Source organism: Crinia signifera, chromosome 2 (assembly GCF_055691185.1).
Source record: "Crinia signifera chromosome 2, ASM5569118v1, whole genome shotgun sequence".
NCBI classification, from domain to species: domain Eukaryota; kingdom Metazoa; phylum Chordata; class Amphibia; order Anura; family Myobatrachidae; genus Crinia; species Crinia signifera.
In genome coordinates, this window is record NC_139218.1 from 184581822 (window position 1) to 184653910 (window position 72089).

The 72089-nt window shown below is 44.9% G+C and overlaps 2 protein-coding genes across 2 annotated transcripts; one reads left to right on the forward strand and one right to left on the reverse strand.

Moving 5' to 3' along the window:
* Positions 1 to 11149: 11149 nt before the first annotated feature.
* Positions 11150 to 24487, reverse strand: GPATCH3 (G-patch domain containing 3). The gene is made up of 6 exons (XM_083173309.1): positions 23651 to 24487; positions 20106 to 20512; positions 19013 to 19187; positions 18703 to 18881; positions 11702 to 11829; positions 11150 to 11607 (listed from the first exon to the last, which is right to left on the reverse strand). Exons 1-6 carry the CDS (start codon positions 23967 to 23969, stop codon positions 11430 to 11432), a joined length of 1386 nt encoding a protein of 461 aa, XP_083029435.1. The 5' UTR covers positions 23970 to 24487; the 3' UTR covers positions 11150 to 11429.
* A 138-nt stretch (positions 24488 to 24625) lies between these two features.
* Positions 24626 to 56643, forward strand: NUDC (nuclear distribution C, dynein complex regulator). Its single transcript, XM_083173310.1, has 9 exons — positions 24626 to 24820; positions 26766 to 26843; positions 31904 to 32098; positions 33509 to 33571; positions 35318 to 35437; positions 46863 to 47057; positions 52990 to 53073; positions 53184 to 53302; positions 56393 to 56643. The coding sequence occupies exons 1-9, from the start codon at positions 24731 to 24733 to the stop codon at positions 56442 to 56444; spliced, it is 996 nt and encodes a 331-aa protein (XP_083029436.1). The 5' UTR covers positions 24626 to 24730; the 3' UTR covers positions 56445 to 56643.
* Positions 56644 to 72089: the final 15446 nt, after the last annotated feature.

Genomic DNA, 72089 nt, shown 5'->3' on the forward strand with positions numbered 1-72089 from the left:
CTTCGTATAAGTTGTCACCTCAATTCTTACCGGAGTAGGCGCCCTCGGGTTTAAATATATATCCTGTGTTATTACGAAGCTGTGTAACTTTATAGAACATCCTGTTTCGGATTTACCTTTCCGATCACCACCACTTTGTATAATGTATAATTGGATGTGCGACTCCGTCTGTTACTCATTTCATTTTATGTATGCTGTATATGTGTGTGTGTGTGTGTGTGTGTGGGGGGGGGGGGTGCTTTGTTATGTAAAAACAATAAAAATTACTGAATTTGAAAAAAAAACAGTAATTAATTTCGATTTCACATTTTTTTCAGTAGCCTCGGCCGTGTTTTAATATGCTCGTATGTATAATTTCACGATCTTCGCTTGTAAACTGTGGATTTGTATTTTTATATATTCGATTCCCCGAATGTGAGACGGAGGAACAGCAGCAGGAATCTGTCTGGGCTATCATAAGGGATTCAACTTTTTTTTCCACTTAATGGGTAAAGTTTAATTAATTTATTTATTTATTAACAGTTTCTTATATAGTGCAGCATATTCCGTTGCGCTTTACAAAAGGAGACAGTGATACAGCAAACAGGGTATTTACAGACAGTCAAAAGGTAGGAGGGCCCTGTTCGCAAGCTTACAATTTAATAGGATAAGAGATTCAGAAAGTGCGAGATTTGGTAAGAAATCTCCAGTTTCTTTTTAAGCAGCAATCATTTACACTTCAAAACTAAACTGGTTTTGCAGTGTAAATGATTGCCACTTTAAAACCTCTGGAGATTTCTTACCAAATCTCTCATCCTATTAAGTTTCACCCAATGGGGGAAATTTACTAAGGTAGGGGTTCTATTTCAAATGGGATGTTGCTATGGGCAACCAATCAGATACTATCTATTATCTTCTAGAAGGTGCTAAATACATAAGTAGATTCTGATTGGATGCCCATAGCAATATCCCATGCAAAATAGAACTCATACCTTAGTAAATTTCCCCCAATATGTGCTTTTTTTGGGGGGGGGGGGGGGGGGGGGGGGCGGGGCAGTGCTTAAAGCGTTGATACTGGTTTAGTGTATAATAACAGTTAAGTCAGTGGTTCTCAAACTGTGAGTCCCAACCTTCTCATCATGGGGCTGCGACGCCATGTTGCTGACCATCAGGCTGATGACATCTATAATCTCAGTCAGTGATTCAAGGAGTCTGAACAATCTGTTGAATTGTCTGTTATTTTAGACTCCTCCAATCATTTTGTGGCTCCACAATGCTGCCATGTATGTGCTGTCTGCTGAATACACATAAATACCGGTACTTGTGTAATATCTGGGCGCCCGATTTTTTCATTGTATTGCATCGCATGCAATATAGTGGCATACAATTCATGCAATGCGATTTTCCATTGTAAAGACCCGATTTTAAATTGTATAGTCACCCATGGGTGATTTCATACCCCCACTATCCAACTACGCATGGAGTTGATTTTATATAGTGTGGCGAGCGCAGCGAGGCACCGAGCCCGAAGCGTGGCGAGCCCCGCAAGGGGACGCAGAATACATGTAAAGTAATCCGCGTGCGCTCGCCACGCTTCGGGTTCGCTGCGCTCGCCACACTATATAAAATCAACTCCACGTGTAGTTGGATAGTGGGGTTATAAAATGACCCATGGGTGACTATACAATTCAAAATCGGGTCTTTACAATGAAAAATCGCATGCCTTAAGTAGTGGCATGCGATGAAAAAAACGGGCGCCCAGATAATACACAAGTACCTGAATACCTTCTGCAGTACCTTGCTGGGGTCCTGTAATTGTTTTTATTGTCTGATGGGGTCCCAGAGCAAAATAGTTTGAGGATCCCTGAGCTAAACAATCAACAACAGTGATATCATAAGTTCTACAACTTTTTCATCAGATCAATTTTATGTCATAGTAGTCACTCTATTTCTTCATATTAATAACAGTCAGAAACAGAAATAGGGGTCTGGAAAACTCTGCTCTAAACTATCCTGCATCAGCAGAATTAGCTCAAAGTCAGACTGAGCCATGAAGAGCCCACAGGGGAATATAGTGGTATGCGACCAAGCTTAAGAACTGTGGCCAGTCATTAAAGAGGACAATAAAAAAATACTTTCTTGTCTGGTACTTTGGCCAGGCATATAGAATACACTGAAAAGCATACACAGGCAAAAGTAGATATGCCAAAAGTAGATATGTGTCCATTTGATACATTTCAGGGTACTGACACTGATCATTATAATTTGTATGAACTGCAACTGTTGCACAATTTCCCATTCTGAACAGAGCACAGAAGCTACACTGTGGGGGTTATTCTAGTTCACTCTTTCTGACAAAATCCTTCTTAGATGGACAAAACCATGTGCACTGCAGGTGGGGCAGATGTTACTTGTGCAGCGACAATTAGATTTGGGTGGGGTTTTACTTCAAAATGAAATCTATATTGCAGTGTAAAAATAAAGCAGCCAGTATTTACCCTGCAAAGAAACAAAATAACTCACCCAAATCTAATTCTCTCTGCACATTTTACATCTGCCCCCCTGCAGTGCACATGGTTTTGTCCATCTAAGAAGGATTTTGTCAGAAAGAGTGAACTAGAATAAGGCCCTGTGTCTTTCAGAACAGCGCAGAGGACTGGCACTGAGGAATGTAACCTTTGCTAATCACTTTTGTTATAAAATATGGCAACTGTTGTACAAATCTTAGATTTAATACTGAAATAACCTAGCCACATTAGAGACCTCAAATTTGTATACTCTGCTATATGTTTGCAACAAAATTTTATCTGATTTATTGATTAATCGACAACAGTGGAAAAACTCGCGTTATCGTGCCAGGGTACTATGGGCCTTATTCTGGTTCACTCCTTCTGGCAAATTCCTTCTTAGCTGGACAAAACCATGTGCACTGCAGGTGGGGCAGATGTAACTTGTGCAGAGAGAATTAGATTTTGGTGGGGTTTTACTTCAAAGTGAGATCTATATTGCAGTGTAAAAATAAATCAGCCATGGGGGGCATGGCTTGACCTGGGATGTGAGCGGACGCTTGTGAGGAGAGCTCCGCTATAAATCCTGCCTGATTATCCTGACCCAGGGTCCACTGGCGGACAACCTTCACCTCTTTGCTCCCCGAGTTCTCTCCTGCACCTCCTGCGACATTCACGGGTCTCCGGGGCGGCCTGTGGGGGATTCGGAGGCGGATTGGGCCTGCTGTGCTCCGTGCTTCGGATGCGGGCGCCATCTTGGACCCGCTCTGCACCTCCAGCCTGCTCCTACCCGTTAGCGTGCTGGTGGAACATACTTCAGGGATACCGCTGACACTCTCCCCTTGCTGCATTCTGCTCCCGACTCTGGTGGTGAGTGTGACTGCCGGGCTGTGAGGTAGCGTGACTGCACCTGCTGGGAGGCCGACATGCCTGCTGCTGTCTCACGTGCAGCCATCTACAACAAGGACTCCGGCAATATCCTGTATAGAAGCAGCAGTTGTTTCTCCTCTGCGCTGCTCTGGTGGCTGTCTCGGATCCTCGTCTTCCCTGCTGACACGTCCTCCTCTAGATAGACCTTCTGCTGACTGGAGGTAGGGGTGCTCACTGCTGATTGTGCCCCTGTTTCCACTATCCTAGCCATCACCACTGTCTATAAGGGCTCCTTTATGGCAGACAGATTGCCATTTTTAAATCTTGGAACCCTGGCTGCACACAATAATCCCATGACTATGGAGACCTCTCTTTAACAGCTACTGCGGGCTATACGTGCTTCCGCCGACAGGCTTATTGCCAAGTTGTCTGGGTTGCAGGGGTGTGCTCTATCAGCCTCCGTTACTCCTGATCAGTATGACCCTGTGGATCTGACTGCACTGCAGGGGGTTGCTTCCCCTACCTTGCCTACATCTGGGGAGTGTGTTACCGGTGACAACAAGATTCTGCATCAGTGCCACACACCTGAGACTCCTGTAGCACCAGTGATTGCTCTCCTGTCGGCTGAGAACTCTTGGAAGGACCTGCCCGTTTCTGGAAATGGTTGTTATCCTGAATCTATACAGCTTGTAGATTATTTGGTTTACTTTGGAAGTCACTCAGTTTTGCTGCCTTCAGCTATACAATTGTGGAGATCATGCTCTATCCTTACTGGTTGTCCTCCAGTACCTGGACTTGCCTTTGTAATTATAATGCAATCTGTTCGTAGTCCTGAACATTGGCCGGACTAGTGTTTGTTACTGCATTGTAGTCTGTGAGGCCCACACAAACTTTCCCCCTTTTATGATGTATCCTACTAATATGCTCCTCTATTTTGTTACATGTATATATGGGTACCTGTTGGGGAGGTGGGAGGGGGGTCTGCTCCTTGTCCAACATGACTAGGGGGTCATTACTTTAAGCCCTGGTTAAATATTTGTTATAATATCCTGTATATGGGAGAGGGGGGGGGGGGTAAAGGGTAGATGTAGGTAATACTTGTCTATATGTTTTCCAATTCTGAAATACCGCATCCAATACTCCTTGTCATCGTATGTCCATTGCCCCAGGGTCACTACTGACTTTTTGTCTTTTCCCTATACTTATGCTGGATGCTGGCCAGATTTGTGTACGAATATATGTATATGGACCTGTTGCTACTGTGACCCTGATCCATCTGATACATCTTTTATGCTCTTGTGTACTTCTTTATTATTCTGCTGGTACATTTGTATTTTATGCTTTTGTATAACAGGGCAATATTTGATTACTCTCCTGTTTGTTCCACGAGGCTTAGGTCTGCCCTACTATAGACGAGTTAGTTGCCTATGGCGACCCATTTTGTTTAAGCTCCAGAATTGAACCTGGATTTGATATGGCCATTAGCTTAGCCCCTGTTAGCTATCCTTTATATATCCTTCCATATTTACAGGATCTGATCCTGTCTTGTGTTGCCCCTGTTAGGCATTCGTTTTGTTATCCTTTATATGGGGCGGGGTGAGGGGGTATTAGATAGGTATTATAGCGTAGAGAATGGGGGGATGTGAGTAAGGGTGTAATTAGGACTTTAGGCTAGCTATTTACAGCTGCAGGCCACTCATTTATCCCTTGTTAGAGTCAGTAGTTTAGTTAGTTGGGGGGGAACCAGGTACGCCTTAGTTGGGGGTAGGTTGTACAGGGTGGGGGGTTATGTGGGAGGGTTGCTTTGGGTTTTGTGGGTGGGTTTTTCTTTGCAAGTGTTAGTGGGTTTAGATATTAGTAGGCTAAATAGCGAACTATTTTATTATCCTCAGTGGCGCTTTCAACCGATGTCTGTTCTCATAATGTAATTTGTGGGTGCTCAATATTGTTTATAGGGCATGCTGGTTATATATATATATATATATATATATATATATATATATATATACACACGCGAAGCCCCGGATGGCGCCTCCGGGTATTTGCATGACTATCTAGCCTATTGAGAGCCAATATGTACCTTGTATATCCTATATTTCCGAGAGATTATGGTATGTCTTGTATGATATGTGCACCTTCTTTGTAATGCCACAGTCTACAATGTAGTGTAATGTTTTGCTTGCTCTTAAATGCAATAAAAATACTCAATTTAAAAAATAAATAAATAAAGCAGCCAGTATTTACCCTGCACAGAAACAAAATAACTCACCCAAATCTAATTCTCTCTGCATATTTTACATCTGCCCCCCTGCAGTGCACATGGTTTTGTCCATCTAAGAAGGAATTTGCCAGAAGGAGTGAACCAGAATAAGACCCTATATGCTTAAAGGATCATAAATGTGATAACCTGGTTACATCAAAGATTTCAACTGTGTAAAACTTTGCCATTTGACTGCAACAAATACTGAGTGATTTATTGGTCAATAACCTCGAGAAAACCTGCTTTGCCGTGTCAAGGCACTTTGGCTACAAGGATCATAAATTTGATATGTACCCTTTTTGTTTGTTTGTATTTAAACACAGACTTGGAGCAGTTACCACACACCAAGCTAAGTAAAAATACAGTATAGCAGTCTCCACACAACAAGGGAATTTAACCCTTTATGACACCACGTCAAATAATTTTTTTTTTCAAAATTTGCCTCTAGCAAGCCCTAGTTAAAATACAGCCTTAGGGCTCACTAGGCACACATCACATCCCAATTGGTTCCACTGTGGAACCAACCCTCCAGCCGCCTAGCTCACTACTCTAAAGCTGTGTACACACGGGGGCGATTTCAGCATATATTGCAGGCAATATGGAACGGAGCGACCATATTGCCTGCGATTGGAGTGCACGTTCCCCTTTTTAGCCCCTTATGATCGCTGGTCTCAGGAGCTTGCTCCTGCGACCAGCTGATTCCTTCTGCAGCTCCTCCGGCAGAGGTTCCCTATCATCAGCGACACTGAGCAATATATTGCTGAGCAATATATCTCCCCTGTGTGTACATAGCTTATGCTCAGCATAAAACTGGTAGTAGATAACTAAAACCCAGCGCATAGCATATTTTTTCAAAAGCTCACTGTGAGACTGGTGTCAGATTTTTGGTTACAGGCCACATCGTCCAATCACTTTTTTTAAAACACTACTAATAAAAGTAAAGTTTTATTTTTTATCATATTCCAAGAGTGCCCCCCCAAAAAAGAGTCCTCTTTTCTCTCCTATTTGTTTATGCTTACGTTCGGACTCAGGGGAGCACCACCAACTGTAAAGTGTCTCCTCCAGCCCGGACTATAGACACATACCTTAGTTCAGTGGTAGCCAACCCTAGCCCTCGAGAGCTACCAACAGTGCACATTTTCCAGACAACCTAGCTGCTGCACAGCTGCAATCATTAATCACTGACACATTTTAAAAGATACACAGATGGAGCTAATTAGCTCACTTGTGATTCTGTGAGGAGACCTGCAAAACATGCACTGTTGGTAGCTCTCGAGGACTAGGGTTGGCTACCCCAGCCTTAGTTGGTATCAGGCCACTCAAGCCGAATCCCACCACGGGTAGCAAAGGTCTCACTTGACCTCCCTCACCCTGAGTGGGCAAAACCCAGTGCGGAATCCCAAAAAACCACATCCCTCTTTCCTGATTATTGCAATAATCTTCTAACTGGTCTTCAAAAGAACAGACTCTCGCCACCGCAATCCATTTTAAATGCTGCTGCTAGGCTGATCTTCCTAGCAAGACGCTTATCTTCTGCTGATCCGCTCTGCCAATCACTTCATTGATTGCCTGTATTTTACCCTATTCAATATAAAACACTTCTACTCGCATATAAAGCTATTAACCACACTGCACCAGCTTATATCTCTTTACTTATCACAAAATATCTCCCATCTCGGCCAATCCGCCCTGTTCAAGATCTGTGTCTCTCTTCTACACGGATCACTAACTCCCATTAACTATTACAGGACTTTCATCAGGCTGCTCCCACCCTATGGAAAGCCCTTCCACGCACAATAAGACTCTCTACTAGCCTCCAAACTTTCAAGCGTTCCCTAAAAACTCACCTCTTCAGGCAAGCCTATCATATCACACATATAACCTTCTGGAGAACTTATGTATTATATACTGGACCTGCACCTTGGTGGAACTGCTATGCTATTACTGGTGCCTGTCCTTGTGTTTCCCTATAGATTGTAAGCTTACAGCAGGGCCCTCCTACCTCCAACTCTGTCTGTTGTTACCCAGTTTGTTTTATCACTGTCTACAATTGTAAAGCGCAAAGGAATCTGCTGCGCTATATAAGAAACTGTAAATAAAATAATGAAGCAAGCACTCAAGCATGCATGATCCTACTACACAAAAACGAAGAAAAGCACAGAGTTGCGCAGCAAAGTAGTTACAATGGATGAATGCACACAGAAAGCGTTTATATCAAAACTTTGCTGTTTTTAATAATGGAGTCAATAAAATTTTACTTTTTATAAATGTATTTATTAAAAATACCCCTTTGTATGGTTTCCTTTATTTCTATATAAACAAAGGGGAATTAATGATTCTAGGTCAAATAAGGGGTTAAAATCACAAATATTTTTTTTTTTAATAGACATAGTGCTCATACAAAGAATGAGAAAAAGTGTAAATAGTAATAAAAAATGTCAGAGCCCGCCTTTTGCTGCACTGTATTTGATTATATTTTTCTAGGGAGATTTGCTGGGTCCGTTTGTATATATTGTTGCCATTAATTGGCTTTCAGTCCAGTCTGGTCTCCTTTGATTTGTTTCGAAGAGATTTACACTGGTTATTCTTTTGTTGCCAGTTTGTTTCTATTCATTGGCACATTGCCCAGTGTATTGTCTCCGAGGAAATGTGTGTGTATAGGCTGATTATTTTTATTATTTTGTCTCGGCCTCTCTTAGAGTTATATAACTTTTTCAGGGGGGAATTAGCATAATTGCGTGATATTGTATACACTTCTATATCATGCTTTTAAGCTATATCTCAATGTTTATTCACATACAACAGGCTGTATATTATGTATTATTTAAGTTGCCCTTCTGCGTGCACTTAATCAGTTTTTTTAAACATATACCAATTCACATACAATAGGCTGCCAATCACGTATTATTTACATTGCCCTCCTGCGTACGAATTGTCAGTTTTTTTAACATGTATTAATACATAGATCCCCTGCCTGGAACGGCAGTTGGAGTTCTGTTATAGTTATTTAATTTGAAGCTTGCAGTGGTGGCTATTTAAGTATATATCTGTATTTTGCAGGCTGCAGCATGTATGATTGTGTATAGTTTAGATTATACTGTATTGCGCTTCTAGGCTTTATCTCAGTGTTTTTTCACATACATCCGTTTCTTTTGTTTAGTTTATTTAGGTTTCCACTCTGTAAACAAATGGTCAGTTATTTATGTATACCAATACAGAGATCCCCTGCCTGGACTGGCAGTCGGAGCTCTGCTATAATCTCTTGGTTAAGACCTCACAGTAGTGGCTATTCCTGTGTTGTGTAGGCTGCAGTATGTGTAACTGGATATTGCTGAATTGGTAAGCTGTAGATAGCTTCCCTCAATTGGGCAGGCGATTATGCTATTCCCCTCCTATACACACATTCATTCTAGATCATATTATATGCATTTTGTTTCATAACAGGCAGTTTGAGGACAGGCTGAGAGCTCCGACACGTGTTTCACCTATTAAAGGCTTTTTCCAGACCAACCGATTGCCCTCCTTACGACTGTATTTATTAATTTAGCTCTCCCAATCACGCCGCGCCTTGGCGGTCATGTGCCTCAGTGTGAGCCAATCTGACGCTTCCTGCGTCTATCTCCGTCTGGCGGGATCATCCGCCCCTTCTGGTCACGTGGGAGGCATCTGACGTCATGCATCCGCCACGTGGACTATGCAGGCCAATCAGTGCTGCGTATTGCCAATCCCGGAAGTCTCTAGCTGTTCAGGCTACCCGGGATTCTGTATTCTGAATAACTATTTTATATTTTCATATTTTTAGTATCAATGCTTTATTCCATATCTTAACCTTTATATTTTTTGAGCTTATTTATCTTTTCTTATGACAGTGGAGTCTTACTTTTGTATTTATCTCTGTATTGTAATCTTGATTATTATATATTCCGGGTAACTTCATGCTCGGAATCCGTATAGAAAAAAATCTTATGATGTTTTCTTTATTATTCCACTGTTTTATATGAGTTTACTATAAATCCATTAAAGGATGTTCGTTCATTATATAATTGGTTGTCGTGATTTTATTTATGAAGGTATCTATCTTATGCTTTATACGGCAAAGTAAAACAACAAAGTTTCTATATTAAATCTTTCTGTGTGCATTCATCCAATGTAACTACTTTGCTGCGCAACTCTTTGTGCTTTTCTTCGTGTTTGTGTATAATCATAGTTGCCTTGAATAGCACCCCCGCAAACATAATAATATAGCGGGTAACAGGTCCAAATCATAAGAGACCACATTCAGAGTGTGCAGACATATCCTCACCGTCCTTTCCCCCCCTAACAATGTTCCTACTACACCAAGTTATTGACTCATAGAAGGAGGGGTTGGGGCCCAGGGATTCCTCCTGTAGACTTGTCCTGCCTTCACCTATTTGCTTTTTCTTGTGCTGTGTTGGATGTCACAGCCTACTCAGACGCCCTGATGTATGCCATTAAGGTCTTGGGTGGCATCCTATGGTATGCAACCTTTTACATTCCCTGCTTAACCTCTCCTGAAGTATAATACTTACCAGTCTCCTGTTGTCAGATCTTTCAGCTGCCAATGGTTTGTAACATTGGCTGTCAGTGTCTGCTTGTGAGCTACATATTTCCAGTTACGAGGATTATTAGATCCTTTGTTTACCTTTCTCCATGCTCCGCAAGTTGTGTCTTCTTAGACCTTTGGCTCTCTGACAAGACTGATTTTACTATTCAGCAACTCTTAAGCACTTCGGTAGTATGCCCGGAAATTTTCCAGGCTGAACCGCTCTGCAGGAGTGGGTTCTCCTGGAAAATTTCCGGGCATACTATTGATATGGTTATTATACAAATTTGCCGCCACCATTCGCAGCAGGAGCTGGTGGCAGACCCCGCTCGGGAGTTTGGCTGCCCGATTACCCCCCCCCCCCCCCCGGTCACTGCTGTGAATGGCGGCGGGAGCAGCGGCAGGAGAACCCCGGAAATCCAGGAGACAGGGGAGGGGCTGCCCCTAAGTTCTGTGGTGGGTGTTTCTGGGGCAGGAAAAACCTACCACTCAAGGGGTTAAGCCCAATACACACTAGTCAAGAATTTAAAAGATATTGCTCAGAAGGGCCGGGACATCACACACCCGCAACACACCTGGGCGTGCCTGCGTTTATTCAGTCACACCTGCAGTTTTCCTGGCACTCCCATTAACCAGTCGGTTACCACCCCCATACATCGGCTTCCGGTCTATCACCTTGCGATCGGCTAGCAAACGAAAAAAAGTAGCAGGACTTAAATCGCTGGAAGGCGTCGCACACCCGCATTGCCACACATACACAGTCTATTGATAACCAGCCACCGTGTGAATTCACGCATCAGCGATCAGCTTTGAATTAGGCCCCATATTGCAATATAAAACCATTAGTAAGACCAGGACAGAGGTAGCTAATATTAATCCTCAGATACTGTGATTGTAGACATTAAAGGAAGAGCTTTCCCAGTCTCACCAAATGCTATTCAGATACAAAAAAGGAGGCAGGCTTTACGATTTGAAGTTAAAATAATAGTGCATTCTTTAATCATATGCTCAAGGGAACACATGAAAGAGCGCAATTCTAATATTTTAGGCAAATAAGAAACAGCGAACATAAAAAACAGTATTTAAAAAACCTGAGAATTAACAGTTTGTGCAAAATCTGTACTGTCTATAGCGGAATCCATGAAACACTTGTGTGCACTTCTCCAATAAAAATTCTGCAGGATGTCAATCTATGTGTGAATATAGAATATAAATAAACGTTTTTCCTCATCAACATCTCTCTCAAAAGTCACTGTTTTGTCTCAGATATTATTTGATTTCTCCGATACTTCATAGAGCTGCTCTTTTGTCGCCGCAATAAAGTGTCCCCCATGTCCTCCTCTCGTGGCTGATCATATACTGTAGAGATTAAATACATAGGTTTCTTCTGACCTAGGCAGAACGTTGACAACTTCTCCCCATGATACCTGTAAAAGGACATAAGCAGCCATTACTAATCCTAACCAATGCAAAAATCCTAATCAATCCAATCTCACTTGACTTTTATGTTTTAAGACTTACCCTAAGCCACGCCTGCATTTTGGGTTTTGGCCTTCATTCTCCAAGGCCTCTGGCATTCCTGCACCACTGGCACCAAGCCCAGTTCCCTCAGTCCAGCCCTGACTCTCCATTACCTTACGTCCAACTCCCTGGCAAGAGAATTATACATTATGGATGCAGTCTGTATTCTCCAATAGGAGGCCACTAACATACACAACACCGCTCACAATCAGTGCATTAAAGCAAGAGCTTTTGTCACCAAAGCCATCTATACATCACTTACTAGCCTTGTTAGGCATTTTCACTCCTCAGACCATTTGATAGTAACATTGTGAAACTCGTACAACAGTTCCCCCATTGTATAACTGATAACAGTTATTAAACTTAAAATAAGTGTTCTATAGAAAAAGGAGAAAAGTAACCAGAAAGGATTCAATTATAGTTACGATAACTCCGTTTCTTCTGAGCTTCTCCATGTAACCCATTACTGTGGGTTATTCCCTCTCTCTCCAGGTTTAGACAGGTAGACTTGTAACTCCTCCCACCTTGGGTATATCTCTGCCTCCTCCCCTTCCTCTCCAGTCTTTTGAGTGTCTCTAATATTAATACCACAGACAGGGAGGGAAACTGTAGGCTGCCATGGAGAAGCTCAGAAGAAACAGCTTTATCGTAAGTATAATTAAATCCTTTCTTCCTCGCTCTCCATGGCAGCCATTACTCTGGGATGTACCAAAGCATGAAAACAGGGAGGGACTTAAATAAAAGATGATGGATGATGCTTGATATATATATTGAATAATCACAAAACAGCATGTTGCAGCACCACCTTCCCTAAGTGGGTAGGAGATACGTTTACATTGTTGTGTTTCGCAAATGTATGAATGGAGTTCCATGTGGCAGCGGCACAGATGTCCTTTGCTGAGAGTCTCGCTCTATTCGCCCATGATGTACATATGGCCCTGGTAGAGTGTGCCCTCAGCTCCTTTGGAATTTCCAAACCTCCTTTATACACGAATGCTATCACTTCCGTAATCCAGCAAGCCATAGTGACCTTGGAGGCTGCTCACCCTTTCTTGCCCCTGAATGTAGCACAAATAATTGTTTGGTCTTACGGATCTCTTCTGACCTTTTCAGGTACAATGAAATCGCCCTTGGCATATCGAGCATAGGCATTCTCTTTTCTTCCTCTGTTTTTTGGGTCCAGAAAAAAGGCTGGGAGAATGATCTCTTGATTTATATTGACATTGGAAACAACCTTAGGGAGGAATTTGGGATTCGTTCTTAATAATACTCTGTCATGAAGAATATTGAGGTAGGGTTGCTCTGCCCAAAGAGCCTGTAATTCACTGACCCTACGGGCAGACGTGACCGCTGTGAGGAAGACCACTTTCCATGTTACTAACTTCATATGCGCCTTTTCCAAAGGTTCAAATGGTGAAGTCATCATGGCATTAAGAATTAGGTTCAGATCCCATGGGGCTATGGGTTCTTTAATTCTAGGACGCTGTCTCTTCAGTGCCTGGCCAAACTTCTTGATAAGAGGATCGTCGGACAATCTCACGTCCAGTAAAACAGATAAGGCTGAGATCTGCGCTCTCAAAGTTGACGCTGCCAGACCCTTAGAGAAGCCTTCATATAGAAACTGTAATACACACGGAACACTGAAACGTATATTTACTGGGTATGATTTAGCCCACTCAATAAATTTGCTCCATGGTCTATAGTAGATTCTCGACGATGCATCTTTCCTTGCCTTCAAAAGGAATTGTGCCACTGTTGTGATAAACCCTTTGTACTAACATCGTCCGTTCAACAACCATGCCGTCAAACTTAGGGTCTTGATGTCTGGGTGTAGCATTGGCCCTTGCTGAAGGAGATTGGGAATGATAGGTAGTCTCCAATGGTGTCCGATTGCCATTCTTAATACTGTTGGAAACCAACTTCATTTTGGCCAGAAAGGGAGGACAACAATCACTGTGGCTCATTCTTCCCTGATCTTCTTCAGTACTCGTGCGATCATTGGGAACGGCGGGAACACATATCCGAGACTGAATCTCCACTTCTGGACAAACACATCCACACCTTCTGTCCCTAATACTTGTCTTCTTGACATGAAGTGATTCACTTTCCTGTTGTGACTCGTCGCCATCAGATCCATCTGTGGATACCCAAACCTTTTCGTGATCTCTAGGAAAACTTCCTGATTCAGTTCCCATTCGCCCGGTACAATTTGTTTTCTGCTTAGAAAATCTGCCAGCTTGTTGTCCTTCCCTGGGACGTGTAATGCTGATATTGAGCTTAGATTTGCTTCTGCCCATGGTATAATACTGGAAATCTCTTCCCACAACCTTACGTTTCTCGTCCCCCCTTGTCGATTGACGTAAGCCACAACCGTCATGTTGTCCGATCTTATTCTCACATGGGTGCCTTTGATGTAATTTTGAAAGTGCTCTAGTGCTCTTGCCACTGCTCTCATTTCCCTCTGATTTGATGACATAACTCGCTCCTGCTGTGACCACAGCCCCTGACAATTTGTGTCCTGTAAATGAGCTCCCCATCCTGACGCGCTTGCATCCATGGTTATTATTTGATACTGACTCTGGCTTAGGGATGTATGCCTTCGCTTTAACTGTGGATCCAACCACCAGTCTAGGGATCTTCTGGACCTTAAGCTTAGTCTTACTTTGTACTCCAGCTCTGTTGATCTTCTTGTGAGGGGCAACATCTCTCTTTGAAGGATTCTCATATGCCACCTTGAACATGGGATGACTCCTATAGTTGATGACATCATACCTAATATTCGGAGAATTTGTCTCAGAGATATTGTCTTCTGTGACTGTACCGATAGAGCAAGATCTTGAATTCTTCCGCACCGGTCTTCCGATAAATACACTGCGTGATCTATAGTATCTATTATCACACCTAGAACCTGATTTTTTTGTACAGGTTCCAGTTGGCTCTTTTTGTTTATTACCCAACCGTGATCCTTTAATATTGTCATTGTGATTTGTAAGGCTCGTCTTACTTCTTCCGCAGATCAATAAATCATCCTGGTAGGACCATATTGCTATTCCCTGCAATCTTATGAACGCAATTAAACTTGTCAGTATTTTTGTCAAAACTCTTGGGGAAGTTGATAACCCGAAGGGAAGGCACTTGAATTGCAGATGCTGATTTATAACCTTCAGTCTGAGGAATCTTCGATCTCTCATGGCAATTGGCACGTGGAAATAAGCATCTTTTAGGTCTACTGAACACATAAAGTCCATCTGATTTATGCCTAGAAGAATGACTTGCTGAGTGTCCATGTGAAACTTTTTTACTTGGATGTTCAAATTTAGTTCCCTTAGATCTAGAATTGCTTGATAGGCTCCCGAGGCCTTTTTTACCAGGAACAACTTGGAATAGAAACCTCTTTCCCTTTGCCTGGCAGGTACTGGTTCTACAGCTCCTGATTTCAGCATTTCTTGAATTATCTGGTCTAACGCTAATAACTCTTCTGTTGTTGTGGGTGTCCTGGATTTTACAAATCTTCTTCTTGTTGGTTTTCTTTGGAATTCTAAACTGTATCCCTGAGTGAGGATTGACAGAACCCATATGTCTTGGATAGATTCCTTCCATTTGTCTACAAACTTGCTCAACCTTCCTCCTACTGGGATCTCTTTCTCTGTACAGTAATTGTCAGAATCTTCTGTATCCTCTTCTCGCCGACTGGCGAAATGACTTCCTTGTGGTTCCTGAATTAAACCTTCCGTATTGTCTCCCTGGCCTATAACTCCTGGCTTCTTTAAGGTGTTGCCTGGGTGATTGACCACTAAATCTTTGTTTTTTGTCTTGTGGTAATTTTGCTGATTTTCCACCAGACATTCTGTGTATTATGGAGTCAAGCTTGCTACCAAATAACAGCTCACCTTCATAAGGCAAAGATATAAGACGATTCTTCGAGTTAGAGTCTGCTGATCAGCTACGCAATCAGACGGCACGTCTCGCTGCTACGCCAGCTGCCATGGCTTTAGCAGAGTATTCGGCAACATCTAATGATGCTTCACATAGAAACTCTATGGCCTTCATCATAACATTCAAATTCTTTATCAGGTACTGTCGTGAAATTTTCTCTTCTATGTGGGTCGCCATATTGGTACCCCAAACTCTCAGAGCTCTCGAGGTTGAGGCCATGGCTACCCCGGCTTTTAATGCTACTGTGGACGTGTTATGTACTTTCTTAAAAGGCTGTACACATGTACAGATTTTCTGTCTGATCTATCTGGTGGGAACAAAAACCTGGAAATGAATGGGAGCATATGACAATCAAACTTTCCACCCAAATGCAGGAAAACAGAAAACAAATATATGCTTTGATAAATTTGTTATATCAGAATGATTTAATCAATTTGTCTGACTGATCACTGTCTGTTTTCAAGTGTTTGGGAACAATTTTTTGATTGTCAGTTGCTCCCATACATTTCCAGGTTTTTGTTCCCACCAGATAGATCAGACAGAAAATCTGTATGTGTGTACGCACCTTAAGTGCCATTTCAACTTTTTTGTCCATACTATCTCTAAGGTTGGCGCCGTCTTCCAATAATATGGTGGTCTTTGAAACAACCTCAGAGACAGCAGCATCAACTTTTGGCACCTTACAGTATTTCTCGAATAGTTCATCCTTAAAAGGAAACATCCTCTCTATTCTCTTGAAATTACTTAATTTCTTATCCATTGATCAATCATCAAATCCTTAAGCACATTATGCACAGGAAAACTTCTATTCTTAGCCACTCTATCTTCAAATAAGGAATCAGGTGTCTCATCTTCCTTTTCCTTATAGTCCATAGCTATATATATATATATATATATATATATATATATATATATATATATATATATATATATATATATATATATATATATATATATATATATATATATATACATACATACATATACACACACACTTAAAGTAAATTCTCAACCAAATCAAGATTAAATGATCTTTCTTTCTCAGTAATTTCACCTGACTCTGGTTCTGAGGTGTCTGTGTCATCTGCATTAACTACAGGTGAGTCAGATCCTGCATCACAATCCAGACTAGTTTGGGATCTGGTTCTCTTCGCTCCCTGCACATCCCTTAATTCCTCCTTGGTAACCAAAGAGTCTTTCATCCACTGCATTCATTGAGTTAGATCCACAGGCTGTGTCTTTGCAGGTTGTCTACAGTCCTTGCACTGGTTAATGCCCTTCTCCACAGGGAAATCCTTATAGCATGACATGCAGTTATTAGGGATGTTCTTGGTTTTAGCTTTATTTTTAGTAGGAACTTTAGACACACTATAATAAGCAGAAAAAAGCCTGTCACTAACTATTTCTACCAAGTGCAAGTAATAGTAGCACCTCTATGAGGGCTTACCTCTCCACGGCAGATTCTGGCTTGGGGGGAGCAGCATTGGCTTCTGGATCCATCCTGAATAACAGCAGCGTTGTACTCAAAACGAGTAATCACTAGCCATAATGAAGCCTTTTTTATACCTAGCGCCTGCACATGCGCAGTGCGCGCTTCCGGACGCCAAGTACTCACTTCCGTCAGTACGCAGAAGCACTTCTAACAGACAACTGCTTCCGGCCATCAGTATCCCCTTCAGTAGACTGACGTTCGCGTCACTTCCGCTGCGCCCGGAACTCGCGTCTCTCAGCCCCGGCATTCTGCCCGCATGTCAGGCTCCATATGTACCCCACCGGTCACGGGTAAGCAGAGGGACATGAGCTGCCGCTTTCTAAGGAGGACTCAGTGCAGGACGCTGCCTGATGAGAGCCTCATCTCCCCCGGGCGCCACCCAGATCAGCTCAGCCACGCAGGACTGAATTACTGCATAGCCTGAGGTAAGCCCTAGAACAAACCTAACATACATAACAAACCTATACTACCTAGCCTAACTTAGAGACAGGAAAAAAGACTGGAGAGGAAGGGAAGGAGGCAGAGATATACCCAAGGTGGGAGGAGTTACAAGTCTACCTGTCTAAACCTGGAGAGAGAGGGAATAACCTAGAGTAATGGCTGCCATGGAGAGCGAGGAAGAAATATATTTAAATGTTTGGTACTTGTGTATTATCACGGCGCCCAGTACGCTATTTTCTTAGTGGGCTATTCTGCATAGTAAAATCGCATCGCATAGAATGGAACATTTTCGTTGCATGCGATCTCACTAAATAATTTATTCACTGCACCCTGTACAATGTTCAAATCGCACACCATAACAACACTAAAAACGCATGCGATTTTATGTGTGTTGCGATTTTACACAGAACACCCTGTGTATATGCATAGGTGACAGAACACCCTGTGTATATGGAATGCTAAATACCTTTTCATACACCCACTATCCATGCTATCCCGAAGCGTGGCAAGCTCCGCGAGGGGACGAGTTACGCGTCCTCCCGACCTTTTCATACCCCCACTATCCACGTCGGCGTGGAGTTGATATTATGTAGTGTAGCGAGCGCAGCGAGGGGACACAGAATACATGAAAAGTAATCCGTGTGCGCTTGCCACACTATATAAAATCAACTCTACGCCGACGTGAATAGTGGGGGGTATGAAAAGGTCGGTAGGACGGTAATCACAATAAATAATTACAATGATAGGAATCAATTAAGAATAGCAACAATAATGAATAAAAACTAGTATTTACAAGAACAACAACATTAATGATGAAATGAATGAGCCAAGAAAGATAATTAAACAGTCAATCTGCCTTTGGGAGCAGCATCAGGGAGGGAAAAGTAAAAGTCATGGGTTTTAGGGGGGGCAAGGTGCTAGAATGGACACAACATTACTACAAAATTTCATGTACAGACTGTCAACTTGTGAAAGGCCAACATTCCGCATGGACTGGCAGCTGAGGGTTAGGCTACTGCAGGGGAATGTTAGTGGTATTTATTATAACATCAGGTATTACTACTTAATATGCAAACGTCATAATTCATTTGACGACATGGTGATAATATAAAATGTAGAACGATCTACTAACCTTTGTGTATCGTTCAAAACAACCAAGTCCATGTTGTTCCTCTGCTGTATCATGTCCATCTCGTCTCCTTGTTTCTAGTCGCATCTTCAAATAGTCTTTAGCATCTTTATCTCCAGCACCAGGCTCATAATAACCACTCATATCCACATCCCAATCGTCAGCAGTCTGTTCATCAAAATCTGGGAGAGGATGAAAAAAATAATGTTGTAGAAAAGTCTGAGAATAAGTGACTGGAAATCTTCTTAGGGTGGACGTTTATGCAAGGCTGTATGTAGCTATAGCCAGCAGTTAGTTTAGCCTGTGTACTTACCTCCTTCCTGTTCTTTCCACATCTGTGCATCTGTGTAGAACACCAAACCAGAGCCACCCTTTTCCCACTTTAGTTCAATCTTTTCCTCATACAAACGTTCTTTACAGCGTTCTTGCTCTGTAATGTCTTCATGTAAAGCCTCATGTCTCTCCCACTCTTCACACGTGTCATTATCCTAAATAAAAGTAAATATTCACATTGCATGTTAAAATTAATTTCTCGCTCTGTCATTAGATTTGTATGTACTAGTAGACTAGCATAGGTGAAAAAAGCAACTGCTGTCTAGAACACCCATATTTTTACAGAGGACAGCTGAAACAAGGCATACTGCAGTCAGTCAAAAGATCTTTACTAGATCACTATACATTACAGAACTCTGGTGTAGGGATATGAATGGACTTCGGTTACCAGCTCCAAGAGCAGAAGCTATCCCTCTGCATCAGGCGAACACTTTAGTCAGAAAGTTGTCCCAATGAGAGGGCTTACAAAAATATACTTTTTGAACCAATTCAGTGGTTCTAAACCTCAGGCCTGAAGTTTTCGCAACTAGTGGAAACAAGTGTGGTCATGAAGGAAACCACAACAGAGTAATCCAGCTGTTTATTATTAAACAATATTCCACAAAAGCATTATCAGCCAGTTGTACTTGTGGACTGGAAACGAGAACCCCTGTTCTAGTTGAAGAGCACTGAAAATAAATTTTTGCCCCTATACTGTCCTTGTCTTTTTGTTTTTTTCTAAGCAGGGGTGGCCATACTGAATCAAATATGGCTTGTCAGATCTATCCAATTGCCAGAACTACAGTGTAGGCTATTGTAAGACCAAGTATAAAACAGAATTAGAAGAATCTTCCCCACAACCCTGTGGGTAACTTCTGCCAAAGTGATATTAAGCTTAGTTTGAAACCTGCCCGTAATGATTATGTAGGAACAAAATCACAGAAATTGACAGCTATGACATAGTAATGATGTATATTAAAAAAAAATACCATTTCACAAATGTGTAGTAAACAATGGAAACAAGAGTGTGTAATACTAAACTATGGTTAGATGTAAATGTAAAGGTCTTCGTGATAACCCCGCCCATTACTTACATCCTCAGAATTAGAATGCTCCACAGTGTCAGTCTCCTCTTTGAGCACATTTAATCCGATGCTTTCATCTTCCGTTATCTCATGTCCTGCTGCAGTATACACACCCTCCTCTGTTCTAGAAGTCTCTGTTCCTTCATATACAAAAGGGACCCTTCCATAATGTCTCCCTGAACGGCGAAACTGCAGGCCCAATCGAGTTATGAGCCTGGGTGGAAGTCGGCATGAGCGTATTAGCTGCAGGAAGACACTCACAGGCGTGCCAACATTTCCTTGAGGCATGAGTGCTGGAGGGTTAAGCTCAGACATTTTGAGTAACTCTGCTGAGGTTACCTGGTTCTCTTCATCTGTGACAGGAAATCTGACTTGCAATAACTCACGACGTGTCTTATAGGGAAAGTCCTGCAGATCTGTTAAAGAGAAGAAAATTAAGTACTTAATTCACCCCAAAACTATATGTGACTTTTAGAGGAAAGACATTTATTGTTATCCCTATTTTTATATTATCCACCAGTGCTGCTGTAAAACAGTCAGTCACATTAAAAGCAGATAGTGGTGAAAAAGACTGTTTAAATAACCTACAAAACATCCATGTGAAAAACATAAAATATATTTTCACCTCAATTCAGTCTGAGTTATGTAAATTGTCACATTTTCATCACTATATGCATTTACTCTGGTAGAGCAGCTTCACACTTTCATAAATTCTAACTTTACGTCCAAATTGTAAGTTATGGGATAGTTTATTATACAAACCAAAAAAAAATCCACTAGTTTGTTGTATTTGGAATTTACTCCTCATTTGGATTCATGAAATGTTCCCAGGAGAAATAATTTACTGGTGAGTGATAAACTAGGGATTTTCTTTAGCTGGATTGATTCTCAGCCCAACCATCTCTTTAAGTGATAAACTACAATACTGATACTGTCAAGGTTCAGGGCTAAACAGGACTTAGTCAAATATAGAAAGGCTGTTTCCAAATTCAGAACCCTCAGAGCTACCACTGCACCGCCAGCGGTTTGCATTACCACCGTACCATGTCTGATTCTGGTCCTCTGCATTTCTCTTCTCCAGCTGCGGTCCAGACTGTCCGGGAGGCTTGGACAGCAGCATGGACTGCCTGGGAGGGTCCAAGGAGTACACTTTGTTAGCTGAGAGACTGCGCACTACTTGTTTTGCCACTGCCTGTTTTACACGTACCACTGTCTGTGTTCTCTCCGGCGGCAAAGACAACACATACAGAGGACCTGGACCGCAGATATGCTCTGACTGTAATGCAAATGACCAATGGTGCACTAGTAACTCCAACGCTAGTATGCCCCATATTCTGAACTTGAACCCAAAACATGCATAAGTTTCAACAATGAAAATATTGGTTCAAGTAGTGATCGTAAATACGTGTCAAAGTGTATATTTTACCCTAAATTACAGACTTGAGACTCAGTTTTACAAAATGAGTGGGTCCTGGGGATGTGTCCTACTACATTGGCTACTGTACCCGGCAGGAGCTGTTGGGTTTGCATAGCACCGGTGGACATAAACTTTAACTCTTTCTTCTGTCCCACTTAAAGGTACATAGAAACTGGGCAACTATGCCCATCGTGTGTGGACAGCAATGATGCCAATCATTGCTGCGGGGAAAGCCGATCAGTGCATACACACTGAGAATCTTTCCCCCTGCCCGGCGCCGATGGAGGAGGGAGGACGGCGTTGCATAGCATAGAGTTCAAGAGTGGTGTGCAGTCATTAGATCTACGGTGTCTAGGTCGACAGTCAAAAGGTCGACATGGTCAAAATGTGTTTTTAATTTTTTTTTTTGGGGGGGACGGGGGGGGGGGGGGGGGGGGGGGGGACACACAGACATGTTAACCCTACCATCCACTCCGCCATGGCGGGAGAATATAATAGTGTTTCCAGAGCATGGAAAGTCGTGGTACCAGTTTGGTGTCCATACTGACCTTTGTTGACATGGACACCAAAAAACATGAAAAACTCACGTCAACCTTTTGACTGTTGACCAATAGTGGTCGACCTTTTCAGTCTAGACCTAGACATTGTAGATCTAATGGGGCAGATGTATTGGGTACTCTTTACCTAGAAGGGCGCCCATCGAATGCACTAAAAAATCGGGTGCGATGCGACCGACGCGATTTCCCATAGGGAACAATGTTAAATGTCTCAATTGACCCGATTTTCCTGTTCAATGCCTCAATTGACCCGATTTTTCCATTGGAAACAATGTTAAATGGCCCACAGAGGCCAAATAGGCACCCTGAAGTGTGAAATGGCCCCCACAATTGTTAACGCCACCCCACGATCAACGTGAACCCAAAGCGTGGCGAGCCCGCGAGGGGCGGCGGTACGCGTCCTACGACCTTTTCATACCCCCACTATCCACGTCGGCGTGGAGTTGAGAATAGAATAGTGTGGCGAGCGCAGCGAGGCGAGGGGACGCGGATACCTGTGAAGCCCGCGAAGGGACACGTTTAGCTGTGAAGGTATCCGCGTCCCCTCACCACACTATTCTATTCTCAACTCCACGCCGACGTGGATAGTGGGGGTATGAAAAGGTCGTAGGACGCGTAATGCTGCGCTCGCCACGCTTCAGGTTCACGTTGATCGTGGGGTGGCGTTAACAATTGTGGGGGCCATTTCACACTTCAGGGTGGCTATTTGGCCTCTGTGGGCCATTTAACATTGTTTCCTATGGAAAAATCGGGTCAATTGAGGCATTGAACAGGAAAATCGGGTCAATTGAGACATTTAACATTGTTCCCTATGGGAAATCGCGGGCATCGCCTCGCACCCGATTTTTTAGTGCATTCAATGCCCGCGATTTTTTTACCTGCGATGCCCACGATCAAAATAGTGGGCGCCGTGCTAGGTACCGATGTATTAAGCCTTAACAAGAGATAAATGCAACGGTGATAAGGTGAGATAAACGTCCAGCCAATCAGCTCCTTACTGACTTTTTTCGAACACAGGGGCAGATGTATTAAGCCTGGTGAAGAGATAAATTGGAAGGAGATAACGCACCAGCCAATCAGATCCCAACTGTCATATTTCAAACACAGCTGATTGGCTGGTGCGTTAACTCTTCCAAGTTATCTCCACTTTATCTCCAGTTTATCTCTTCTCCAGGCTTAATACATCTGCCCCACAGCCTGCTGTAACATGGCAGTTGACAGGTGATTGACTGGACATTTATCTCTCCTTATCACACTTGCATTTATCTCTTGTTAAGGCTTAATACATCTGCCCCAATATGCCATAACCGTTCAAAACATGGGACCCCCAGTTTAGCATAAATAAACTGCTCAAAACATCTTTAACTTCTTTAGACCATTAATGCTTCAGCTTCAGCCGGATTACTATTTCCAAAAAATGAGCTACATTTATAGTCTTCTGGGTCAGTTATGCTACAGCAGGGTGTCTCATACTATGAAATTAGAGCCCAAATATATTCTATACGGCCAGCCATACATAGCTACATGGTAACGTAAACGTCCAAACGGTGTATACAGGGAACATAACGACTAGACCATACCTCTACCAGGAGGGTCTCGGATCATGTGGATAAGGCATCTCCCGGGTAGCTGGCTCCCAGTAGCGTCCAGCCATGGCTTGCCATGGTACATACGCCGGAAGCTCTGGGCTCTCTCTGGCCGAACGCTCACGGGACAGCAGAACGTGCCGTATCCGGCAGCCGCTAAACCTCTGCGCTCCGGACGGTGCCGGTAGTGGAAGCACACAAACCCGCCGCTTTCCGTGAACTGACTGAAATAATGACGCAGCTGAGCTGACCGAAACCTGCGCGGTATCCCGCACACAACCAGGCGCACCGGAGCCTGGTACGGCTCCTCCATTCTTCCGGAATTAGACTAGTAGTAAATAAATGGCTATAGTGGTCACGTGATGGTCCGCCATCTTGGTTGAGTCGTTACTATACTGCCATGTTAGATGTGGAAGACTTTTGCTGGCAACCATTTTAGTGGGAGGGCAGGGTAACCGGTCTGTTAATCCGCCATCTTGGAGAAGCGCTGTACGTTACCGTAGAGCGCTGTATAAATATGGGTTGTTATATCTGGACCCAGTGCATGATGGTAAAAGTAAACAAAAAAACAAGTGAATCTAGCCGCAACCATATAAAGGACGAGGGGGTGATAGAACTAGACGCCGGGGTTAGTGGTTCTCTTTCACCAGCCGTAATACATTCAGAATGTTTAAAAACAAACAGCAGCAACAACGTAGCAGCCAGCGGCCGTTACTAGGAAAAATTATATCAACCGAATAAAACCATGGCCCTGAATGTGGGTAAGAATAAGAACCGCACTTCCGCCCTAATTTCCTTTAACAAACTGGAAGTGGATAAAAAAATCATTAACCCGGGGGTAAACAGCTGCCCTTCACTGCCGGCCAATCCAGTGCGGTGTGAGACCATAGAGAGGGGGCTCACTTGATTTTGCACTCTAATTCCAGAGCGCCTTCAGTGTCAGTTAGGTTGTCATGGCAATGAGATCAGTGTAGTCTTACAGCTGCAGCCATTGGGTGGTAATCGCCGTCAGGGGCGGAGTCTCTGCAGACTCGGAAGCTGTGTGGCGTGCGCAGGACTGACAGACACAGCAGGATGGCGGCCGCTGGAGTTACCGTGGACGATGAGCGCTTTGATGCCATGTTGCTGGCTATGGCTCAGCAGCACGAGGGTGGCGTGCAGGAGGTGAGCGGCTAGGGTGGGGTTCTCTACCTCTGATACCTCAGCTACACTGCTGTTAGCGCCCATTCATTACCGGCGCCCTTACTCTGCCACATAGGTCCACATGTACAGGCTGCTACGCACGGAATGGGCATGTTACAGCTGGCAGTGCCATTTGTAAGGCACTACATCATCAAAAAAGAAAGTTTTAAACGTAATATGCATGTAACAGGATTGTGCTACTAAATTAAAAAAACGGTCACTAAAGCCTAAAGTAAAGTAACAAAGCTGTATATAAGTTTCCGGTACTTGTTTCCTAGCACGGCGCCCGTCGCAGGTGATCGCATACCTTAAGTTAAGGTATGCGATGGACGCAACTGACGCAATTTCAGGGCTATTTTTAGCCTTTTCCCCGACAATTAATAAATTGCGTCCATCGCATGCCTTAAGTTAATGCTGTGTACACACGGTGCAATATGATTGTTAGCGATATATCCCCAGGAATCATATTGCTCAGTGTCTCCTTTTCATCAGCGATGAAAAGGAGACACTGCTACGGGGCGGAGGGGGAGCGCAGCAGACGCTGCTGCTGTCACTTTGATGGGAGGAGGGAGGGAGCAGCGGCACTGGGCTGAGTAGATCAACGCTGAACTCCCCGGCGCTGACCTCCCGGCACAGCGATCACCGGGGAAAGCCGCTGGTCGCAGGAGCATGCTCCTGCGACCAGCGACCATTAGGCAGTGCACACGGGAGCGCGCAGCTGGTGATTTATCGCCAGCTGCGCTCCCAATCACTGGCAATATGGTCACTCAGCGACCATATTCCCAGCGATTTTACATGAAATTGCACCCGTGTGTACACACCTTAAGGCATGCGATGCGACCGGTGCGATTTTACATAGGGAACAATGTTAAATGGGCCAATGGACCCGATTTTTTTTTTTTTTTTTTTTTTTTTTTTATTGTATACCCACCCTTATGGTTTTTTTACATGAGAAATGCCCCCCCCCCCTCCCTCCCCATTGTTAACGCCGCCCCACGATGAACGGCAACCCGAAGCGTGGCGAGCGCAGCGGTACGCGTCCTCCAACCTTTTCATACCCCCACTATCCACTCCGGCGTGGAGTTGATTTTATATAGTGTGGCGAGCGCACGAGTAATACCTGTGAAGTTATGCGCGTCCTCTTGCGGGGCTCGGTGGCTCGCTGCGCTTGCCACACTATATATAATCAACTCCACGCCGACGTGGATAGTGGGGGTATGAAAAGGTCGGAGGACGCGTACCGCCGCCCCTCGCAGGCTCGCTGGGTCCAATGTAAAAAATCGGGTCTCAGGGACCATTTCACATTGATTCCAGTGTAAAAATCGCGTCCATCAATGACGACTGAGACCCCTACATATATATGTATGTCATTACTGGTTATAATGCAGGGCACTTGTGGCGCTGGGAGAGGCATGGCGTCAGACTAGTTTGTCCACTGCGGCCTCAGCATATAGACCATGGAATGCTTGCAGTGACGGACGCAGCGTAACCGGTGTATCTGGGTAATCTTTATTAACATACACATTACAGAGCTTGTTATATATTTTATTCATATTGTATTGATTTATATAGCACACGGATTATATCACCCCATCAGCATTTATAACATGTAAACCTGCATAGTATGTAGCCACTGGCAACTTGTAACTCTTACTTTATTATTCATTTCTGCTTTCTGTTTTTGTTGTTTTGTTTGTAATTTGTAAAAAAAACTCAATAAAAATCATTGAATTTAAAAAAAAAAAAAAAATCGCGTCCATCGCATGCGATGCGATCGACGCGATTTCGGGGGTCCCGATGGACACAATTTTTATCGCTGGCGCCATGCTAGGAAACAAGTACCAAGTTTCCTAATGTAGATTCTGGCAATTGTTTAGAGGTTTTTGCACATGTTCATAACCGTAATCTATGATTTGTTCCTTTTCAGCTAATAAGCACATTCTTCAGTTTCCTGAGGCGAAAAACGGACTTCTTTGTAGGTGGTGAAAGTGGAGCAGCTGAAAAGGTAAAGAGTACAAGTTGTTTATATGGGTTACTTATGGCATCCTATGCAGGATGCTAGCGGTCATAATTCCTACCCCGGCATCCCAATAGTAAAAGTCTGGACAGGGGCTCCAACAGCACTCTAACCCTCTACCCTACATCCCTAACTCTCCTCGCTTCTGCCTAACCCCTGCCACCCAAACTTAACCCCTGCCACCCAAACTTAACCCCCTCTCCCCTGCAGCCTAAACCTAACCTCCTTCATGCAGCCTCACCCTAAAGTTTCCCTCCTAGTCCAATTTGGCCCGATTTCCACCGTTTCTGCCCAAATCGGGTGTGTTTGACTCCCCCCTGCACGGTACTGTGCGCATCGGACATGAGCCAGAGGTTGGATTTGCTGCCTGTCCAACCTCCGACTCAGCCCCCCTTTTAGCGGAGGGAAATGTGATCACATGCGATACATCACATGTGAAAGGACAGTCCCAGGCAGCTCAGGGGGGTCTGATAACCATAGACTGCTGCGATACACAGTAGTAGTGTATGGTCACCTTTTAAGGGGTATACACACATTGCAGTGTACTTCCTTTTCCATCCTGATTCGATCCCGATTGAATTGCATGGCATCGTGTACACATTAGATTTAGACTAATCTTGCCTGCACAGTCTATCTTTCTAGTCAATATAAACTAAATTGAGCGTACATCGAATGCGTTTGATTTTGCTTAAATATGCTAAATTCAATAGAAAAATAGACAAAATCAAACTCTGTGTACCCATATAGATGCCTAAATCTACCCCTTCCACGGCCACCCACTAGCTAGCCCCACATAATTACTGCCTGGGATCCAAGCCGTGAGAATTCTGATCTATTTGGAAATCTGGTGGGGGTCATGGGAAGGCAGTCAGAATGGGGGCATCGGTATACTGAATGCTTGCATCCTGACCTTTGGAATGCTAACTACATCCTGTTTATACATGAGACAGAGAAGCATAGAATTTAATAGATAAACACCACTTGACCCATCTAGTCAGACCCTTTTTTAACCATAAGATGGTTGAGACCCAAGTGCGTTATGTTGCATTTTTTGGGCATTAAACTATAGTTGCTATACTACTGGCCATTCTTCTAGTCTACCTAGATCATCTATCATTTGTTTTACCCCTCCCGACGTGCCTACCCTGTTGCATACTTTTTGTCATCTGCAGAAAGGCTGCATTGTCACTAATACTGCTTTCAGACCGCAAATACAGGTTTGCCCCAGGACTGTTAAAAGGTTCAGTCCTGGTGCGACCCTGCATGTGCAGTCTGTTCAGATCGCCTCATATGGGGACGGGGGAGGAGGCAGCACTTAACGCTGGCGCTGCTCCAAGCGCTGCCTCCTCCATAGTGTGAACGGGAAACTGGTTGCTCAACCCGATTAACCCGTTCACACTTCACAGCAACGAACCAATAAGAACTCTTCTTCTTACCCGAATCGAATTGCCGTGTAACCAGTAACCCCTTTCACATCGCAGGAATTACCGGGTCAAACTGGCATGAACCCAGTAATTTTGTTCAATGTGAAAGGGGTATTATAAAGGTATTAAAAGAACAGGTCCAAGTAAAGTTCTCAGGGGTATTCCACTGGTAACATTTCCATCCTGTAAATACACTTAATTTACTACTACTTTCTCTTTTCTATCCTGCAACCAAGATCTTATCCAATCCTAAAATGTGAGCTGGGTTCTAAAGCTTTACTAAAGTCTAAAATTCCCTACTACTGGTATAAGGCTCATTGGTCGGTATATTGCTCTTCCTTGTTTCCACTTCACAGTGGGACTACATTTGCTTTTTTTTCCCCCAAGTCCTCTGGAATTACTCCTGTAACTAGTGACTGGTTTAATAATTCTGTTAATGGTGCTTTCAGCACCCCTTTGAGCTCTTTTAGTAGATACAACCAATCAGGGTCCAGTGATTTATCCACATTGAATGTTGAGAGTTTTGTTAGGACCTTCTCCTATCTAAAAGTACTTGTTTCTACCTTGTTTTTCTGTATATACCTCCAAATTAACTGTGGCCTTTACCCCTCTCTTTCAGTAGTGAATTGCCAGATGGTGTGTCTATGGCCTATTAATCCTAATCTCTCATTATAACACCTTTTTAGCCAAACAGAAGTATCTGATGTGATGAGTTCTATCTTTCCCTCTTTGTACTGGCAATACTTCTGAAAAACAATCCAATTTTTTTTCATATAAGTTGCGTTAGATACCTAAGCTGCTTAACACTGGTAATAAAGTTCCACCAAACTTCAAATCCAACCAGAAAATAAAAAGATAACTTGTGTCTTCAGTGCTTGAAGATTGCCAAGAGTTTTGAAATTACTTACACTCTGATTGAAAAACTGTACAATATGTCCTTAGAAGATGTTTTCTTATAAGGAACTTTCTCACATATAAACAGCAGCCATAGGCCACTTAAGAAAAAACTATTTAGCGATAATTGTAAAAAGGTAGATAAAAATAGGTAGTGCAACACCACCTTGTATGTCAGGGAAAAATGTATTCATACATTGCACTCACAATTTTTCAAACATATAAAGCTTATCACCAGCCGGTGATAAGAAAGGGTCTGCTACAGGGAGTCTCGCCACACTACTCCTCATAGGCAAATGCAGGAGGGGTTTATGGTTGCCTGGAATCCTTTCTCCTCTTGGCAAGTGCCTTAAATTGTGACAACATTAGCTGGTATATAATATGATCAACAGAGCTGCCACCACATCATGCAGTGTAAGCAGAGCCAAATTTCCCGTGAGGCACGTGCCTAGGGGCGGCACATGTTTGGGGGCGGCACTCGGATGCTTGTGATAGTACGGTCAGCCTGAAATGTACCAATAACTGCAGATTATCCACTGTACTGTACCATATTCCATCTTAAATAGAGTGTAAATGGATAGGACATGCAGATACTGTCCCTGTAACTGTCCTACTTAGTAAATATGCATACAGAATAACAAATAAAAATGTCACCGTGATACAATTAGGTGGCGGGGAGGGGGACATTATTGTTGTGCCTAGGGGCGCCCTCACCCGTAAATCCACCCGAGTGTAAGGGACAGAGCAGAGCTGCTGCACATGCCCAGTGGTAGGTGCTTCTTCTATCACATATATGGTATGTGTGGATCTGAGCCCTAAAACATTGCAATGAACCAGAGAGTATCTGCCAAGAGGAAGAGACAGAAGCCTTACCATGAAGTAGGAGATTTAGAGCTTAGAAAGTGCAGTACTGTTTCTATTATGTTTGTGTATTTCTTTATTTTATGTTTAACCTTTACCTGACCACTTATCTTATTTAAATGTTTCAAAGAGCCTATACTAAAGACAATCTGTACTGTTAAATATCAATACTGTATTCCATACAGTATCCAGTGTATAAAAAGACAAATTTTCAGGGCAGCTGCTCCCCCAGACTCCCGTACTTACTCCAGTGGAGATTTTGGATTACATTTGGAAACCCCCCTCAAAAAATCCTGCGTTTGCCACTGCTCTGTTCAGGCTCCGAAACCTCAGAGAGGGGAAGCACATAGAATTCTCTGCAGTCTAAAGGCCCCCATACACTAGCCGATTTTGGTCAGATTTAGGCCAGATCAGTCGGATCTGGCCTAAATCGGACCAAAATCGGCTAGTTTTGATGTCCCCTCAGATCCGATGCGCGGTCCCGTGCGCATCGGATCTGCGTCGGGTGGTCAGAACTGCTGCAAGTCCGACCACCCGACTTGGGACCTAGTGGGGCGGTGCGGCGGTGGAGGGAGCAGGGGGGGCTGGGGACGCTGCGAGGGACACAGGCGGCATAGAGCCGGGCGGGGGGAGCCGGGAGCTGTCAGCACTGAATAAAAAAAAATGAATGAATGAAAAAAAAAGCCTACTGCATACAATGAATGGGCGGCCTGTGATTGGCTGAGCGCTCTCTCAGCCAGTCAGCAATTGGCTGAGAGAGCGTTCAGCCAATCACAGGCTGCCCATTCATTGTATACAGTAGGCTTTTTTTTCTAGCACTGACAGCTCCCGGCTCTATGCCGCCTGTGTCCCCGCAGCGTCCCCAGCCCCCCTGCTCCCCACCAGCAGCCCCCCCCCCGCTCCCTGGGTTTTTTACATGTGATAAATCGAGACGATTTAATCGTGCCAATCTAATCAAGCTCCCCCGGGGAGCAGCCGGGGAAGCTCAGGGGGAAGTCGGGGGCGACTTGTCCTAAGCCCTAGTGCCTTTAAAGATGAAGCATCAATAGTGTTCTCCTGCCACGAGTGCACCAGTGCATTTCGGACCTCAGGGTCCTTCATCAGAAGTATATGCTTACTGTAACTCTTTCAATACTTCTGAAAAACTAACTTTCCAGTTACTATTTATTTATTATCAGTTTCTTATATAGCGCACACATATTCCACAGCGCTTTACAGAGAATAGTTGTGCATTCACATCAGTCCCGGCCCCAGTGGAGCTTACAATCTATATTCCCTACCACATGTACACGCACACACAGACATTCTAGGGTTAATTTGTTGGGAGCCAATTAGCCTACCAGTATATTTTTGGATTGTGGGAGGAAACCGGAGTACCCGGAGGAAACCCACGCAAGTACGGGGAGAATATACAAACTCCGCACAGTTAGAGCCATGGCGGGAATAGAACCCATGACCTCAGTGCTGTGAGGTAGTAATGCTAACCACTACACCATCCGTACTGCCCCAGTTACTAGCCAGATCATTTGCCAAGGGCATCTTAAGAGAAGTGGAGGCCTGTGTGCAGCCGCAGGACTCTGGAGGGTACGTATTATCAAAATGGGTGCAGTGTGCACAGTGCACCCATTTTGATAATACTTACCCTCCAGAGTCCTTTGGCAGTGGCAGAAGTGCTGTAGAAATCACTAGAGAAATGCCATGGATACACTGCACCAATTATAGATTTGCCACTGGTCCTTAGGTTGACGGTGACATCCACCTGTTTTCTTGCTGTCTTTACAATTCTTAGCATGTGCACCAGATAAGCACCTTACATGAGGCACATTTGACAAGTTTTAAAACCTAATAAGTCAATTTCTCTGTATTCAGTTAATCAATGAGGCTTACAGTCATCACAGTAAACTGGCCCGTGCAGCCAGGGAGAAGAATGAGGCTGAGCAGCGGGAGCGCACAGCTGCGAAACGAGAGCAAGTGGCCAAACAGAAGCCAATGGAGCCTGGGGAGCCAAGGATCACAGAGCTCACTGACGAAGAGGCTGATAAACTTCAAAAGGAAATTGAGCAGGTACTTTGTGCAGGAACATCAGATCTGTTCTAGATTAGGTCAAAACTTGTTTAATCGCAATATGTGACTAATTTCAACCTTTAAATTACAGTTCCCTTTCATAGAGAAATGTTACAACTTAATGCACAGGGATAGTTTTTATGCCTGGTAGTTTTTCCTCTCACCTTATTTGACAGAAAGCCTTACTTTAAGGCACTGTAATCATTTTTCTAAAAAAATTGGGGAGATTGATGCATAATTACATATTTGCTATTTATTTCATCTGACCGTAAATGAGAGTATTTATTAATTTACAGTTTCTTATATAGAGCAGCCTATTCCATAGCACTTTACAATTCACTATGATGAACAAGTGTTATGGGGCCCACACAATTAGCGATTTCAGGGCATCACTAGATTGCTTAAAATCCCCGTACAGCGCTCCTTGTGTAGGGGCCATAGCGATGTGTGTCGCTATCGCGCAACAATTCGTATCCAGCATGCTGGATAAATCTAGTTCATCGCCGGTCAGGGCCAGTGTTCTCACCAGAGAACACTGGTCCTGACAGATCTTCAGCAGTGATGCCTTGTGTGTACGCCCCTTCACATAAGCCCTTATTAAAGTTTTCAAAAGGGAAAGATCCAAAAGACAAATACTTTCCAATTAACAAAGGTTCCCCAACAAATGGTAAAAAGTCATGTAATCATTCATAGGGGCCCATTTATCAACGAGTGATAAAATTGGTTGTGAATGATAATGGTGCTCCAGCCAATCAACTCACAACTGTGATTTTGCAAACAAAAGATCTGATTTGCTGAAGCACCATTTATCATATGCAACGTTTTATCACTCATTGATAAATGAGTCCTATGGTGGCTATAGAACAGGGCTGGGCAACACCGGCCCTCCAGATGTTAATGAACTACACATCCCAGGATGCTTTGCATTAGTTTTGCTATGTGGCCATGCTGAAACTGATGCAAGGCATGCTGCACCAGATAAGCACCTTACATGAGGCACATTTGACAAGTTTTAAAACCTAATAAGTAAATTTCTCTGTATTCAGTTAATCAATGAGGCTTACAGTCATCACAGTAAACTGGCCCGTGCAGCCAGGGAGAAGAATGAGGCTGAGCAGCGGGAGCGCACAGCTGCGAAACGAGAGCAAGTGGCCAAACAGAAGCCAATGGAGCCTGTTGTGTAGTTCATCAACATCTGGAGGGCCGGTGTTGCCCAGCCCTGCTATAGAATGTTATTATATATTTGTAAAATATGCCGAAATTGTGTAATCGCGTATCATTAGCTAACCAAATTGCTGTTTATCCTCCTCTGTTGCTTAATATAGCTTGCACCTCCCAAATGTTTAATTTTTACATAGGCCTTTTGGCACTAAGTTTTTATTTGCATCCCTATCATTTTTTTATTGGCAGAAAAAAGCCAGAGAGCAAGAGATGACCATTGGCGGAGCTGGTGAAAAGCAGGAGGTCCAAAAGGTACTCTAACGTTCTATTTAACGGTATTTACACTAAACAGTAACCGTTTAAACTCCAAACCTTTCCCTGCTACTGGGTCTGTGAGAGTAACAGACATAGAACATCCGCATGGCTTTGGCTAGATGGAGAAGCACATTAGTAAAATGTTTGTGTAGGTGCTAGTAGACCTGTAAATGAACAAAACAATTTATGGTTTTACCATATTCCACACTGCTATTGAATTTTGTAACTGGAGTAATGGCGCAGATAGGAGTTATGCAGCCACGTGTGACACTGATTGTCCGAACGCTATGAATTGATATGTAGAAAAAACTATGCCAATCCCGGGGCTTTTTTCCCCCCCAATCCTGGGACTGAAAAATGCTCTATCCTGGGATTGGCATCCTTAAAAAAAAAAAAAAAAAACACCCTGTCTTCCCACACCAGCCTCCCCGCAATCTTGCTTATATACTTGCTGGGAGCAGGGCAGGGGTGTCTATGGGCGGTTGGAGTCAGTAGAGCGGGAGATCCGTCTGGGAGTGGGTATGTGACAGTGTGGCTTGTGCAGCATGACAGTCAGATGCTCACATGGTGCCCATACACTAGTAAGATTTATCTTCATATCTGGGTGGTTGGAACAAAAACATGGTTATGGATGAGTGACAGTTTGTCAGTTTTCCAGCATTTCCAAGCAAATGGTCAACTGTCATTTGCTCTCATCCATAACCATGTTTTTGTTCCAACCAGCCAGATCTGAAGATAAATCTGCATGTGTATGGCCACCTAGACTGCACATGCAATTTTGGGGCCAAATCCTGGGATCCCGCCGAACCCAGGATTGGTCATCCTAGGTGTTCCTGATAAAAACAAGTAGTAAAGTAACATAATCTATATAAAGGAGATTTCTTTTTGCACATAGGCTTTTTTAATATAACCAATTCACTGTGTTTATCATTTTTCAATTGTGTTTTTTATATTTTGCAGTTTTATTAGAGTTAAAAAAAAGTTACATTTTATTATTCTCCTTTGGTGCACCACATATAGACTAACCTTTCTCTGTCCTGTTGATTGTCTGACTATTTGTCCAGTGGTAGCACACCCTGAGAAAAAAACCTGTAATTCTCTTTGAAGGGGGCCTATATATGATTGTACCTTTATGACTTACATCAACTAGTCTTGTGCTATTGATCGTTACGCTACGTGTCCATTTTATATTGTCAACTGCAAAATAAGCTACGCAGTTAGAATATGGATGTCTGCCCAGCCTAAGTAACCTTGGACCAAATGTTTGTTGCAAAGTCAAAATTCTCTCTCTCTCCAGCCACCCTCAATCCACTTGTATATGCCATATAGGATTTGATACCTCAATTTCCCCCATATTTTTGTTATGTTGATTAAAATATAAAAGGTTTGTATATTCAATAAAACAAATACATATAGATACCAGTGGCCATGCTATGTTGTTTATTACTTTTTTTTTTTCTTATCGCCTCTAATGCTAGCACAATATACTTTATGGTTATGTATAGTTGCATTTTGTGGCCCCCACTCTCAGTTTTAAATTATATTCCTAATCTATGTTGACTTGCCGATACACTAGTGTTAAGTTATACTGGGTTCCTTTTCCCCCTTCCCCACATCTCCTCTGTATTTTGCCAAGCCAGAGCCCTTCTTATTACTTGGTACAAATAGAAGTTTTATTATATCAATTTATTATGTTGTCAGGCATAATTAAAAAAAAAAAATTCACGTTGTTTTACTGTACAGGCTGAAAATGAGGAGGAGGAGGAAGAAGATGAGAAAGACAAAGGAAAGCTTAAGCCAAATTCTGGCAATGGAGCTGACCTTCCCCACTACCGCTGGACACAGACCCTCTCAGAAGTAGATGTAAGTTGTAAGCCTATTTATGCGAAAAACCTGTTTTCTCTATCATTCTTATGGGATACAGGGTAGTCGTTCTTAACGATGGGGAAAAGAGCTTATCCGAAGGAGACAGGCACATATAAAACTTTATACAGGGTGTACTGGCTCCTCCCCTCTGCTCCCCTCCCTCTAGCTTCAGTTTGAGAACTGTGCCTCAGGAGAAGCACGCATCAGGAAGAGCTCCAGAGAGTTTTATCTTCTGTTTAATTTCTTTATTATTTTGGGGCTGCTGTTTGGACTTAACAGCAGTCCTGCGTCGTGGGAGACTAGGGAAAGGGTTCAGCTGCTGGCCACTTCAAGGTACCGAGCTGTCCCTGCCACAGGACCACCGTCCTGAGTGGGTGTTGTTACCGCGGGCATTGCGCTGCAGCGAGCACACCCCTGGCATGCCGCACACCCCTAGTCCAGTCTGAAGACGTCAGTGGTGAGTATTACCCCGGGGTCCCCGGGTTACTGTGCGGCAAGATGGCGGCGGCGGTATCGGCGGTGCCCTGCACAGGGACCGCGCAACCCCCTGCCTACACTGGGACAAGGTACTGCCTCCTGTATTGTCCAGGGCAGTTACCAAAGAGGTTTGGACATTCCCCAATGTCAGTCTCAGTATAAAACGCAGGTAAGCTCCGGCGCCATTACGCTGGGCGGAGCTTACCCAGAGTGAGACCAAGCTCTGTGAGGGCGCCAAAACCTGCTTCTTCCCTGGTTGCTGGAAACGCCATTATACTGCTCCAGACACTCCTCAGCGGTGTGGATCAGAGGGAATCTGCTTGCAGAGACAGCTTCAGGTTTTCAGCGCTTGTGTACTTGTACACTTGCCTGCATACACTGTAAAGTACTGTTATTGATTACTGTACTGTTTTACCAGCTCTTATAATCGGAGAGCTAAGGTTATCTGGTGTATTGGTCTCCTCCATTATCCTCTGTACACCACCCCACTGGCTTGTTAAGCTGTACAAGATCAGATAAAACTACACATAGTATTTATCTGGATAAAATCACACTGCATATCCACTGTGTGTGCGCGGTGTGTGAGGGGAGACTGATTGTTTGTCACAATGGTGAGGAAACTTACATGTATGGTGTGCAGTGATAAGTTTGTGCCAGCATCTTCATCACAGGTTACTTGTGAGACATGTATGTCCCCACAAAGTAGTGGGGTTCCCCCACAGCTTACTGGGCAGCAGAGTAGCACACAGGACAGCTCACAAGAGCCTGCCTGGGCAACAGGAATGAAAGCCATGCTTGAAACTGTGACTACACAGTTAACTGCTACTGCAGCACAGACCCAGAGAGTACAGAAGGAGCTTGCCATCCTTGCTGCTAGAGTTGATATAATCACTCCTACCCCTGGGGATACTCGTAAGAGAAGTGCCCCCTCTCAAACCCCTGATTCTGGGGCTGATGATGGGGATGACGATGATGATGTGGGAGATGCAGACGCAGGTGATGAGGCGCCTGATGCTTCACAGTCACTGTTGCGGGGCACAGAGCCATTAATTATGGCAATCAGGGAGGTCTTGGACCTTCCCTTAGCTGAATCCTCTGAAGGGGATGCCTTCTTTGCTACTCAGAAAAAGCAACAGGTTGTTTTCCATTAGCAGTCTGACCTGGAAAGTACTTTCAGGTCAGCATTGAAAAACCCAGAAATGAGGTTTAAAGTGGCTAAGAAGTTTAGATCCACGTTTCCCTTTGATCCTGCGGGACGTAAGGTGTGGGAGGAGCCACCGGAGGTTGATTCTTCTGTGTCTCGCTTAGCAAAAAAGATGGTACTCCCAGTACCAGGGTCGTCTTCACTGAAAGACGCCACGGACAGAAAGGTTGAAAGCACCCTGAAGTCCATTTTTACTGCTAGTGGCGCGTGTCAGCGTCCTGTCCTAGCAAGTTGTTATATGGCTAAGTCTATATACACGTGGGCCTCCCAGATCCAGGAAGGTCTTCTGGGTGACATGACAGTAGCACAGGTGTCTGAGAAATTACACCATATCCAGGACACTGCAAAAGTTCTGTGTGAAGCGCAGAAGGAGTTAGGAGCCATTAATGGCCGTAACTCAGCCATGGCGGTGTCAGGGCGCAGGTCCCTCTGGCTGCGGCAGTGGGTAGCTGACGCTGACTCCAAACGGAGTGTAGAAAACCTCCCCTTCACAGGTGGCAGGTTGTTTGGGAGTGATTTAGATGAGTTAATCTCTAAAGCCACGGCAGGGAAGTCCACTTTCCTACCATCAACCCCACAGGCGCCGAAGCGTCCTTTTCAATCTCACTCCCAGCAGTCCTTTCGGGCAAGTTAATTAGCCAGGGGTGGTTCAAATGCTGCGAGAGGCTCCCGTGGTAAATTCAGGAAGCCTTCTGCTTCGGCCACCGCAGAGCAGCCATCCGGGGCAGCTGCAGGTAAACCCGCAGCATGACGGTGGGGCTCCACCATTAGCTCCGGCAGAGGTGGGAGCCAGACTGGCGTTCTTCGGCCATGTTTGGGAAGCCTCGTGCCTCAATACTTGGGCGCAGGCTCTTATTACGCACGGCTACAAGCTGGAGTTTGCAGTACAGCCACCTCAGAGGTTCTTCAAATCAGGCCTCCCAGCGTCCCCAGAGGACCAAGTGGTGTTGCAGCAAGCAATCCAAAAGCTGGTACAGGCCAGGGTGATAACCCCGGTCCCTCCCCTAGAGAGGGGGCAGGGTTATTTCTCGAATTTATTTGTAGTCCCAAAACCGGACGGGACAGTACGTCCGATTCTGAATTTAAAATCCCTGAATCCCTTCTTGAAGGTAACAAAATTCAAGATGGAGTCCTTGCGGGCCGTGATAGCGGCACTGGAGGAAGGGGAGTTCTTGGCGTCCTTGGACGTGAAGGACGCTTACCTTCACATCCCAATATGGGCCCCTCATCAGAAATACCTGAGGTTTGCGCTACTGAGCGATCACTATCAGTTTCGCGCACTGCCGTTTGGCCTGTCCTCAGCCCCGCGCATATTCACCAAGGTGATGGCGGAGATGATGGTGGTTTTAAGATAAGGTTGTGTGATACCATACTTGGACGACCTGCTGGTAAAGGCGCGGTCGCCAGAGGAATTGCAGGCAGCCTTACAGGTTACAATACAGACCCTGTCGGGTCATGGTTGGCTCCTGAATTTGACAAAGTCTTCTCTGATCCCTTCACAGAGACTCCAGTTCCTGGGGATGGTGCTGGACACGGCTCTCATGAGAGTGTCCCTGCCAGAAAACAAGGTGGTAGACCTTCAACAGCTGGTCACAGACTTGTTGAAACCCCCCCAGGTGACGGTGCATCAGTGCATTGTCCTGTTAGGAAAGATGGTAGGCTCTCCAATTCGGGAGATTTCACAGCAGGATTTTTCAGCTCGATCTTCTGAGCAAGTGGTCCGGTTCACACCGCCAGATGCATCGGCGGATTGTGTTGTCATCTCGGACCAGAATGTCGCTAGAGTGGTGGCTCCACACGCCCAACTTACTGGCAGGGCGTCGGATTGGCATCCAGGATTGGGTCTTAGTCACCACGGATGCGGTGCAGTGACCATAGGTCAGTCCTTTCAGGGCAAGTGGACCCTATGGGAGACACGCCTCCATATCAACAACCTGGAGTTACGTGCTGTGTATTACGCACTTCTGAAGGCGGCCCCTCTCCTCAGCGGTCAGGCGGTCCGCATCCAATCGGACAATGCCACTACTGTGGCATTCCTGAACAGACAGGGCGGGACCAAAAGCAGGCCCTGTATGAGGGAAGCATCGAAGATCCTGTCCTGGGCAGAGAGTCACTGTCAGGCTCTCTCGGCCATATTCATACCCGGGGTGGACAACTGGGAAGCAGACTTCCTCAGTCGCCACGAGCTCCATCCTGGGGAATGGAGTCTACACCACCAGGTATTCAGTTCTCTGGTGGCTCGGTGGGGGACCCCACTGGTAGACTTGATGGCATCAAGAAACAATTGGAAAGTATCCAGGTACTTCTCAAGGGCAAGGGACCCTCAGGCAGAAGGAGTGGACGCCCTCTCCATACCGTGGACGTTCAACAGCCTGGTGTATGTCTTCCCACCGATTTCCCCTAGTGGCTCGGGTGCTAAGGAAGATAAGAAGAGACGGAGCTGAGGTAATTCTGGTGGCTCCGGACTGGCCACGAAGAGCGTGGTACCCAGAGCGGTACTTGTGTATTTTGTCGACGCCCCCGATGTCCGTCGTACGATGAACGCATCGCATGCCATGTACACGATGGCATGCGATGCGATTTTGACCCCCTATACCAGGGGTGGCCAACCGGTCAGAGGTAAAGAGCCGAAAAATATCAGTTGTCAAGCCAAAGAGCCAACGTCATGCGCGCGCCGAAGGCGCGCGCGCCAAAAAGGGGCGTGATCAGGGGAGTGGTCAGGGGCGTGGTCATATGACACAAGGAGAGTGGCCACATGACAAAACTTTATGCCCCCAGTGCCAGATATGCCCACCACAGTGCCAAACATCATATGCCCCCCACAGTGCCAAACATCATATGCCCCCCATAGTGCCAAACATCACATGCCCCCCACAGTGCCAAACATCACATGCCCCGCAAAGTGCCAAACATCACATGCCCCGCAAAGTGCCAAACATCACATGCCCCCCACAGTGCCAAACATCACATGCCCCCCACAGTGCCAAACATCACATGCCCCCCACAGTGCCAAACATCACATGCCCCTCAAAGTGCCAAACATATGCCCCCCCACAGTGCCAAACATCATATGACCCCACAGTTAGGAAGCTGGGCCCTCCAGCACAGGTGTTGCCCACAGTGCAACACCTATGCTGGAGGGCCCAGCTTCCTAACTAAAGGGCCCACCTAGAGGGCCAGGAGGGTCCAACAAATAAATGAGCCACGGGCCAAGAGGGCCCGACTAATGCGCACACAGGCCAGAAGGGCCTGAATTTGCCCACGGGCCTAGTGCCCGACACCCGGTGGTCTAGGGTGGATGGAGGGTAGGAGGCCAAAGGCCCCTACCTGGTGTTGGGAGAGGCATCTGGGGGGAGCTTCGTCAGCTCTTTTGCTTCCCACCCCCGCTGGCCTCTCCGGGAGCCATCTTCTTTTTTCTTGCAGAAGGCGCCGGAGATCTTCTTCTGTCTTGATCCCGGCGTCTTCTGGCCTCTTCAGCGGCGCCGGAACTCTTCTCCCCGCCGCCGTCTTCTGCGCCATCCTCCGGCGGCTTCTCGCGTCTTCAGGAGCGCTCCTGCGCTCCGCCGGCGTGGAGAAGACTTTTCGCCCTCCCGCTGGCGTCTGATGTCAGACGCCGGGGGGCAGGGCGGAAACGGCGCGGCGAGCGCTGATGGCTCGCCGCGGTCGTTTCCTATTGGCCGCCGATGCGGCGTTTTGAATTTGGCAGCCGAATTGGCGCCAAATTCAAAACCCCGCTTTGCAGACGGGAGGCTGGAGCCGCAGTTTACAGCTCGGCGAGCCGCATGCGGCTCGCGAGCCGCGGGTTGGCCACCGCTGCCCTATACGATCAAAAATCGTATAAGCACCCAAAAGGGTGCTTTTGAGCACCCTAATGGGTGCTTACAATGTTAAATGCACCCCCACGCCACCCCCCCACTATAAACGTGAACCCGAAGCGTGGCGAGCCCGCGAGGGGCGGCGGTACGCATCCTCCGACCTTTTCATACCCCCACTATCCACGTCGGCGTGGAGTTGAGAATAGAATAGTGTGGCGAGCCACCGAGCCCGAAGCGTGGCGAGCGGACGCGGATACCTTCACAGGTAAACGCGTCCCTTCGCGGGCTTCACAGGTATCTGCGTCCCCTCGCGGGGCTCGGCTCGCTGCGCTCGCCACACTATTCTATTCTCAACTCCACGCCGACGTGGATAGTGGGGGTATGAAAAGGTCGTAGGACGCGTACCGCTGCCGCTCGCCACGCTTCGGGTTCACGTTTATAGTGGGGGGGGGGGGGGGGTGGCGTGGGGGTGCATTTAACATTGTAAGCACCCATTAGGGTGCTTAACATTGTATAAGCACCCATTAGGGTGCTTATACAATGTTTAATCGCATCGTATGGCATTGTATGCCCTGTACAATGGCATACAATTTCAAAATTGTATGCCATCGTGCACTATCGTACGATATCGCATCGCATGCGTTATGGTATGCGATGGGCGCCGTCTAAATACACAAGTACCCCCAGAGCTTCTAAGTCTACAAAGGGACTCGTGGCGCCTACCTCTGCAAAGAGACCTGCTCATGCAAGGACCGTGAGTCTTCCAGGCCTTGGAACAGCTGCGTTTGACGGCCTGGAAGTTGAGCGGCAGATCCTGACTCAGAAGGGTTTTCACACTTCGGTCATCAGAACTTTGACAAGTGCAAGAAAACCGGTAAAGGCTGCACATTACCACCATATCTGGAAAAGATATGTGGGTTGGTGTGAACAGGAAAAGTTTACTCCTTCGGAGTTTAAACTGGAAAGGTTTCTTAGATTTCTTCAAGCAGGTCTGGACCTGGGCCTACGTTTAGGCTCCTTGAAGGTGCAGGTATCTGCACTATCTGTCTTTTTCCAAAAGAAGCTGGCTAATATACCTGAAGTGCAGACGTTTCTGCAAGGAGTATTGCATATACAGCCTCCTTTTGTGGCCCCTACTCCACCATGGGACTTGGATGTCGTTCTGACGTTCCTAAAATCCTCCTGGTTTGAGCCATTGGAGGAAATTGATCTGAAATATCTGACATGGAAGACGGTGGTCTTACTAGCCCTAGCTTCGGCTAGGAGGGTCTCAGAGCTAGGGGCATTAACTTGCAAGAGCCCATATTTGATATTCTATGAAGACAGGGCAGAATTACGCACTAATCCGCGTTTTCTGCCCAAAGTGGTGTCTGCGTTCCATGTGAACCAGCCAATTGTGGTTCCTGCTAGTGGGCCTCATTCTGAGGTGCCAACATCTTTGGATGTGGTAAAGATTCTCCGTGTCTACATCAGGAGAACAGTGAGGATTCGCAAGACTGATGGACTTTTTGTCCTCTACGATGCCCAAAAGATAGGGCGTCCTGCTTCCAAGCAGTCTATTGCACGATGGATCTGTGCAACCATTAAACAGGCTTATGTGGTAGCAAAGCTTCCTATGCCTGCTGGGGTGAAAGCCCACTCAACTCGTTCAGTGGGGACCTCCTGGGCGGCTGCCCGAGGGGTATCGGCCTTACAATTGTGTAGAGCTGCCACATGGTCAGGCCAACACACCTTTGTCAAGTTTTACAAATTTGACGCTCTGGCCACTGAAGATACTCCGTTTGGGCAAGCGGTGCTGCGGCAATAGGTTCCGCACAATCCCGCTCTTTCTGATATCTTTGGTATATCCCCATCGTTAAGAACGACTTCCCTGTATCCCATAAGAATGATAGAGAAAATAGGATTTTAATACCTACCGGTAAATCCTTTTCTCTAAGTTCTTATGGGATACAGGGCGCCCGCCTCTGTGCGGAGGTTTGCCTTGCTCACTTTGTGGGTCTTTCTGTTACCCTTTTTGTTCCTTGCGGACATAAGGGTGTAGGTTACCAAGGTAACTTACTGTTACGTAGTGTACCTTAAAGGTTCACGAGTGTAGATTGTCACTTAGGTGATAATTCTTATACATTGTTCCAGTTGGAATATAGTTCAAAAAAGTTGTCATGTTTGACATGTTCTTAGGCCCTTAGACTTCCCAGGTTCTGTGGTCGCTAATGTGGTCTATGTACGTTGAATGTATGTTGGGTGTGCTGGATGAATTTCACCACGGTAAATATTACACATATTCCTCTCATATTGTTCTTCTCCTTCGGCACAGTTCACTTAACTGAAGCTAGAGGGAGGGGAGCAGAGGGGAGGAGCCGGTACACCCGGTATAAAGTTGTATATGTGCCTGTCTCCTTCCGATAAGCTCTTTTCCCCATCATTAAGAACGACTTCCCTGTATCCCATAAGAACTTCGAGAAAAGGATTTACCGGTAGGTATTAAAATCCTATTATTTGATGTATGCGTGCAAACATGCACGCATTCCCTAGTGTTTTCTTTCCTTAATTATTATTTATTTATATGGTGCCACAAGGATTCCTCAGTCACTAACAGAAAACATATGAGCAAAAAAAATAATAATTACTTACAGTTCAAGTCAATTTAGGACAACTACATAATAAAGATTGTTGCATCTACGGTTAGGTGCAGTAAATTGCATGTGCCACAGAGGGACGACTTGCATCTACTAGCAGATTGTGCCACATCACAACTGGTTTGTGGTACCGCTACTCAACAACCTGTCTCCTCACAATGGCATTCAAGAGGACCGTCCGGAGAGGGGATGCAGTTAAAATCCCGGCGGTCGGGATCCTGGCATTCAGAATCCCGACCGCCGAAATCCCGACACATTCTCCCTCCGTGGGTGTCCACGACACCCCTGGAGGGAGAATAAATTAGTGTGCCGAGCGTAGCGAGGCACCGGGCCCGCTGCGTGGCGAGCGCAGCGAGCCTGCAAAGGGGGGCGATCCACGTGTCCCCCCCCCCCCCCTTGTCGGGATTTTGGCTGTCGGGATTTTGGCTGTCGGGATTCCGGCGTCGGGATTCTGAACGCCGGGATCCCGACCGCCGGGATTCAGTACTGAATCCCCGGAGAGGTACACTAGCAACCCAGCAGCTATAATTGTGTTGCAAGGGCAAAACCGTATATTGCACATTTCAGCTGCTATACTGATGATTAGTCTATACATTGGAGTTCAGCATTCCAGACAGTGCCTCTTGTAGGGAACGGGCTTCCACAAGTGAGTGAGGAACCTTTCTTACAAGAGCATGAGCTAGCTTGGGCTCAGGTGCTAGCCAGCTTTGTTGAGAGATTGGGGCATATCACAGGTTCAGCTTTCAGGCCATGGTGATCTCCAGCACATTAATCCCAGGTGTGAAGAACTGGGAGGCAGACTATCTCAGTACTGTTGTAGGGGATATGGTAGTTGCAGTGTGTTTCTGGTCGTACCATAGTACATGAGGCCCTCAGTCTTGTACTCTGTTTTTCAACTGCTTCTTACAGACTATTGGTGGCTGTTGCCTCTTCTTCGGATCTACTTCAGCAGGGTCCATTTGTGTACCCAGACTTATGTTTAACAGACACCATCTGAAGACCCCAATCGAGGGTATCCTCAAGCAGTGAATCCCTCTGTATGACCTCTATTCACTACTATTGAATTTAAAGGTCTTGCGTGGTCTGGGGTGAGGGTGTGGGTTCCCACCTGTTACTCTTCCTGCAGGCGGGGCTGGACACTGTTCTGTTCTTGGGATCAGCGGTATACCTTTTTAGCTATCTCTCTCTTTTTTTTTTTTTCAGCACCACTCGGTTCAGACCTACCTTTTGAGTCCAGCCGTTCCACGATTGGTTCCTTTTTTTAGCTATAAACCTAGGGTCTAATTCATGTTGGCTTGATAAGCAGCATGCTTTCGCTGCTTAGCGAGCAGGTAAGTTCTTCCCACATCCCCTCAGTAACATACAAGGGGATGTATCTGAGAACAAATCCCCTCGCTTACGACTGAAGAGGAGAGAAATAATTTGATGGTCGCCGATCATTGAATGATTTCTCCCCCCTTTGGAACTATAAGTTTCATTTTTCTTAGGAGTCTGCTGAAGATGGGCTTTGGCTTCAGTTTCAGCTTGGAGGGTGTTGGAGCTGGAGGCGTTATCCTGTTGCTCCCCCTACTTTATCTTGCATCAACGATAGAGCTGAGCCAGCTTTCAAACTGAAGGTGGTCTCTGCTTTACCCCTCAACCAACCTATCATAGTCACTGTGTTGTCGGATGATACTGTCTTTCCACTCGCTGGATGGGGTTCGAGTTCTCCGAATCTGTGTGGCCTGAATGGCATTATTGTGTATATCGTAAGCCCTGTTTGTGCTCTTTGATGCTACACAGCGTGGTTGGCCTGCTTTGAAGCAGATGCTGGCCAGATTGCTCACTCTGACCTATGCCTACGCTGCCTGATTCCATCCCTGTGCACTCACATGCTTGGTGGGTGCATGCCATGGTGCTTCTGCTATGCGGCTACTCGGTCAACATTTTTGTAGGGTTTAACCATTCTGTCACTTGTGGCCTTTGCTTCATGTTTTGACAGCACTGTTTTGCAGGTTTCTTGGCACTCTCCCATGCGGTAGGGAAGATTTAGTGAATGAAGGAGAAAACCCAGATTTTTTTTGTACTTCCCAAAAAATGGAATTTCTCCCATAGGGGGCAATAGACACTCGCCCAGCGCTTAATTACCTGCCATTGTTTTGTCTGTGTGGTTGGCGTGTTGGCTGCAGTCTATTGGTTTATTTTGTTATTTTTCAGTCCTTCGATTGTCCTATTGTTCCTCATTTTTTTTTTCTTCTCCTATGTGTGTTACTTTCTTCTGTTGCTTGGTTTACATAAACTGGAGCATAGTGAAAAAGGAGTTTGTTGCATATCTAAATAAGTTTTTAAAGTGTTATGCATTATTTATTCACCCGTCTATACCCCAGTGTCTTAAGCTCCAATGTCCCTTATGGAATCTGAGAAATGTATTTATCAGTAAAAATCTTATTCTTGTTTTCTCGCTGACTACTATCAGTTTACTGCTTACCTTAGTTCCATTTCAAAATAGAATTGCATTACTTAAATGGGGTGTTTATCGATGTTTGACTGTAAGTATACCTGAGTAACGAAAGTGCAATACATGACAATCCACTGCCGCTCTTGTAACACAAAGTATTAATTTCCGATTTAAATAAAAGCTACAACACCTCCTGCATCTTCAGGGCGGGATGCAGTCAAAATCCCGACATATAGAATGTACAAGTGAAACCGTCTACATGCCTTTCGGTCGACAGGTGCGAGGTCGACATGGTTTTTTTCACTGTTTTTTGAACAGACATGTGCCGACAGGCGGTATTTCATGCCCTACCATCCACTACAGCGTGGTGGGAGAATAAAATAGTGTGCCGAGCGCAGCGAGGCACCGTGCCCGAAGCATAGCGAGCGGCTGCGGTTCACTTTCAACTGTGTCCATGTCGACTGTGTCGACATTCGGGTCAAAAAACAGTGAAAAAACCCATGACGACCTCGCACCTGCTGACCGAAAGGCATGTAGACTGTTTCACTTGTACATTCTATATGTCGGGATTTCGACCCTGTCGGGATTTCATACCGAATTCCTTCAGGGCAATGTCCTAATGTGATCTGATGCAAATGAGTTTTTCCCTCAAACTTCACCTTAATTTTAGCAAAACATTCCTATTTTAAGCAAATGTTCTTCCATGTGTTGCCCTTGGGAGAGATGTCAGAAAAGCATACTTTTATCTGGGTCACCTTCTGTTTGCTAAGAGCTAAGGTGCTGCATTCCATGTACAATCCTGCAATGTACAGTATTAAGTGCAGTTGGTCATTTTGTTTACTTCCTCCTACAGTTGGTTATTCCATTCCTGGTTTCTTTTCGTCTGAAGAGTAAGGATGTGCAAGTGGATATACGGTGTAGGAGGCTCAGCATTGGCCTTAAAGGCCAAAAGCCTGTGCTGGATGGTGAGCTGTATAATGATGTTAAAGTCGAAGACTGCTCATGGTTAATAGAAGATGGCAAAGTAGTAACCGTACATCTAGAAAAGGTGAGAATGTTTGGTATCACATACATGTGAAAAAAAATAATAATTTTTTTATGCCAATGTAAAAGTACACACTTGCTGTTCCCATTTATGTAACTCCTTTGTCAGGTGCTGATAATCAAGATCAGCTAATTCTCAACACGTGCTACCAGCTCTACATGAAAGCTTAGGGGGCCTACACACAGGGCGACATTGCTGAGAGGTCTGAGCAATGTAGACCACTCAGCAATGCACACAGATGTGTGCTGAGAGTTCTGTCAGGGTCGGTGATCTCCGGTGACAACAATGGCCCTGACTGGCGATCTCACTAGATTTATCCAGCATGCTGGATATTAATTGCCGGGCAATAACGATGCACTGCCCTGTGCGTCGCTATCCCCCTACACAAGGAGCAATGTATTTCTTTAATCTATTGAGATAGTTTAGTAAAAGCCCTGAAATCACCCCGTGTGTAGCCCCATTAGTCTTTGCCAGTTGAGACTGGAACATGAAGGTTTATGTTGTCACTTTGCTTGTAAAGTTTAGACCTCTGCAATCTCAGAGAATCAAGTGTTCATGTTCATTAGTATGGAAAGGATAAGGCAATACATATCCCATCTTAATATTTATTTACAATTGGGGAATGCTTAAGATACTAGCTGATGTTCCCAGAAATGTAAATTCGGTTTTAGAATAGCCAAATCAAGATTGTCATCTTTCTTGTTGAGCTGTGTATAACCAGATTCCTTCAGACATTGATGACTGAAGCAGTGCCTAAAGGAGAAGATATATACTTATTGCTGTTTTGAAGTATTTATACAAGATACATAATAATGTGATGTATTTCTTTCTTTATGTGGCTTCTGATGGTTGGCTTTATATTTGTAAACTAATGGCAAAATAAAACTCATTGTGAATTGGCTTTTGCATATGGTTGGATTGATGAAACTTTAGCACTGGATGATTGTTCTGTGGTGTACAAAGAGATATGAAAGCGTGTGAAGAATGGCGCCCTCTGGTGATGAATATATGTTTGAATGAAATAGCCTGATTTTAAAGTGGTTCTGGGATAAATCATAGGCAAGGTCTTTAGGTAGACACCTGAAAATGGTGGACATACACTAGGTTGACAGTGGCACAAGGTCGGCACAAGCAAATGGTCAACATGGACATAGTCCGCACTAGAAAAGGTTGACATTAGTTTTTCAGGTTTTTTTGGTGGCTATGTCGACTTGGGCACCATATAATGCCCCTTTCAGACCGCACTTAAAAACCGGTATTTTGCCTATTTTTAACAGTTTTAAACCGGTAATCTGTGAGGTCTGAAAGGTGCACAACCACTTTACCGTTTTAAAAAAGCAGTTTTTTTAAAACGGTTAAAATGGAGGGTCCTACCCGTTTCAGACCCGGTATTTTGGCATCAAAATCGGGTCTGAAACGTTATTTGTGACCCAGCGCAGTGAATATTTAATGAGTGCTCATTAAATATTCACTGCGCTTCACAAAACGCTCCCCCCCCCCCCCCCGCGCGCGCGCCGGTTAACATCCCCCCCACCCCCCGCCGCGTGACGGTTAACATCCCCCCCCCCCCCCCCCCCCCCAGGGCTAACAAACTGTGCAGCCGGTACCTCCTGCGACGCGTTGAGGATCCCGGCAGTATGGACGGATGCATTGCACTTGTAAAAAAAAGTGTCTTTCGGCATGCTGCCCCATAGGAAAACCTGTTTAAAAAAACTTTTCTTATAAGAAAAGTGACTTTCGGAAAATGGCTGCCCCATATGAAAGACAGTTTTTTTAAACGGGCTTTCCTATGGCATCCGACCTTACTGCCGGGATCCTCAACGCGTCGCAGGAGGTACCGGCTGAACGGGGTTCCTTAAAAACATTGGGGGGGTTCCTTTAACACATGGGGGGGGGGGGGGAGGTCGGGTGTGTGTGTGTTAACGGGGGGGTGTATGCGGTTGTGTGCGTGTTAACCTGGGGGGGGGGGGGGCACTGAAGACCACACTGGCTTTGACCCTGTTTTTGGAAAGCTTCCAAAAACGGGTCTGCCAGTGTCAAAAAAACGCCACTTAAACGGTAATATACCGTTTAAGAGATGCGGTGTGAAAGGGGTTTTACCTGGCAGACCCGTTTTTTGGAAACGTTTTCAAATACAGGGTCAAAGCCAGTTATGCGGTCTGAAAGCAGCATAAGTGTACCGCGTGCCCTCGCATGGCTCACTGCATGGTACACTATTTATTCTCCATCTATGCCCACTGGAATGGTAAAGTGTAAAGAAATTGGTTGGAAAAAAAAAAAAGGTACTTGTTACCAATGTTCCCTCTAATTTTACGAAGGCTTTGTGCAGAAAAAGATATTGGCTGTGCAACTTTGGAAGGAAATGTACATTTTTGTGCGTCACATAACTTATACAGGCCTAGGTTTCGAGTTCTGTTGAGTTAATAAAGCAATTTGAATGTTTACAGACTTCACACACCACACATATAGACTTATAGCAGTGATTTTCAACCTTATTAAACTCGTGGCACACTAAAACAAGATTTTAACCTTTGTGCGCTCAGTTGTAATGTCTGTGCGCGGGCTCGGCGAGTTGTGTGCACACGCGCACAGCTTAGAGGGAACACTGCTTGTTACCTAGAACGGCGCCCACAATTTTGATCCTAGGCATCGCAAGGAAAAAAATTGCGTCGGTCGCATCGCATGCGGCCAAAAAATAGCATGCGATTCGACCAACGCTATTACCGCGATTTTACATAGGGAACAATGTTAAATGGGCCAATTGACCCGAAATAGCCACCCTGAAGTGTGAAATGGCCCCTCCCCCAATTGTTAACGCCACCCCACGATCAACGTCAACCCGAAGCGTAGCGAGCCCGCGAGGGGCGGCGGTACGCGTCCTCCGACCTTTTCATACCCCCACTATCCACGTCGGCGTGGAGTTGAGAATAGAAAGTGTGGCGAGCGCAGAGAGCCCGAAGCGTGGCGAGCGGACGCGGATACCTTCACAGGTATCCGCGTCCCCTCGTAGGCTTCACAGGTATCCGCGTCCGCTCGCCACGATTCGGGCTCGGTGGCTCGCTGCGCTCGCCACACTTTCTATTCTCAACTCCACGCCGACGTGGATAGTGGGGGTATGAAAAGGTCGGAGGACGCGTACCGCTGCGCTCTCCACGCTTCGGGTTGATCGTGGGGTGGCGTTAACAATTGGGGGGGCCATTTCACACTTCAGGGTGGCTATTTGGGGTCTGTGGGCCATTTAACATTGTTCCCTATATAAAATCGGGTCAATTGGGCCATTTAACATTGTTCCCTATGTAAATCGCGTTGGTCGCACCGCATGTGATTTTTTTGCCCGCATGCGATGCGACCGACGCGATTTAGCTTTTACCATTCATTTCTATGTGAAATCGCGGGCATCGGTCGCATCGCATGCCATTATCATGTACATATGATGTACATGCGATGCCCGCGATGAGCGCCGTTCTAGGTAACAAGTACCAAAAAAATACTGAAAAACTCATGTCGACTGTTTCCTATTTGCCTGTGTGGACTTTGTGTCATTGTCGACCTAGTGTGTGTCAACAATTTGTCCCCAATTAGTGATTGACCTAGTGCCTGTTGCCAAGATACCGATTATGGTGATGGATAAAATCAGCTCATCTGTTAACTGGTCTTTGTGATTGTGTCCTCATTCTGTCTCAGAAAAGTGTAATTTATTATATTTGGTAGTAGGAAGAAACTCATTCTGTGAAAAATTATGCAATTAAGTCTCATTTACAGTTGTGCTCATAAGTTTACATACCCTAGCAGAATTTGTTATTTTCTGGTCATTTGTCAGAGAATATGATTGATAACTCACAAACTTTTCTGTCACTCATGGTTAGTGGTTGGATGAAGCCATTTATCGTCAAACAACTGTGTTTACTCTTTGTAAATCATAATGACAACAGAAACTACCCAAATTACCCTGATATAAAGTTTACATACCCCAGTTCTTAATACTGTGTATTGCTTAACATTAATGACAGCTTGAAGTCTTTTGTGGTAGTTGTGGATGAGGCTCTTTATTTTCTCAGATGTAAAGCTGCTCATTCTTCTTGTAAAAAGACTCCAGTTCCTGTAAATTCTTGGGCTGTCTTGCATGAACTGCACGTTTGAGATCTCCCCAGAGTGGCTCAATGATATTGAGGTCATGAGACTGAGATGGCCACTCCAGAACCTTCACTTTATTCTGCTGTAGCCAATGACCGGTCGACTTGGCCTTGTGTTTTAGATCATTGTCATGTTGGAACGTCCAAGTACATCCCATGCGCAGCTTCCAGGCTGATGAGTGGAATTTTTCATCCAGTATTTTCTGATAACATGCTGCATTCATCTTACCATCAATTTTGACCAAGTTTCCAGTGCCCTTGTAGCTCACACATTCCCAAAACATCAGCTATCCACCTCCGTATTTTACAGTAGGAATGGTGTACCACCTTTCATCATAGGCCTAGGTGACTCCTCTCCAAATGTAACGTTTATGGTTATGGCCAAAAAGTTAAATTTTGGTCTCATCACTCCAAATGACTTTGTTCCAGAAGTTTTGAGGCTTGTTCCTGTGCTGTTTGGAGTATTGTAAGTGGGATGCTTTGTGGCATTTGCGTAGTAATGGCTTTCTTCTGGTGACTCGACCATGCAGCCCATTTTTCTTCAAATGCCTCCTTATTGTGCATTTTGAAACAACCACACCACTTTTTTTCAGAGAGTCCTGTATTTGAGCTAAAGTTTATTGCTTTTTCTTTGCATCCTGAACAATTTTCCTGGCAGTTGTGGCTCAAATTTTTTTTTGGTCTCCCTGACTGTGATTTGGTTTCCACAGAATCCCTCATTTTCCACTTCTTAATTAGAGTTGAACACTGCTGATTGGCATTCTCAATTGCTTAGATTTTTTTTTTTATATATCCCTTTCCTGTTTTATACAGTTCAATTACTTTTTCCTGCAGATCCTTAGACAATTATTTTGCTTTCCCCATGAGTCAGAATCCAGACACGTCAGTGAAGCACTGGATGAAAGATGCAAGGGTCCAGAAACTCACTGACCTTTGACACACACACACACACACACACACACACACACACACACACACACACACACACACACACACACACACACACACACACACACACACACACGTGAGGATGGTTACCTTTTAGTAGCCATTCAAACCCATTTGTGTCAACTTGTGTACATGTTATCAGGCCAAAATCTCCAGGGTATGTACACTTTTTTGATCAGGGTCATTTGGGTAGTTTCTGTTGTTTTTATGATTTAAAAAGAGTAAGTACAGTTGTTTGACATTAAATGGCTTCACCCAACCACTAACCAGGAGTGAAAGAAAAGTTTGAGTTCTCATTCATATTCTCTGACAAATGGCCAGAAAATCACAAATTCTGCTAGGCTATGTAAACTTCTGAGCACAACTGTAGGACCATCTGTTTTTTATATTGTTTGTTTTTATTTTTATGCCCCATTTATAATTCAATGCCATTTAAAAAGTATAAATTTTTAACTGCACTGGCACAATTCAGAATTTTTATGTCTTCTTAGGCCAGTCATTAACTATGGGGCAGTACGGATGGTGTAATGGTTAGCATTACTGCCTCACAGTGCTGAGGTCATGGGTTCGATTCCTGCCATGACCCTAACTGTGTTGAGTTTGTATATTCTCCCCGTACCTCCCACAATCCAAAAATATACTGGTAGGTTATTTGGCTCCTAACAAAATTAACCCTAGAATGTCTGTGTGTACATGTTGTAGGGAATATAGATTGTAAGCTCCACTGGGGCAGGGACTGATGTGAATGTTCAAATATTCTCTGTAAAGCGATGCGGAATATGTATGCGCTTTATAAGAAACTGTTAATAAATAAATATGTTAAGATCGTTTTCTGACAAGTATGGTCTCTACAGATCAACACAATGGAATGGTGGAGCCGCGTTCTACAGACTGAGCCAGAAATTAATACCAAGAAAATTAACCCTGAGAATTCTAAGGTATGACCACCGTATTATGAAAGCCACCACAGTATGTTACATGTAAATAGTGCAGTATCCTGATTGGTAGAGACCGAAACTCTTTGTTCACCATCTGCACAACTCTTTAGCTCTCTGATTTAGATGGAGAAACTCGCAGTATGGTAGAGAAAATGATGTATGATCAGAGACAGAAATCAATGGGCCTCCCAACTTCAGATGAACAGAAAAAGCAGGACATCTTGAAAAAGTAAGTAATATTAGCGATGTTCTTGAAGTAAAAAGAAATGAAATGTGTACACCCATATATGGCTTTCAAAGCATTGTGCCTGGAATTTCTCTACGTGTTTATACCTAATGTAAATTGACTTTATAAAGCATGACCTTTTTATATGGATTACAGTGAAACCGTTGTGTGACCTGTGCATACTGTTCCGTTTTTGCTACTGCATGGGTAACTATAGTTGCAAAAGTATGGGAGACTTTTGTGAAACATTTGATAGGTTATGGATCTAAACAAGACAACAGGTAAAAGAACATCTCGGTACTTGTGTACTAGCACGGCGCCCATCGCATCTCAGACCATAAGGTATGCGATGCGATGTTACGCGATGTTATACAATTTTAAATTGTATACCATCGCATTGTATGCGATTTAAAATTGTATAAGCACCTTAATGGGTTTTTCCATGTTAAAAGTGGCCCCTATAACATAATTAAACGCGATGGGTGCTTAGTATGTTAAAAGCACCCCCACTATCAACACCAACCCGAAGCGTGGCGAGCGCAGCGGTACGCGGCCTACGACCTTTTCATACCCCCACTATCCACGTCGGCGTGGAGTTGACTTTATATAGTGTGGCGAGCGGACACGGAATACATGTAAAGTAATACGCGGGGCTCGCCACGCGTCAGGCTTGGTGGCTCGCTGCGCTATACACTAAATAAGATCAACTCCACACCGACGTGGATAGTGGGGTGTGAAATGGTCGTAGGATGCGTACAGCCGCCGCTCGCCACGCTTCGGGTTGGCGTTCATAGTGGGGGTGCGTTTAACATTGTAAGCCCCCATTAGGGTGCTTATACAATGAAACATCGTATAGCGGGCTTATACAATTTAAAATCGCATCGGGTGTATGCCATGCCATGCGATTTATATGTCGTGCGACAAAAAATCATGGGCGCTGTGATAATAAACAAGTACCAACATTTTTTTTTTATTATTTCATGCCCTACCATCCACTAGGGTGAGGAGGGAGAACAGAATAGTGTGCCGAGCATAATGTGCCCGAAGCATGGCGAGTGCACCGATGCGGTGTCCATGTTGACATTCAGTACAAAGAAAAGTGAAAAATCCATGTCGACCTTAAGCATGTCGACCTATTTGAGGTGTTGAATTAAGCCATGTTGACCTTCTGTGGTCACCATAATGCATGTCAACCTTTGTGAGTTGACCCAGAGACCTTCCAACTCAAGAACAGGAACACAGGAATGGGCTCAAACGGAGTCTCAGAAGGAATATGAACAGGAGGTTATACATTGAAGGCAATCCACACATCTGTCATGAGAGCTAAATGATGTGGACTAGATGATTGCTAATTATCTCCTAGGGTAATACCAATTAAGTAGCACAAGGCAAGTAAACCTGGATACATTGCTTTTCACTGTTCAGGTGTAATAATTCTCCTTTGTACATTAATGTTCATCTTAAATTGTGTGATTTTAAAGTGAACATTTTAATATGAATATACTATTTAAACATATAAAGATTTATAATATTTCAGTATGCAACACATTAAATGGTATGGTGTAATTTGCTTTGGCATTCTGCTTCTACTCTTTGCTTATTGGCAAAGCAGTGTGGATGCAGCGATTTGTGGGCAGTCAGTTCACGAAATATAGTGCATTAGTGCTGCCACTGTTTCCTAAAGAAAATGTTGCAATGGCAACAGGTGTATTTATATAGGACCTAACACTACTATGAATGGAAATGGTTCCATATCTTGAATGAAAGCTAAATGGGCCAGATGAGACCAGAAGATGAGAATCTGCATCTTGAAGGATCTCTGGACTCCTCTGAAGAAATAACGGCTGAGTTGAAAGTGGGTGAACGTCCTACTTCAAGAGCCACACTATTAAAGGCAGCTCTATTCTGCTGAAAATGGGAGGAGGGAATTTAAGAAATGGGGTCTGGAGACACTGGCTTATCAAAGTAGGGGTTTGACCAGAATGGGATACATAAGTGACTAGCATAGTCTGAATACTTTACAATCTTTGGACCTTAAATGGTTCACAAGGTCCAGGAAGATCTCTGGATTAAAACACAATTTACCTGCTTCCTATCAATGGCAACACAATAAAAAAAAGCTATTTACCCCAGGAATCTGGGAGGGGGAGGAGGAATGTCCAAATTAATTAGCCAGTGAGAGAAAATATAAATTTTATATATAGATATTTAGACCTAGGATATAAACTTTAATTACAATGCTTTGTTTTAACAGTTTGGTACATGTATGTATACACAACATAACCAAATGAAAGTAATATTTAACTTTGATAATAAACACTTAAAGAAAAAAGAAATTCCTAAGGAATGATTTTACAGCCATGGCCAAAAGTTTTGAGATTCATTTTCACAAAGTCTGCTGACCCATGTTTTATGATGGCAATTTGCATACACTGCAGAATGTCATTAAAAGTGATCCGATAAATTACAATTAATTGCAAAGTCCCGCTTTACATGACAATGGGGCAGATGTATTAAGCCTTAACAAGAGATAAATGCAAGGGTGATAAGGAGAGATAAACGTCCAGCCAATCACCTGCTAACTGCCATGTTACAGGCTGTATTTGAAAAAAGTCAGTTAGGAGGTGATTGGCTGGACGTTTATCTCTCCTTATCACCCTTGCATTTATCTCTTGTTAAGGCTTAATACATCTGCCCCAATGAACTTAATCACTGCATTTCTGTCCTGTCACAAAAGGACCAGCTGATATTGTCAGTGATTCTCTTATTACCACAGGTGAGTGCTGACAAAGCTGAAAAGCACTCTGTCATGCTGATGGAGCTAGAAAGCCAGGCTGCAAGTTTTAATCCCTGATGTTGGATAGAATACTGTATAGTACTTGTTCTAAAATCCTTTAGAGTGCATTGTGAGAATTTAGTTTATGCATAAATGTTAAGATGCTTCAGTATGTTTTGTATACATGTATGTTTTAATATATATCTGTGGGTGACAGGTCTACATTTTGGTTTTACTGAACAATATTGATTACCAGAATACCAAAGACAATCTAAAACAGACCAATGGCCAATTAACAATGATTTTTTTTATTACAGATTCATGGAACAACACCCAGAAATGGACTTTTCCAAAGCAAAATTTAGTTGATCATTCCCCTCTGTTTCATCTACCCTGTGAAATCTATAAAAACCTTAAGCACTGCATCAGTATGGGTAAATAAGGTTGTCTGCTTTTTTTTGTTTGTTTTATGCTTAAAATGTAAGTACTTGTCCACCCATATGGATGAAGCATGACTGCAAAAAATAAGACCTTCTGCTCCTATTAAATCTGTTGTTTTCATTATCAATCTTTTGTCTGTAGTTTCTGGATTAAGAACCAAGTGTGTTGTTGTTTTTTTTTTATGTAAAGAGAATTGGAACAGTTTTTCATTTATGAATGGTCCATATAAAAAAAAAATCACAATTCCAAAAAAAGTCTGTCTTTAAAAATAAATTATTTTTTAGAAGTAGAGGAATGTGTTTTGCCAAGAATGTCTGTACAACCATATACATAGGAGCATTTTCTACTTGTGCTGTGGAGTGCTTATTTAGTATTTGATAATTTTCAATTGTGGTAACTTGGGGTGTGTCCTAGCTGGCTGGAAGTTGGAGGTTAACCGTGTCTCTGCAGCCAGCTCCACACTGGTGTACCTGATAGACTGTGCCCAGGAAAGTTGCCTCGAGGTCTGGGTCAGTGGGATTGAAGCTGCAGAGCCGGGGAATCACTTCTGGTCTCTGCAGGTTGCAGCTCATCCCTGGATCCATAACGGAAATCCAGAGAGGACGGGGGAGTGGGCGTAAGCTATCTCCCTACCCACATTGGTGTGATGCTGCAGCCGCTGCTGATATCTCTAGACATCTAGAGGAATTAATCTATCAGCCTCCAGCTGGACGAGCTCTGGCACATGGAGAGGAGGGAAACGCGGTTGCATGTTCAGAGGTGACGACGGTCGCAGGCTTTCCCCTTTCCTGCACTGAGATGCTCCTAACCTCTCTCTCATCCCGGGTGTTTGGGGGAGCCCATCTGTTTGCCTGATAGTCTCCGGCAGGAGGTGAGCTGGACGCCGGCTAAGTCCCAGCTCTGGGGAGCCGCCGGAGACAGGCGGGTGAGACTGCTGATGAGTCCTGGATAACAGCATTGAGACTGGGCTCGCCATCTGGTGGATATTCAGCGGCGGTGAAGCCTACAGGCTGAATAAAGCTTTTATTCCTGATGTGACCCTGAGAAATCAAGGCCGAGAAGAGATACCCCGATAACAGGTACTGGCTGATGTTTTTTCCTCTCCCACCTGCCTTGACGAGGTTCATAGAACATATCCCTGTAAAATCTTTACTAATCCCCCTGATACTGACTGATGTGAATGTTCAACTATACTCTGTAAATCGCTGCGGAATATGTATGCGCTATATAAGAAACTTATAATAAATAAATAAAATACTGGTTATGCATAGCAGTAAGTGAGAGGAGAACATAAAAGCAGCCATAAGTCGTCTGAGAACGCTGAACTGACCAAAACGCCTATGCTGTAGTTGCAGGAGTAACATATATAAGGTGAACCATCCTAATATGTAAGGCGGCTTACATTTCAAATAGCCCTGGGTGTATTAAAAGCATACTGGACAGTCACATCTTTCCCACAACTTTTTTATTTATTTTTTTTGGCACTCACAAGTTCACTATGCCCAAACCTAAAGCAAGCTCTTACTTTAAGCCCTCTAGAACAATTGAATCACGAATATCGCCTTCTACTCCCTCTCAGGGGGGTGCTTCGGATGCAGATACAGATTCTGAAGATACAACAGCCCCCTCTACTAAGGCCGATACTGCAGCAATTATGGCAGAAACAAAAGATTTCCGGCAAGCCATAAATTAAGAAGTACGTAAGGCCTTTTCCAGTATCCAGTCACCTCTCTGGCAACCAGAGTAGATGCAATAGAGAGGAAACAAGAGGAAATAATGGTACTTGTTTCCTAGAACGGCCACAATCGTGAGTGATCGTGGCTCTTAATTAAGGGACACGATCCTCACGATGTGGCCGATTTTTTACATTTTTTTGCCTTTGATTGACAGAAATCGGGTCAATCGGTCGGTCGCGACCAATTAAAATCGGCCGCGATGCGACCGACCGATTGACCCGATTTTTCCATAGACTTCAATGTTAAAAAATCTTTTAACATTGAAATCGGGAGGATCGTGTCGGTCTTGTGCCATTATAATGGCACAAGATGAGATGGACTTGATTAAGTCCATCTCACATAGGGAAAATTGATAAAAAAGGTGAAATGGGTCAATATGACCCATTTCACATTTTTTATGTGCCCGCCATGACCCCACGATAGACGTGAACCCGAAGCGTGGCGAGCGCAGCGAGCCCGCGAGGGGCGGCGGTACGCGTCCTCCGACCTTTTCATTCCCCTACTATCCACTAGGGCGTGGAGTGAGAATATAATAGTGTGGCGAGCGCAGCGAGCCACCGAGCCCGAAGCGTGGCGAGCGCAGCGAGCCCCGCGAGGGGACGCGTATACCTGTGAAGTTATACGCGTCCCCTCGCGGGGCTCGCCACGCTTCGGGCTCGCTGCGCTCGCCACACTATTATATTCTCACTCCACGCCCTAGTGGATAGTAGGGGAATGAAAAGGTCGGAGGACGCGTACCGCCGCCCCTCGCGGGCTCGCTGCGCTCGCCACGCTTCGGGTTCACGTCTATCGTGGGGTCTAGCACACTTAGTAACATTTGGGGGGGCAATTAAAAAAAATCTGGTGAAAAAATAAAAAAATCGGGTGAAAAATCGGCCGATCGGATCGGTCGCATCGCATGCGACCAAATCGCATGCGATGCGACCGATCCGATTTTTTATCTTACGACCACAACGATCTAAATCGTTGTGGCCGTGCTAGGAAACAAGTACCGAAATAATAAATTTCCAACAAATATCTGAACTGGGTAATACCCAAATAAACCATAACCTCACATTACTGGCCGATAAACAAGAGGATATGGACAACAGGAATAACTTAAGGATCCAGAACATTCCAGATTAGAGGGGTATATTTTGCGCATGTTTCGTTCACTGATACCAACTATATCAGATGATATGCTATTGTTAGACAGAGATCATAAAGCCCTTAAACCCCGTTCGCAACCTAGCAATACAAGAGATGCGATTCCCTGCTTTCATTATTGTAAAACAGAAGATCGGATTTATTCATAAACCCGCCAATCTCCGGATATCCCTTTTTTGAAGGGTCGAGATTACTCATCTTCCAAAATGTATCTCCCCTTACTCTGGCTAGACGACGTGAAAAGAAAAACCAAGATTTATGTCTTACCTGTTAAATCTCTTTCTTCGAGGACATCAGGGGCCACAGGGATAACAGTGGGTAGAGAGAGTGAGGTCACAACCTTTCCAGCACCAGAAAGGATAAAACTTCTGACTGCCCAGAGACAGCCCTGGCTCCTCCCCTCCTCTACCCTGCCTCCTAGGCTAGCTACTTTCAGTTTTTTCCAAAGCCAGGCAGGAGACAAGATAGAAGGAAGATAAACCCATTCAGAAACACATTCAACAAATATATGTGTGTGTGGTTGCTCAACAGAGAAACCATAACTGTAACATGTGTTAGTACCCTCAACAGAGGAACCTTTAACGAAGTACCCTCAACAGAGGAACCTTTAACTAAGTTCACTCAACGGAGGAACTATGAACTTCAATACCAATGAAGCAGGCGCGGCAGGGAGGGATCCCTGTGGCCCCTGACGTCCTTGAAGAAAGAGATTTAACAGGTAAGACCTAAATCTCGGTTTCTTCTGCGGCAGACGTCAGGGGCCAGAGGGATAACAGTGGGACGTCCTAAAGTAGCCACCTAAGGGTGGGGACGCGCCTGTGCAGCGGCCAGTATACTCTGGCCGGATGCCGAGTTCTGGGAGGCAAACGTAACAAACGCAAAAAAGCGTAAGAAATAGTTGGCAGACGAACAAGTTGCCGCCTTGCCAAGTTGCTCTGCAGTTGCACCACCTGTAAAAGCCCGAAACACACCCACAGATGTAGCGGAATGAGCCCAGACCCCTGCAAGAACCGGGAGGGAGGTGAACAAGGAGGCCTACTTGATAACTGACCGCAGCTATCGGCTGGCTATAGTCTGCATGGTAGCAGACCAATCCCTCTTAGGAATTCTCTAGTGGATAAAGAGAGAGTTAGATCGCCGAAATGTTCCAGCGTGATGTACATAGACGTGCAAAGCACAGCCCACATCCAGTTGATTGCTGCCTAGGAGAGACCGCCGGCCTACAAAAGGCAGGGATCACTATCTCCTGGATGACCTGAAATTCAGGGACCACCTTGTGAGGTGTAAAGTAACGTTTCAAAGAATCTGTCCTATGAGAATGAAAGGCACCTGACCGAGCCTACCGGGCAGACACCCAGCAGCAACGGTCAACAGGAAAACCGTTGTCCCAGTTAGCCAGTAAAGGGCCTAAAGAATCAGAGAAAGATCCTATCAAACCACCATGTTTGTAACAACCAGAGGTTGGATCTGCAGGACCCCCTGCCAGAAGGAGCGGAAATCGTGCAACAAAGCTCATCGCCTGTGGAATAAAAAGGAGAGAGCCGAGCCCTGTCCCTTTAATGAAGACAGGCGGAGGCCCGCCCCCACTACTTTTACCGAAAGGACAAAACCCTAGACAAACGGTAAGTCCTGGGAGACGCCCTGAAAAATAATCCCGCCAGCTGCGATAAGCAAAAGCCAAAGAAGACTGAAGGGCCCTAAGCATAGGTGATATGACCTCAAAGTCAAGCCCGTGGCTCTTAAGATGGTCATCTCTCAGGGACCCTAACAGTGGTCTCACGTGAGCGGTTCTTGCTTTAGAGGCAGATGGATCATAGAGGCCCCTGACCGGGTCTGCAGATCAGAGAACAAGATTCTCGAAACAAGGTGCCCCCACCTCCGCCCTTAACATACGAAAAACTTTGAGGAGGAGCAAAAATGGGAAAAAGCATACCTCAGAACGAACAGCCACTGGGCTGACAGAGCGTTGACCCTGTAAACTGCTGGGTCTTGAGACCTGGACCCATACAGGTTGACCTGGTGAATGTGGCGTAAAGCCATCAGTCCACTATTGGTCCACCCCAATGGCCTACCAACCACAGGAACCCCTCCGAAGGGAGGGTCCATCCGCCGGTATCCATAGTTGGATCGGCCCACTCAGAGTGCCACCCTAGTGGTTGATAAAAAACACGGTTTTTGCGTCGCCCGACGACCTGCACAGGGTGACCCTGAAACCAAGGCTCTGCCTGGCTGAGATCCCGCAGGACTGCCCTTTTTACTTAGGTTTCAAGACAGAAGCAGCTTTTGCATAATAGCATTACCCAGTCTACCTTAAGATGTACTGTTGCGTGTATAAAACACGGATTTACCAAAAGGATCAGTTTTGGTTATAATGTATGTGCATGTAGATACATTAGAAAACAAACAAACAGGAAACTATATAGAAACGCTGTTTGAATGTAAGCAGCAAGAATGCTGGACCAGCACCGCTATAATATAATATATATATATATATATATATATATATATATATATATATATATATATATATATATAGATTGTAAGAAATATGAAGCCAGCACATCCAGGAAGCGTTTTAAATGCAATTTTTATATAAGTGAAGTCCAAGCAAAATGACAAGAGGAATCCATGGAATACAAGCGATACATCCAATGATAAGGGTATTCAAATCAACAGGTTGTTACATTATGTAACAACCTGTTGATTTGAATACCCTTATCATTGGATGTATCGCTTGTATTCCATGGATTCCTCTTGTCATTTTGCTTGGACTTCACTTATATAAAAATTGCATTTAAAACGCTTCCTGGATGTGCTGGCTTCATATTTCTTACAATCTACCATTCATCTACGTGGCTACAGCACTTCGCCGCTGAAAATCTAAAGGTGTGCAGCTCTGTTCTTCCTTCACTATATATATATATATATATATATATATATATAAAATATACACACACATGCACCTAAACATGAATCTATGTATACGTGTACCTTCATATAATAGTTTGTACAGATAAGAGGCAGCATATTGGTATATAGCATATGGTGGCGCTAAAGTGAACACGGCCGTCAACATTGGTAACAAGTAAAACTCGTATCAAAGTGAGAATGCGTCCCCGAAGGGATGTGTAGTCGAGGCCATATTCACTATTAATCATAAAAGCTGCAGCCAGTGTTACTCCGCTAACATAATTTAGTGGAGAACCGTAAGAATTGACAAACCAAATTGTTTGTGGGAGAAAACGGGAGTACCTGGAATAATCCTAAGCAAGCACGGGGAGAATATACATAAACTCCACACACTTAGGGTAATGGCATTGTTTGAATGGAACCCATGACATCAGTGCCGTGAGGTAGTAATGTTAACCATTACCCAATTTATACTTCACCTCCACAGCTGCATCCCCTGAAAATGCTACCCCGCTGGGGTGCAAGGCTACTAGAGGCCTGGAGGAATACGAAGTCAAATTATTTTCCAACTTCCATTGAGCAGGAATACCGAAGGTTATCCTGTGGAGAAATTACACTTCAGAGTCCACCGTTGGTGACGTTTGCCATAGTGCCCTGTCAGAGCATGAAATAAACAGTGGCATTGTGGGGACTAAATCCTCATAGCCGTGCGCCTCGTCTGCTTAAGAGATGGGAGCGCTGCTGATTGAGCTCTTTATTCGGTTTCAACAGACCTGGACTATGGCCAACAGGGTTTGAAAGTTTGCAGAGGTCTTTTACACTTCATAAGTGTCTGGACCAGAACTGTAATGGCTGCACACACTGAGATTCGTTAGCAAAGTTTTCTATAGCAAGTCAAATAGCAAACTTATGAGTTAGTTACATACAAGTAATGCTATCTGCATTAGACTTCATATAGACATTGCTGCCCTGCCAAGAGGGTGCATCATTATCTCAAATGTGTGATCTGCATGCTATCTGCATGTGATCCTAATGTAATTCCAACTACATAGTCAGATTCCACACTGGATTGTATTGTGAGTACACACCACAACCAGCTCTGTATGTGACAGTGCAATGTTTCCTTTGTATCTGTGCATTAGAGTAAGAGAGTGACCTCTGTGTCACCCTGATAGCAGGATATAAGACTTCCTGCTGTCCTCTGTATGACCTAGCTGGCTGCAAATTGTCCCCCACAAACTGTAATCTGAGAACACAGTGGGCAGTATTCAATGAGAAAAGTTCTCCGTGTTTTGTGGAGAATTTGTGCTTTGTTCGCCTTGGACGGAGCATTTTGCTCTCCAAAAGCGAGCAACCCTATTCAATGTGAAATTCTCTCCGTCTTTCTAAGTGATTTTCTCCGTGTCTCTCCGTGTAGCAATTCTCCATCTTTTGATGGGGAGCTGGAATGTGAACTTTTAAACTAAAAGGTTTTTTTTTTTTAATTTTGGTGTCAAAAAATCTGTTTTTTTTTTCTGGGAAGGGTCATGTTATTTTTATTCATGTGCTTATAGCACATGAATATATATTTAATTAAAAAAAAAATATATTTTTTTACACAGTGCAGCCAGCAGGGGGCCGGAGCGCTCGAGCCGCTCATTACATATTCATATATTCACTGCACCCGATCGTTAATATGCACGATCGGGTGCAGTGAATACTGGGTCCCCCGCTGGCTATGGGGGGGGGGGGGGGGGGGGCAGCCTGGGTCTCGGAGAGTCCCCCTCATCTCCACATTCCTCTGGAGCAGCCAGGGAGACTATAATCTCTCTGGCTGCTCCGTCCCCCGGCTCCCTGAAAGCTCCCTGCCGCGGACGCTCGTCCGCTGCAGGGGTTAAGACTCGCTGCGAGTGGCGGCGAGTCTTAACCACATTGAATACAGGGAGCAGGAGTGGCAGCGAGCCCTCCGGAACACGGAGAGTGCATGGAGAGCGAAATAAAACGCTCTCCATGCACGGAGAACTATGACATTGAATACTGCCCAGTGTATCTTTCTGTAACACAGAAATGGGGTGCCTGCCTGCCAGAAGCACATTGCACAAGCAGATTATTGCATAGATCTAACCATCTCTCTTTCACTCTGTTGTAGCAGTCATACAGAGAAAAAGAAAAAAAAATTAGCAGGAACATCCCTTTGGGATGGAACACAGGGGGCTGATAAAGCAGGGCCCCTCAGAGGACAGTGTAACCAGAGTTATACACTTTCCACCTGCCAATATATACACTTATACACTATACACTATACACACACACACACACACACACACACACACACACAGAGAGAGAGAGTAGGTATAGGTAACCAGATATAGAATCACTGGATAAGAGAGACAGTATAAGGAGATGAGCTGCCACAGGCCATCAACAACACCATGGTATATAACACAGGAGTGCTATGACCTAATTTACATACAGCCCAATACTGTCCCACTATGCTCTAAACCCCACTGTCTGATCATAGAACCTGGGGGAGCTGCTGCAGTCATAGGGCAGTATTCAATGAGGCTGATTCGCCATGTTTTATGGCGATTTTGTGCTATTTTCGTGCTGTACGGCGATTTTTTTACTAAAGCGGTTAATCACCCTATTCAATGACCAGATGGCGAATACATTTTAAGGTTTTTATTGCCATGATTCACCGAGTAGCAATCACTATCTTTTTATGGTGAAGTGGAATGTTAACTTTTAAATTAAAGGGTTTTGTTTCTTACATTTGGTGTAAAAAAAACAGGAATTTTATGCTGAGGAGGGGCATGCTATTATTATTCATGTGCTGTAAGCACATGAATATATATTTAATTTAAAAAAATATATATTTTTTTTACACCGCAGCCAGCAGGGGGCCGGGAGCCGAGACGCTCATTAGATATTCATATATTCACTGCTCCCGATCATTACATATGCACGATCCGGTGTAGTGAATACCCGGTCCCGTTTGCTATCCCGGGGGGCAGCCTGTTTCTGCCTGGCTCCCGGGGAGAGCCCCTCCCCCTCTCCCCGCTGCCCACACTCAAAGTCTCCCTGGTGGTCCAGCGGCACAGAGTGCACAACACTATCAGAAGGCAGCGGTTCTGCTGCTTGCTAGTGCAGCCCGGCGATCCCCCTCGCCGAGCTGCTCAGCCGCTATTACATGCGTGCATGCTCGCGCTCCCAGTGAGGAGCGTGTTACCTGAAGCTGTTCTCACCGCTGATGTCCCGGTCCCCGTCGCGACTGCTCTCCCCAGTGCTGTGGAGTCAACCGACACCCCCGCTGTGGGAGCCACGTGTGAGGTGTGCGGCTGCCAGGTCCCGGGTGATGGAGCGCAGTGCCGGGTTCTAACAGACCCCCATCGCTGCTGCTCTGTCACTGACTCCAGTCAGTGTAAAAATAAGTAAAAAAAAAAAAAAAGTTTAAAACGAAGTTTAGACTGCTAAAAGCAGCTCCTTTCAAAATGTGTGTTGGCTCCTGTCAGCACAATCAAAACTGAAAGTAGCTAGCCTAGGAGGCAGGGTAGAGGAGGGGAGGAGCAAGGGCTGTCTCTGGGCAGTCAGAAGTTTTATCCTTTCTGGTGCTGGAAAGGTCGTGACCTCACTCTCTACCCACTGTTATCCCTCTGGCCCCTGACGTCTGCTGCAGAAGAAATATTACTAACACTCAGAGACCACATGATCACATATAGTTGGGGTTTCCCATTTAGTCTACAGGTGAAGGTAAAAATTGGGAGGGTTTACACAGTTGGAGAAACCCTTAGCAGCCTACACTCCTGGGGGAAAAGTCCCAGTCCCCCTTGTAGAGAACAGATGCAGTAGGAGTGGGGAGTGTTGACACTCTGGGGTTAGTGTGTCAATGGTAAAGTTACAAAGTTTAAAGTAGGGGGTGAAATGATGCTGGGGAGCTGGGAGCAATAACAGTAGGCTGTGTGTTGTGCTGGTATGAAAACTGGAAGCAATAACTGTAGGCTGAATGTTGATGGTCAGGAGAGGGATTGCCGACTGGGTGATGATATAGTAACCTGTCCTACGATGTGCCTGATGGCTGACAGTGGTGATTCGATAACCTGGATCCTTCACATCAGGCCCTGGAGAAGGTGTGTGTACCTCTAAAGATAACAGCAGGAATTCAGCGTATGCAAGTGGTGTGAAAAGGAAATAGTGGTATCTTACCGTGTGATGTCGATGCTGGAATATCCATGCAGTGCAAGTAGGAGGGCATATAGGGAGGATGAATCAAAAAATGCAAATGACTACTGTTGCTTTAAGTAAAAGCACAGTTTAATTACATGATCAAGACAATTGTCTGTGGTAAGTATAAACGGCTGATAAAGGGTGAGTGTCCAAACGCGTTTCGTCCTAGTAATGGACTTTTTCAATGGTGGGATGTATGTGGAGATGGTGTTGGTTTAAATAGGTTGCTAGGAATGCGGTGCCCGGAGTCTGTTGTTTCCGGGATGCGTGGTGTGAGTGCGCAAGCGTGCAGGCTCTACTGCCCGGGCCTGCATGCTTGCGCACTCACACCACGCATCCCGGAAACAGCATAGACGCCGTGCACCGCATTCCTAGCAACCTATTTAAACCAACACCATCTCCACATACATCCCACCATTGAAAAAGTCCATTACTAGGACTAGGGATGCCAATCCCGGGATTTAGGGCATATTTAGCGGGGATTTGAATCCCGGGATTGGCTGCTCCAATCCCGGGATTGCGGGATCCAAATGCGCATTCGCATTTGATCCCCTTCTTATGCGTACCGCTGAGCGGGGCGGGAGGAGGCTGTTAACTTGAACTCCGGGCAGACGCGGCGGTGTCTGAACACTAAGGTTGCGCAGCGTGACCTCTAACATCACGCTGCGCTGCCTGGCAACAAGGCTGTGTGGCTGCGCAGCGTGATGTGAGATCACATCACGCTGCGCAGCCACACACTGATTCACAAGCCACCGCATTCGCCCGGACACCAAGTTACCCGCCTCCTCCCCGGCTCGCCAGTCACCTCGCCTCCTCCACCGCGTCTGCCCGGAGACATTGTCACCCGCCTCCTCCCCGGTCCGCCTCAAATGCCGCATGCCGCCGCGCATCTCCTCTATGCTTAGAGGTAATTTATCAACTATTGGGCATATCATGAGGCCGATCCCGGGAAACCCGGGATTGACAGTTTTTCAATCCCGAATCCTGGGATTGAAAAAATGGCCCGGGATTGGCCTCCCTAACTAGGACGAAACGCGTTTGGACACTCACCCTTTATCAGCCGTTTATACTTACCAAAGACAATTGTCTTGATCATGTAATCAAACTGTGCTTTCACTTAAAGCACAGTAGTCATTTGCATTTTTTGATTCATCCTCCCTATATGCCCTCCTACTTGCACTGCATGGATATTCCAGCATCTGAGTGAGATTTTGCCGATACATCGACATCACACGGTAAGATACCACTATTTCCTTTTCACACCACTTGCATACGCTGAATTCCTGCTGTTATCTTTGGAGGTACACGCACCTTCTCCAGGGCTTGATGTGAAGGATCCAGGTTATCGAATCACCACTGTCAGCAATTGCCACATCGTGGGACAGGTAACTAAACCATCACCCAGTCGGCAAACCCTCTCCTGACCATCACCATTCAACCTAAAGTTATTGCTTCCAGTTTTCATACCATCACAACACACAGCCTACAGTTATCGCTCCCAGCATCATTTCACCCCCACTTAAAACTTTGTAACTTTACCATTGACACACTAACCCCAGAGCACCAACAATCCCCACTCCTATTGTACAGGTGAAGGAAGCCTATAAAACCCTATCAGCATGATCGCCAGAGGAGGCTTCAAACCTTCTCACACAACTACAATTGCCAACTGCTCAACTATGTGCACAATCGGACTTCTTAACCATTCAAAAAGCCCTTCCCAGCCAGAGTGCTCCTAGGAAGGAATGGAAAACAGTGGGCATATCTGTCACTCCACATAAAAGGACTTGAGCATCTTAAGGTTCTAACAAGGCGTCATTTATGCCACTCAAAGAAATGGACCTGTTCCACATAAGAAAGGAGTCATACTTTAATATCTCATGCCTATCACTACAATATATTGTGATAAGTATCAGTATGTAGTAGAGGAAGTGATGGGCTATTAATGCGTCAGAACTCAGAGGGCAGTATTCAATGTGAATACTGGCGACGTGCAGCGAATCCTGTTTAGGATTCGCTGCACATTCGCCACTGCTCGCTGCGTTCCGGTATTCAACGAGTCAGGGGCTCGCTGCCCCTGACCGGCGAATTTGAGCTCCTGCGGCGGACGCCGCAGGGAGCCTGAGGACGGTGGCAGGCAGGGAGATGGAGGTCTCCCTGCCTGCCCCAGAACGTTTGTGGGGGGGGAGGTGGGTTCCCCGGGTGCCAGGCAGCACAGGCTGCCCCCCGGGGGTGCCAGCAGGGGACCGGGTATATTCACTACACCCGATCATGCATATGTAATGATCGGGTGAAGTGAATATCTAATGAGCGGCTCTGCTCCAGCCCCCTGCTGGCTGCTCTGTGTGTAAAAAAAAATGGTACTTCTGTAGTTTCACGACGCCAGTATGGCGCCGTGCGTCTGAGTCCCCACGCTGCGGGCTCGGTGGCTCGCTACGCTATTTAAAATCAACTCCATGCCAACATGGATAGTGGGGGTATGAACTATCCATGTTGGCATGGAGTTAAGTTACTTTTTTTGACATATTTCGTGGCGAGCGTAGAACCCGGAAGTAGCACGGCGCCATGCTGGCGCCGTGAAACTACAGAACTACCAAAAAAATATATATATATATATTTTTAATTAAATATATATTCATGTGCTTACAGCACATGAATAAAAATAGCATGCCCCTCCTCAGAATAAAATTCCTGATTTTTTTACACCAAATGTAAAAAACAAAACACTTTATTTTAAAAGTTCACATTCCACTTCACCATAAAAAGATAGCAATTGCTACTCGGTGAATCATGGCGAAAAAAACCTTGAAATGTATTCACCATCTGGTCATTGAATAGGGTGATTCACCGTTTAAGTCAAAAATTCGCCTTACAGCACAAAAATCGCCATAAAAACATGGCGAATCAGCCTCATTGAATATCGCCCAGAGACTTTGCTCCAAAGATCACATATTCAGCACATCACTTTGAAAGTTTGCTGTTATACTTCTTAGGATCGGCTGATTTCTCTGGTCCGAGGAAGCAAATCCTATATAGTTAAAAAAATAAAAAACGTTAAACAGAGTTTCACAGCTCCTATGAGCACATGGTTATGTAGAATTGTTATTTAAGCACTATGTCACTCACTTGTAGTAATCACTTATGGATTTCACCTAACACTCCATAATTATTATACACAGATCTGTCCTGAATTATTTATTTATTTTTTTCTTTTTATTATCCCCTTTCCCTCAACTTATTCACTCCCCTCACTATTTTCCACACTAATTATTGATAGGGGACTATTTGTATCCCCTAATCATATTGATACACTATATAATATGTTATGCCTTTGAAATGAGCCCGGTTTTCACCTGGGGTTCTGTACTATTTTATAACCTAACCAGTCGGCCTAAGACTACCCGGCCGCACCCATGGTCAATATGGCCACTTTCGGATACCCCTGGCCAATAGGCCACTTTTTCTTGTTCTGCTTTCCGTGGCTCCGTCAATATGGTCGCTGGCGGCCATATTGCCAGTGATGGGAGCGTGCCCCGGCGATAAATCGCCGGGTGCGCGCTCCCGTTTTCAGCCCCATTCTAATCGCTGGTCGCAGTAGCTTGCTCCTGCGACCAGCTGATTACCTCTGTGGCTCCCCCGGCATCTCTGGTCGCTGAAGAAAAGGAGACACTGAGTATAATATTGCTGAGCAATATATCTCCCCCCGTGTGTACGCACCTTAAGATCCAAACCAATTCCCACTACCTCAATTAAATTAGCGAAAGCCAATTCTGAAGCTGTTAATATTTAATCACCTTTTATTTGATGCTTGGTGAGTGAAAGAACCTTCAGCTAAAAATTTTACTTTTTATTCCCCAGTCCACAATCTATACACCAGATTAGATATGATGATCCTAAATACTGATCCTGCGCAATCAATAATAGATGCGAAATTCCATCCCAATACTTGGTCGGATCACTGTCCATTTACAGTAGACCCAGAAACTCCGTAATCAATATTTTATCTGGTGACTGGAGGAGGCTTTTAGCTAATCCTGCTATCCGTACACAAATAGAATCCGAAATTCAGAATTATTTCTCACTAAATGCCAGTCCTAATACATCACCCCAATTACTCTGGGTTGCTTATATGGCCTTGATCCATGGAGCTCCGATTAGAACCGCAGCATTTATGCGGAAATCTAGGACAAACCGGATCACTGAATTGATGTCACTTGTAGCTCGCCTAGAAATTCTTCAAAAAAAGACTGGATTAGTCGATTTTGCTTATTGCGAGGGTAGAATCATCCCTTAAACGACTAAACCGGACTCTATGAAAAAGGGGATAAAGCTGATAGAATATGGGTTGCTATATTACTCACAAAACAATGTTTTGATTATTAAAACACGAGGTGGCGTACACACTCAGGACCCTTCTTACATTACAGAGGAATTTAGAAAATATTATACACAATTGTATAATCTTTCCCTTACAAACAGCCCTTAGAGTCAATGCAGAACTTTTTGGACCAGTGCAAACTTCCTAAACTCTCTTCCTCAGCTTTAGCTTTGCTTAGTGCCAAAATAGAGGCGCAAGAAGTTTCAGTGGTGATTAAGAATCTTAAACCTAACAAAGCTCTGGGCCCAGATGGCTTCACAGCTAATTACTATAAAAGTTTCAACGTCATACTATTTGGAGAAAATTTTTAATAGTGTGATGACAGGAGGTTCATTCTCCACAGAATCACTTGAAGCTAGAATAATATTCATCTTAAAAGAGGGGAAGGACCCAACTAACTGTGCAAGCCATAGGCCTATCTCGCTGCTGAACACATATAAAGATCTACGCAAAAATTTTAGCGGAGCACCTTAACCATGTATTGCCCGATTGGATTCATAATGACCAAGTAGGCTTTGTCCCAGGCAGACAGGCCAGGGACAATACAAGGAGGCTAATTAGCCTAATACAATCAGTTAACTCACAAACACTGGCCATAGTGCTATCACTAGATGCTGAATAAGCCTTTGACCGGATTAGTGGGCCTTTTATGTTCCAAACTCCACAAGCGTTAGGCTTAAGGCCCCCATACACTAGGGCGACTTGTCCTTAGGACAAGTCGCCCCCGACTTCCCCCTGAGCTTCCCCGGCTGCTCCCCGGGGGAGCTTGATTAGATTGGCACTTGATGTGCCATTTTTTACATGTGATAAATCGTCTCGATTTATCACATGTAAAAAACCCGGGGAGCAGGGGGGGGGCTACAGAGGTGGGAGCAGGGGGGCTGGGGACGCTGCGGGGGACACGTCTGTGTCCCCCGCTGCTGGGGACGCTGCGGGGGACAGCGTCTGTGCTGCGAGGCGGTAGAGGGAGCAGGGGGGGCTGGGGACGCTGCGGGGGACAGCGTCTGTGCGGCGAGGCGGTAGAGGGAGCAGGGGGGGCTGGGGACGCTGCGGGGGACACAGGCGGCATAAAGCCGGGCAGGGGGAGCCGGCCGGGAGCTGTCAGTAATGAATAAAAAAAAAAAGCCCATACAATGAATGGGCAGCCTGTGATTGGCTGCTAAACGCTCTCTCAGCCAATTGCTGACTGGCTGAGAGAGC

Excerpts from the sequence above, each read along its gene's own strand:
- GPATCH3 (XM_083173309.1), bottom strand. The coding sequence starts at position 23,969 with ATGGAGGAGCCGTACCAGGCTCCGGTGCGCCTGGTTGTGTGCGGGATA. Across the intron at positions 19,188-20,105 it reads AGCATTCTAATTCTGAGGAT|GATAATGACACGTGTGAAGA; the intron begins GTAAGTAATGGG and ends ACTTTTATTTAG. Across the intron at positions 11,830-18,702 it reads GTTTTGAACGATACACAAAG|GGAGTTGGACGTAAGGTAAT; the intron begins GTTAGTAGATCG and ends TTCTCTTGCCAG.
- NUDC (XM_083173310.1), top strand. The coding sequence starts at position 24,731 with ATGGCGGCCGCTGGAGTTACCGTGGACGATGAGCGCTTTGATGCCATG. Across the intron at positions 24,821-26,765 it reads ACGAGGGTGGCGTGCAGGAG|CTAATAAGCACATTCTTCAG; the intron begins GTGAGCGGCTAG and ends GTTCCTTTTCAG. Across the intron at positions 53,074-53,183 it reads TTAACCCTGAGAATTCTAAG|CTCTCTGATTTAGATGGAGA; the intron begins GTATGACCACCG and ends ACAACTCTTTAG.